This window comes from Magnolia sinica, chromosome 2 (assembly GCF_029962835.1).
Source record: "Magnolia sinica isolate HGM2019 chromosome 2, MsV1, whole genome shotgun sequence".
Classification (NCBI taxonomy): domain Eukaryota; kingdom Viridiplantae; phylum Streptophyta; class Magnoliopsida; order Magnoliales; family Magnoliaceae; genus Magnolia; species Magnolia sinica.
Genome location: NC_080574.1, coordinates 7,147,635 through 7,219,723, shown reverse-complemented (window position 1 = coordinate 7,219,723; position 72,089 = coordinate 7,147,635). Strand labels below are relative to the sequence as shown.

The following is a 72,089-nucleotide window of genomic DNA, read 5'->3' as shown; positions in this document are numbered from 1 at the left end:
TGGTGGTTGTTAATTATTGACTACCGAACTGATTCATTGATAGGTCGGTTCATTTTGGGGCATTATTAAGCCAACTCCTTGACGAGTCAGCTCGTTTCAATGCCACTTTGTAGAACTTTGAACTTTGTAGTATTACACTTGTTAGGACTTGACTCCTATGGGATCAACTCCTCCCACGATTGGCGAGCGACGCTTAGTAAGCTCGTTGTCAGGTGACGAATCGACGCCCCTGTCAGGGAGTCGGGTAATCTGTTTGGCTCTTCCCTCAAACATCAGGAATGCCCCGTAGAATTTTCATGGGATAACATACTAACCCTTTCTTTAAGAGATCAGTTCATTAAGTCGACCCCTGCTTATGAGAGACAACTTATTTATAGTAGATAGTCCGCTCAAGTAGATTTATGTGGAATGTGAATTTCATTGAGAGCTTTAAAGGCTAGTCACTCGGAGGCGTACATTTATTAGGGGCCTTAAAAGTCATTTCATCAAGGATAGTAGACTTGCAGGTGTTCGGCGTTCCAAGGGTGGGAGAGTTGACAGCCTTCGAGATCTTCTAAGTGGTAAGAGCCGGGTTTGGTCTATCGGCCCACACGGTAAGGTCCTTTCCAGTTAGGCCTGAGCACTCCAACCCCTGGCTCTGCGGTGTTCTGGAAGACTCGGCGGAGGACTAGGTCTCCAAGACAGAACCGTTTGGTCTTAACCTTAGAGTTGTAAAATCGGACCACCTGTTGATGTCGAGCAGCGACTTGGAGTCTAGAAATTTCTCTAGCCTCTTCAAGTAGATTCAGGTTGGCTGCTATTTGCTCAGCATTTTGGTTTTATTGATAATTCCTGACCCGAGTTGTAGAGAGGCCAATTTTGACTGGCACCATTGCCTCCGAGCTGTAGTATAGCGAAAATGGAGTCTCCCCGGTGGATGACTGAACCATAGTCCTGTAAGCCCGTAGGACGAATAGGAGCTCCTCGGCCCATTTATCCTTTGTTTTCTCTAATTTTATTTTGAAATGGTGTTTAATGACTTTATTAACTGCTTCCACCTGTCCGTTGGATTGCAGGTGCCGAGGTGAAGAATATGCGTTTGTGATGTCGAGTCCTTGACACATTCCTCAGAATTTGTCGTTATCAAACTGCTTGCCATTATCAGACACGATAGTGGGTGGAATCCCGAATCGACAGATGATGCTTCTCCAGATAAAATTGATCACCTTCTACTTTGTGATAGGGTTCGGCCTCGGCCAACTTGGGGAAGTAGTCGACTGCAACAACGGTGAACTTAACTTGCCCTTTTCCTATGGGCAGAGGGCCAATAATGTCGATTTCCCATTGAGCGAACGACCATGGACCGCTCAAGAGAGTTATTTCCTCTGCAGGTCGCCTCGGTACAGCCACATATTGTTGGCATTTTTCACACCTTTGGACATAGTTCTTCGAGTCTTCCCTGACGGTCGGCCAGAAATATCCTTGTCGGGGTATTTTTAGGGTCAGGGCTCAGCCGCCAGAGTGGTTCTCACAGATTCCTTCGTGAATTTTCCGAATCACATAATCTGTATCATCGAGTCGGAGGCACTTGAGGTAGGGCTGTGAATGTCCTTTCTTATATAATATCTCATCCAGGATTACATACCGCGTTGCTCTGACTCTCAGGCGCCTTGAATCCAACTTATCCACAGGAACCTCGCCAGACATGAGATAGCCATAAATCGGGTCCATCCAGCTTGGAATATCATCTATTGGGTTGACCGTTTTCTTCTGTCTGGTCGATGCTAGAATATTCTATGAACTCCACAGGAATGATTCGTGGGATCTTCCCTTCCCTGGCTGAGGCTGGCTTTGCTAGGGCATCAGCCCAGGAATTTTCTGTTCTAAGAATCTGATGGATAGTGCAGCTTTAGAATCTTTCTATCAATTTTCTTGCCTCGTCTAGATAAGCAATCATCCTAGTTTCCTTAACCTCATATTCGGTGGAGATATGATTCACTACCAGCTGAGAGTCGCATCGTACCTGAAAGGACTGAACCCCCAGACTTGTCGCCAGTCTGAGTCCAGCTAGCAGAGCCTTGTACTCTGCCTCATTATTAGATGCCTTGAAACTGAGTCTGATCATATACTGAATGGATGTGGAATCAAGCGCGACCAGGACAATCCCTGCTGCGGCACGTTTGGCATTGGATGACCCGCCTACATAGAGAATTCATCTTGGTTCAAATTTTGCCTTTTGATCACTTGAGGGAACAGGCGAGGGAGTCAGTTCGACTTCGACACTGATCCCTCCTTCGCTTGGAGTGGTGAATTCCGTAATAAAGTCGGCCACGGCTTGGCCTTTAATTGTTGTCCTTAGTCGGAACTGGATGTCGAACCCCAAGTTCGATGGCCCACTTGGTTAGCCGACCCTACACTTCGGGCCTCTGGAGGACTTGTTTAAGAGGAGAATCAGCCAGTACGACGATAGAATGAGCTTGGAAGTACGGATGTAACCTCCGAGCTGAGACGACGAGACTGAGCACTAGCTTTTCTAGAGCCAGATATCTTGTCTCGGTGGGTATCATGGCTTTACTCACAAAGTATACGGGGTGCTGCTTGCCCTCCACTTCTCTGATCAGGGTCGAGCTGACAGCTGAGGCCAAGACCGCAAGATATAAGAACAGGAGCTCACCTTCTTTGGGTTTAGACAGTAGGTGTGATGAACGTAAATATTGTTTCAGTTGCTGGAAGGTCTATTCGCATTCTGATGTTCATTTTGCCTTCTTATGACCCTTCAACTGTTGAAATAAGGGGAGGCATATGTTTGTAGCTCTAGATATAAACCATCTGAGCGCTACTACTCGTCCAGTGAGGCATTGTCTCTCCTTGATAGTCTGAAGTGAACTCATGTTGAGGAGTGCTTTGATCTTATCGGGGTTCGCTTCAATGCCCCTCTGGCTAACCTGAAACCCGAGGAATTTACCAGAGCCAACTCCGAAGGCACACTTCGCGGGATTCAGTTTCATCTGATATTCTCAGAGATGGTGAAAGTTTCTCCAAGATCTGCAAGTGATCGGATGATTCGATGCTCTTCACTAGCATGTCATCAACATACACTTCCATAGTATGTCTGATCTGCTTGGTAAACATTTGATTCACCAGCCTTTGATACGTGGCCCCAGCGTTCTTCGGGCCGAATAACATGACCCGGTAACAGTAGAGTCCCTTGTTAGTGACGAAGATAGTCTTCTGCCTATCTAAGGGATGCATCATGATCTGGTTATACCCGGAGTAAGCGTCCAGGAAGGAGAGTAGTTCGTGGCCTGCTGTACTGTCCACTAGCTGATCAATCCGAGGCAATGGGAAGCTATCTTTCGAATACGCCGTATTCAAATCTGAATAATCTACACAGACCTGCCATTTTCCATTGGCTTTCTTGACAAGGACCAAGTTTGCAATCCAATCGGGGTAGTATACCTCCTTTATGAAGCCAGAGCCGAGTAGAATGGAGACTTCATCGGCTATAGCTTCTTACCGCTCGGCATCGAACGGTCTCCTCTTCTACTTCACGGGTTTGTGATCCGGGTCCACATTCAGCCTGTGGACCATAACATCCGGGGAGATCCCGAGCATGTCCCCATGCGACCATGTCTCTATGTTGCCGTAAGAAGGTCAGCATTTCAGACCGCTGTTCAGGGTTCAACGATGTTTTGAGCTGAACAGTTCTGCTCGGGTCTACCTCATCGAGAGGTACCTTCTCTAAGTCTTCCACGGATGAGTCTTCCAAAGGTCCTCTGGGATCTAGAATATGGACGGTGAGGGCTTGCCTAACTGACCCTTTCTTCATTGTTACCGCATAACATCTCCAAGCTTCGCATTGGTCGCTCAAAGGTAGCCTACTCGGCTCTCGGCAGGGAGCTTCATCATTAGGTGATAGGTGGAGACGACTGCCCTCATTGCATTGAGAGAATGTTTGCCCATAATGACGTTATGTACTGATGGCACATTGACAATGAGGAAGCCTACCATGAGGGTAACTTGATATTGTCCTTCTCCCGCAGTCACTGGGAGGGAGATAGCTCCATCGGAGATCACCCTTTTTTCGGCAAAGACGTGCAGGGGGTCTTCACAAGTCTAATGTGTGACCTTGAAACCTTCATTCTTTCGAAAGCCTCGGATTAGATTACATCTGCTGAGCTTTCGGTGTCGATTAAGATACGGTACACCTTGTGGTTAGCTATAGTCATAGTAACCACTAGGGCATCGTCGTGCAGATGCTGGATCCCGTACGCATTATCTTCTGAGAAGGTCATGCTGCACGGACTGACCCGAAGTTCTTTGCTCGGTCACTCAGTCAAGTGGATGTAGTGTTTTGGATTAGACTTCCAAGAGTGGGCTTTCCGAGCTCTGTTCGAATCTCCCCCATTGGATGAGCCCCCAAAAATGGTGCAGATTTCAGCTGGCTTTTCCGTGGTGTTATTCGGCTGTTCTTGCCCTCACTCTTCTTTCTGAGCAGTTCTTTCTCCTTGGCATATCGGCGCAGATCTCCCTTACGAATAAGGGTCTCGATCTTATCCTTAAGATCCACGCAATCAATTGTGTTGTGGCCGTGATCCCGATAGAAGTAGCAGTACTTGCGCTTGTTTCGATGATCGGGGTCGGCGTTCATACAAACTGGCCAATTTAGAAGCTGTGTCCTCTGATGTCTAGCAAAATCTGCTCTGTAGATGTGTTGAGGGGGTGTAGGAACAGAATTTTCCCTCTGGTTTTCTGCTTGGGTGACGATCGTGAGGGGCGCTATCATCTGGTCCCTTGCTGGACGACTGAGATTCTTCGTTCTTTGGCCTCTTCCCCTTAACAGTCGGCTCTGTTACTTAAACATTCTTGTGGGCATTGGAGAATTCTTCAGCGTTAGTATACTTCTGAGCTCTGTCGATGAGGTCAGCTAACATCTTTGGCAGATTCTTCTCAATAGAGAAGGTGAACCTTCCTTCTTTCAGGCCACCGAACACGGCGGAGAGCGCCATCTTGTCATCGTAGTCCTCCACTTATAATGCTTACTCATTGAAGCGGGCGATGTAGTCCTTCAATGACTCCTTAGGCTCTTGCTTGATGGTGAACAGGTGAGTATTCGGCTTCCGACTCTTCTTACCACTTATGAACTGGGTAAGGAATAATCGGCTTAGCTCCGCGAAGGAACCAATGGAATTGAGCTTGAGTTGACGGTATCAACTCTGAGCGGATCCTATGAGTGTGATCGAGAACCCCCTGCACATCATCGCGTCCGTTGCTGTTTAGATTTGCATCCGCGAATAATAAGCTTTCATGTGCTCGATGGGTCACCAGACTCGGAGTATTGGATGACGGGAGGTATCCAAAACCTCCATGGCATCACTTCGCTCATGATTACTAAGGTGAAGGGAGGTTTGGTCTCTTCCATCATCGCCTGAACGACGGTGAAAACTGACAACGGCCGCTGCTTCTTTTCTAGTGTCAGAATTTTGTTGTTAAGCTTCGTGAACCGTGTTTTCTAAGGATTTTTGTTCTCAGCCACTATCTCCTGGGTGTCTTCTATTTCGGGAGCCCTCCTTTCCCTCCTCCGTTCCAGCTTGTGGCGGAGATCTGTTGGTGTCAAAGCCGAGGTGACCAAGGCATTTATCAGATCTCAAGTAGTTGTGTTCCGAGCCAAAACTCGGATTTAGGTCGGGGGAGGATTCTGAACCGAAACTGGGGCCCGAGCGGGTGGGCGTTGAGGCCCCTCAGGTCTCATACTTATTTGGCGCGGAGTGAGCTTCCACAACCGGACCAATCGGCTCAGGAACAGGGTTTTCCTGAGCAGGATGTGGTTGCAGCTCCTGTTGTTGTTTCATCTAGTTGATTTCGTCACGTAGGGCTTGTATCTCGCTCTGCATCGCCCGATTGTGAGAACGTTAGGAAGGCCCTGGGGCTGACTCGGCGTGAAGTAGCGAAGAGGAACGGGTCTGCTCATTTTGCTCCAGTTCCGCAACTACTACCTTTTTCTTTCCTCTCGCCATTATGCTTAAGAATAGGAACTTGACTTTTCATATCAGATTCCCACAGACGGCGCCAAAAATGTTGATGACAAAATCTAGACTACCCTCCACTCAGCACGGCGAACCTCTCAAGAACCTTGGTCCTGCACAAAGGGTTAGCAAAGGAGACCCTAGCTAAGCCGGGGGACCCTCTCATGCTTAAGTCAGGTCAAGGGAATCTGGGTCTAAGTTGATTGTAGAGAGAGGGTGTGAGATGTTGTGTACCTGTATCAATGGGGTTCTCTAGTATTTATACATGTAGGTTGGATGATCTGCATCCGTTAATCTCAACACGATTTGCTCAATTGGTGGGATATTGCGATCGTGGAGATTTCGACTGTAATCCAGAGATTATGTAGCGTATCGTATCTTAGAGGAGCGTATCCGCGGACGGGATATCCGGTCGTGTCCGCGTAAGGTAGTTTCTTAGTTAGGCGCCCAGAACGTGCGTATACAGCCTTGGTCTCGGATCTACATTAGGATCCAAAGTATTCCTGACCCCAAGCCTTAGACCTTGACTAGTGAATAGATATGATCCCTTTGTTGAGTTACCAATCGAGACGGCTAGAGGCTAAGGAAGGCTTCGGCTTGGATCAAGAGTGGACTTGACCCCCTCAATCATACACCTCCGAGGTCTCTTCTCCATACTCTGAGGTAGGTAGTGGACTTGATTAGTTGAGTCGAATTTCCCCCATAACAGTAAGCATCACCATCATTGTTGCTTCCTGTGGTGTGGTCCAACTGAGCCTTGGATCTGCCTCATTTTTGAGCTTATATTCTAAAATGGTATGCCAAAGTGGATGGATGGTGTGGATAAAACCCATACATCACAGTGGCCCATCAGAGCTCATGCACGTTTGGTGAACGGGGCAAGCGGGGTAATACCCAATCCACATTCATAAAATGGTCTATTTGTCACAAAAATAAAAATAAAAATAAAAGTAAAGGTGGTATTAATGTCCAGTTGACTACACGGATGTGCAAGCTACATACCTAAAGGTTAGTGCAAGCTCATGCATTATTAAAAATAGTCAAAGAAAGCAGGTGTAATCTACGCCTTTCCTTGTATACTAAAAATCTCAACCGTTTATCATAAGTAGTTAAATTTCTATGGCCAAAGTATCATCTCTTAATCAACATAAGCAAGGCCAACTGCAAGGTAAAAATAAATAAATCTCCAAAGCAACTGGCGTTTGATATGGTAGAGATAAGGCCGAGAACACATATCTATCGTGACTCATCCCGACACTGATGGGTTCGGTCTCGATCCTCTCGCCGACGCCTCTGGATATTACAGAGTAAGGCCAAAATGCAAAAACCCGATGAAGAGATGCGTGGGTCCGGCGCGCGTCTGGACCGGACCTCACCGACCCATGATCTCCACTTCGAAAGTATTTTATCAAAATATCGCGATATTTATTGACAAACAAAATTATCTTGTAATTCTCGCGAAGCCGATAAATTAGCCGTAGCTATGACGATGCCAAGTGGCCAACTTGCCAGCAGGTCGACAGACCTACGTGGCCGTGGGAGTTGCCCACGAGAGATGATTATCCTTTTCTTCTCTTTAGACGAAAAATGTCCTTGTAATTGAATAAAATAACAAATATACCCTTCGGTGCTCTTCCACGGCCGTCCAATGCGGAATTTGTATTGGGCGAGTGCGACCCACTTGCTTTAACTCTGCCATGACTGAGATGATACGGTGGAGCCGGTAGAACTGGAGTGGGGTAGATGCACCTTCAACAATGCATACGTGGAAGGGTCATTAACTAATCGACGCCGTCCATCTAAGTTTCCCTACTGAGAATGGCTGATGGACGCTGGTATACATAGATCAGACGGTGCTAGTCGTCTAATTCCATGCCTTCAGGTTACTGGTGGAAACCAAAAATAGATAACGGCCGAGATTCAGCGCTGGAAGTGAAGAAAAATGATTGCTCGTGCGATAGGTGTGATTTTTGAAACATGGACCACGGTGATAATGGACGGTTCCTGTTTATAGGTTACCGTCGCACGTGTGCTTTGGAGAGACGGCTCTACCCTATTTTGGTTTCTATGCTCTAGGGTATATGGGCGATCCGGCGCGGTCATATCTTCATGTCAGCCTGCACACTCATGCGTGGATAATATCGAGACCGTTCATTTGGTATTTTCGATGGTGAGTGAGCCAAGGTCAGAAAATCACATTGCTTGGGAGATCCCAGCCCTTAATCGATACCGTGTAGATGAACCCAGAAAGAAATGTCTCCTTAGTGCACATTACCATTTGGCACATGTATATATAGATGGAGGGATGATCTGAACCATCCATCCGATCAGGCCTTCATGTGATGATTGTATTAGTGGATGATTAATGCGAAGCCATCGATTGGATGGATCGTCTGGGCAATGAGATTACTGGCAACGACGCCCACTCAATGGATGGCGATCATGTTCCAAATTTGCCGAAATGACTGAGAACCTCCACATCTTCCCCTTTTAAGGTTTGATCCTGTGGGCAGAGCCTGATGATTCATACACGTGCACTCAGGATATTCACACGTGTTATGAATTAATTAAAGTTAAAACGTCCAAATTGTGGGACCCATCATAAATATGCTTACTTCCAAAATTAGATTGTTTAAACGATTCTGATGTTTGATTCATAGAGATACGTTTGATGAATTTGGACATTTCGGCATTTCTTATTTCAACCGTTTCACCTTCCCTTCCGAATTCCGAATATTAACGCGTCCTACTATTGATGCCGCGGAAAGAGCTTTGCTGCCCGGTATCTGAGTTTGTACACATGGCGTCCAAGTAGCCCAAATTTGGCCAATGGTGGACTGGGATTGAGAGCTGCCCCCGCCCATACCAGCGGAGATCGGCCGCAACGCAGGTAGAACTTAACTGCACGGCACAAAACATGTTTGAAAGCTATTTGACTGGATAAGTATCGTATAGGACTTGTCTTTATCGGTAGCCCACATGGTACAGAAAATCAGGAGACGAAATGACGGTTTGGCTATTTTTCCTATTACTGAGTGTCGGCACCTTTTCATTTAGTCACGTTCGAAGTATTATATATATATATATATATATATATATATATATATATATATATATATATATATATGTATGTATTATTGACAAATTTACATCCCATCAAGTTGTCCAAATAATAGATTGGTTATGCTACAAAAAATCAGGAGATGAAATGACGGTTTGGCTATTTTCCCTATTATTGAGTGTTGGCACCTTTTCATTTAGTCACGTTGGAAATATGTTTTTTAAAAAAAAAATTTGTATTATTGACAGATTCACATCCCCATCAAATTATCAAAATAATAGATTGGTTTATCTCCAAACTTAGCATAGCAGCTACGAAAGCAGTACTTGTACCACACAAGGATCCTTATTCTTAGCTCGGGTGGTAGACTCTCTGGAGTTTCAACACCCAGTCAAAGGTTCGAGTATCCATATGTGGTGAAATTCCACTAGCGTGAGTGGGTGGGGGTGTGTGTGCATGTGTTAAAAAAAGAAAAAAAAAAAGTACTTGTACCACACAATGCTTAGGGGCCCAAAGCATGTCGCTATTTTTAGGACGAGTTCTGCCCAATGGAGGTGCAGTAGTAATACACCGAATTGTAAATGGTTATGGATAATCTATATCCGTTTACCCGATTACAAGTTTGGAAATATGGCTAATCATGGATCTCAGCTTATCAATTACTTGCATATGATGGAGAATATCGAATTTGAATTTGGAAAATCTTAACCGATCATCCAACTTCTAAGCATATCAGATATGAAAAGTAATGCATCCCACACATTTACATCCCTATAAATGATCCAATCTTTCTTTTCTTTTCTTTTTTTCTTTACTCTGTTTGCACAACGAGATGAGGTTGAAAGGTTGGATGGGAACTACTTTCTCAGGTAATAACAACCCTGTTTGAAATGTAGGTTTGGAAACTGCTTTTTCATTCAGCCCAAAAAACAGGAAGAAAAAAACCAATTTGATTGGTATCTGCTGAGTCAGTGTTTTGGCTCCTACTTAGTCTGGTGAGAGATGAGACAAGAGTATCCAAAGTGTACCCAAACACGTGTTTTAGCTCCTAGTTTATTAGATGACAAGTGTGACTGGTTGGATAAAGCAGCATTTCAGCTGCAAATGCTTCTTTAGTGATGCGTTCAAATATGATTAGGCTCATTTCGAGCTTGTAAATGGAGGTGAATGGGAAATGAAATTGAAGGTAAATGAATTGGGAGTAAATGAATTATCCAATTGTGTTTAGATGTGAATAAATGAAATTTAAATGATGTGTTTGAATGGGAATAAATGAGACGAATTGGGATGCATTTAACTTTTTACACTTGAACATATGTGATATCTTAAATTAGCTTGAATATCCCATAAGTGATATTTGACTGAATGATTGGAACAAACTCATTGAAATACATACTTTAATATCCCATTAGTGTACATAAGTGATATTTGTTGAATCATTGTAACAAGCTAATTGAAATACATACTTTAAATTTATTTTTTTAAATGAGGAAATTTCGAGCCTCGGGTGAACCACAAACATAAGGATCACAAATGAGCAGCTTGTCAACGTTTTCTAACTACAATTTAGATGACCAACCTTTGGACAATTTAGATCATTCTATTAGTATGCATTTAGCGATGCAGTTGATAGTTAATTTGTTTCAAAGTATCATCAATGAAGCACGTGTATGACGGATATGTGTAGTGACACCCTTGTTTATATTGGTGCAACTCTCCAAGGAAGCACCAAGAATGTAAGACCCGTATCCTAGCCTATACTGTTCCGTAGGTTTCCGCGGTCCTCCCGGTCGAATTTCGGTGACCTGCGACGCGTAGACAACAGTTGCGCGTGATCTTGAGTTGTCTCATATATCAGAGTCGGCTCGACTCGAGACTTATACCCTAGCGACAACACCGTCGCCGCGGTTCCAACGCTGCGACTCGCGCATCGATCTGATACTCAGGCCAGGAGATGTGGGTCTGCGTTCAGTTCGAGGAAAAACACTACGCATTGCAAATCTCATCAATCAATCAATCACCTCATGTCAAATACACACACCCATGCTTTCTTTCTTCATAAGTCAAGCAACTACCAAGTCAACTCTCAAGTCAAGTACACCATCACCTCACATCCATCACCCATCACTCTCTCTCCTTACAACCCCCCCCCCCTCTCTCTCTCTCTCTCTCTTTCTCTTCACAAAAATTCCAAGTAAGTGGTAGACGTCCAAGCCTTTCTAAGAGAGAAAAGTTAGTGTTGTGTGGCCTACTTTCCACCCCAAGGTCCTTCATCCTAACCCTTCATCTCTCATCATCTTCCATCAAAGTGAAGCACAAGGAGATCGGCGTTCCATCGGACCAAGAAAATCGAATGGTGAGTGCTTCATAGGCCTAGATTTTCATGTTTTTATAATGGGCCAAGTGAGGCCTACCGATTGATGGTATGGATCTCACTTTGGACCCTAGATGTGGCCGATGGCCCACCTTGATTCTCATGATTATTCCATGATGGGCCATTCTCCATAGATCTCATCATGATGTTTATTTTTCTTGCATGGATAGAGTCATCTAGACCTTTCATTTCGGTGGAAAAAGGATCTTCACCGTTGATTTTGATCGGTGGGTCCATATGTATTGGGACCCACTTGATGTATGATTGAATACATGGAACGGAGGGCCCATAGTGTCAGGGTCCCTCAATCATCACGTGTCTCTCTCTCTCCCTCCTTCCTTTATTTTGTAGCCCGCATGATGAGTATATGTGATATATATACTGTCCATCAAATGGACCCCATGGCCGTCCAAACCATGTGGGCCCTACCTTATGGACGTTGGGAAAACATAAATATTAGATTGATCTTAAATCAAGTGGGCCACGTCTATGTAGGACCCACCTTGATTAATGTATTCACGATGCCCGTCCAGCGTCCAGGGACGTTGGACGTGTTCACTGGAGCGTGAACAGACACTGGGGTGTACTAACAACAAGCCATTTGGGTGGGCCACCCATGCAGGCCCTACCTTGATGTATGAATTCAATCCACGCCATTCATCCCATTCTCCAGATCATGTTAGGCGTTGAGTCGAAAAATGAAGCCATTCTGACTATCTGGTGGGCCATAGCACAGAAAACAGTATTCTTTTACCATTGAAATCCGCCTGATGTTTCTACACATCATAGTACATTAAATATTGGGCTTGCTAGGTCTGTCTTGAGCCCTGGAATCCAAAGGATGGGTCAGATCCCCCTGATGTGGACCCCACCTACGAAAAACTCCAAAAATACAATTTTTTCAAAAAATATATATACGTTATGTGCAGCTGCAGGCGCTGCTGCTGTCATCAGCAGCGTCCTGCGCTGCTGCGATGAGGAGGGATGCAGGCAGGGATGGCGGGTCCCAACCGTGGGCCCCACCGTGATGTATTGACATCCACTCTATGCATTTTGATGGGGCCCTTAGGACAGTGGGTCCCCCTAAAAATCAGCCGTACTAGGAGCTCAGGTGGCCCACATGGCAAGGAAACAGTGGTGGTTTGAACGTCTGCCATTGAAACCCTTTTGGGTGCCGTAAAAGTTTTGGATCCATATGAAATTTGTTTTTCCTTTTCATCCAGGTCTGTGTGACCTTATCAATAGATTGGACAGTAGATAAACATTAGGGTGGGCCCCACATGGGACCCACCTTAATGTATTTATTTTATTTCCACGCCGTCCATCAACGTTTTATCAACACCGTCCATCCAAACGTCCAACGTCTGGACACTGGACACGCTGGACTGGCTTGGATATATATACATATATTATATAATATATATAATATATTAATATATATATATATATATATTATAAAATATAGTATGGTGGGCCTCACATGGGGACCCACCTGTTTTGAGATAAGGTGGGCTGACGTATCAGACGTCAGCTCGTTAGGTAGACCCCTCATATAAACCGTCCATCCCTTTGGCGAGCCGTCTTGGGTGGGCCACGTGCGTGGGCCCCACCCTGAGGTATGTGAATCATCCAAACCGTCCATTCATCTAACTTTTGGATATTAGTTTTTTAATATATATATATATATATATATATATATATATATATATATATATGTACGTGGTGGGCCCCATGTGGGACCTACCTGCTCGACAGACGGGTTGGGATCCCCACACCGGCCATATAGGTGTGCGTTGACGTCACCACATTCCATGGGACCCACCATGATGCATTGCGTTGTATCCATGCTGTCTAAGCATTTTGAGACATCATTTCATGTTATGGGGCAAAGAATGAGTCAGATCTAAAGTTCAAGTGGACCTCACCATTGGAATAGTGGATAGTGATATCCACCGTTTAAACTTCTAAGGGCTACCGTAGTTTTCAATGAAGCTAATATTTGTTTTCACTTCATCTATTGCTATGTTTACTTATGAATAGGTCGGATCTCAAAAATACATAAGGGTGGGCCCGATTGATATACATGAAGCCCATTTGATTCGGCCCATTTGAATCAGCCCATTTGATTCGGCCCGTTGATACGACCCATTCGATGTATTTGAGGCCCATTTGATGAGGCCCGATGTAATGTATTTGGGGCCCATGGGTTGAGGCCCATTGTGATGTATTAGTGCCCGTGAGTTGAGGCCCATTGTGATGTATTTGGAACTCAGGGATAGAGACCCATTGTGATATATTTTCGGCCCATTTGGCAAAGCCCATTTTGATGTATTCAAGGCCCATGGTTAAGGCCCAGTGCGATGTATGTATGGCCCGTTAAGTTGTGTATGAATCCCTTGTATGGGCCACTCCTTGGGAGCAATGTTGGTTAAATGGCCACATTGTTGGGTAATGATGGTTTAATGTTCACATTGTGACCTTCCCTTAGGCCTTGTTCGGCCGATTCCGATTGTCGAGGCCGATTATTAGTGTCAGTTATCAATACCGAATACCGAGGCCGATTGTCAAGGCCAATTGTCGAGACCGATTATCAGTGCCGGTTATCGATACCGAATATGAGTGTGTGACAACATAGCATCATGATACCTACACCTTGGAGCCACCTTGTGTATATATTGGGCCCATAGGAAAGTCCAGTTTATTGCGCGATAGAGAGGGTAAGGAAGCCCACTTATTGCACTTAGACTCGGATCCGCCCCCGGTGGGGGACATTGTGATGCTCCATCACTATGATCACATGTGGGCAGGCGCACGTGGGTGGACACTGATGTGGGCGGGGCCTGAGGAGCCTGGGAGAGCTACCAGTGATTGGCAGATTACTGTGCACACAGTGAAGGTAGAACTTTATCATACATCGGTTGCATCGTCCGATGTTGTGGTGGCTATAAGTTGGATTCTTTCCTTGGCGCATTTTAAATCAGTGAATTTATCTTAATATTTAGACTAGATCCGCCGTCCTTCTGTGGACCCCTATCATTTGTATGCATATTGTGATGGATGATTGATTAAAGCAAATGCCATTAGGCTGAGATGTTTATGGGACTCCTTATGAGACGGAGTTATCCCCACATGACCGCGCGATACGCGTAGGTTTGATATATGACCTAGATGAGGTTGATGGTATTCGTGGCTCGTCAAGATCTGCATATTGCATTGCATCGGCAGTATATGATATTTAGCTCATTATGATCTGCATTGCGTACTCTGATATTATATGACTCATGGACTTACCAGTATATTTCCACTTACTTTGATATCGTATGATTCATGATCTTGTCAGTATTTCCGCTTACTCTGATTACTCTGATATTACTTACTTGGCACTTATCTTATGCACACACTTTCACCACCCTCTAAGCTTTCTATAAGCTTATGCACGATAAATACGTGCAGGTGGCATTAGTTAGCAGCAGCGTTGAGCTTGAAGCGTGCAGTGGTTTTCAGGAATTTTGATTTTTTGATATATATGTATTTCCCTTTCAGCACTGTATTCAAATATTTATATTAGTGAATATGTGATGATGATGTTGCCTTTGTGATTTGGGTAAACTTGTGGTTATGCTTCTTATGAGACAAATGTATGTTGGAAAATCCTCCTTATAGGATCCCAGGATCGAAATCTGGCATATGGACATTGAGAGCTAAGAATGGGGTACTACAGAGGCTGTCGGTACCGGATTCGGAAATTAGGAATTTTGTGAGCCCGATTTCCGAGTTTGGAGCGTGACAAAGAAGGCATTTCACTCTATTTAATTTCAAATCTTATCTCAGCGAGGATTTCATTTACATGCATATTTATTTTCATTTACTCCCAATTATTTCCATTTACTTCCATTTACTCTCATCTAAACGACCCCTTAGTTTTTCTCAAAGACTCCTATAAAGGTTTGCATGGGCATTCAAGACCGAATTGAAGAATTCCAATAACAAAAGCAATTACAAAATAGGAAGAATAAAATAAAATATGGTTGTCTTAAACCCATCATCCACGTACACTGCATAGGTCGGATCAAGAAATCGCAAGAACAATTACAAAACAGGAAAAAATAAAAATTTTAAAAAACACAACTATTGGGAACCAACTGTTATGAATAAAATGAAGCTAAACAAATGTATGAGGCAGATGAGCCGAGTAATCAGACTCGATGACTATGGATTGCTTGAGGGCCTAAAAATCACCCCGAACTTTGGTGTCGGCTATTTTTTATATTGGCCTCAGTTGTCACTTTGGACCTCCAGTACTGACCTCGGTCTCAAGGATGACCTTGATTTGGAGGTCGGCCTCGAACATAGACCTCGAGATCTCCGCCGAAGATCATGCCGATCGAGGTAAAGTTGGATATATTTTTGAAGTTAGAATTCGACTCTAGTATGAGCCTCTCAAATCAACTCAAATACGCAAACCGTCTAGATACTCGCGGTCATTTAACAAGGTACACATGATAAAATTTTCGATTCTTCTACTCCTATTGCAGACCTACCATGACTTAGGCACTGGAGGGTCCCTCGTACTCAGCGACTGGTAAAAAGTGAGGCAGGATCAACCAGATTTCTGCATCAACACCGGCAATGATGCAAAGGAGCATAAAGGGGAGGGATTTTCCCTTGTACTTATAAAAAAAAAAAAAAACACTCAATTAAAGTTGTATGCCACCAATTAAAAGGTTAGTTATATCAACAAATTTTGAAGCATGGACCAGTAACTATTGTAAGCATGAATTGGACGTTTCAATCTAATCAACGTGTGCCACATATTCATAATGACTCCTTTTTTAAAAATATATATATATTATTATTATTTTTGTTTACACACGCGCACACACACACCCCCACACACTCACACCGTAGTGGGCTTTCACCACCTATGGATACTCGAACCCTTGACTGGGTGTTGAAACTCCCGAGAGCCTACCACCTGAGCAAGAGCACGGATCTTATTTATAATGACACTTAGGCACAGAATAGAATCTGCTCACAATATTTAGATGGATCCGAAATCGAAAGTATCCCCATCTGATTCTCTGGCTGGAGCTGATTGGTGGACATTTAATGGACGTTTGGAGTATTAAATAATTAATAGTCCACATTAAACAAACAAATATCCAACGAATCAAAAAGTTCAGATGGTTCCCTCAAACCTATTTATGGTACAATGACCCATCCACATTGGACTCAATGGGGGTATTGCCCCCACCTGTAACCGTACCCGGCACGGATGGGTGACAACATGGCGTGTCTTGATTGGACACCAAAACTATATTTAGACATGGCTCACCCAAACATGTTTGAAAGTTATTGGATCTAGTACTACTTGATTGGACCCATCTCTGTCAAGGGAGTGGATGAAGTGACCTTGCCTCACCCAAGATGGTGCGGCCTTATAATGAGGCCATCTCGATGTATTTTTTCTATATCCATGTTCTTCATCCGTTTTGTCATATTAATTTGGGGCATGACCAAAAATGAAGCAGGTCATGATCTCCAGTGAACTACTTTGTAGGAAACAGTGATGATTGGACACTCCACTATTAAATTTCCGTAGGGCCTTTCATAATGTTTCTGTAGTGTTTATTTGCCATCCAGCCTGTTGATAAGGTCATGCAAGTTTGGACATTTAGAAAAAACATCAACGGGATCCAAAACATCTTTGGCAGCAAGTTTTAATGGTCAATCACTACTGTTTCCTATGAGGTGGTCCACTTGAGGTCTAGATCTGCTTCAATTTTGAGCTCATACCTTAAAATAATCCCGTAAAGACAATGTGAACATCGAATACGTACATCAAGGTAGTCTCCGCAATAAGAGCCTTGCCTTCTTGGGTGAGGGCGGGGCTGTACCCGATCAGCTCTCCTCTAGCAGCCTGTAGGCCAATTAAATCCTGCCACATTACTTTGCCTCCTGACTTAAATGCATTACCAATCTACCTCCATCAACACTGGCCCAGCAATTGAAACAGTGAAATTTGATAGAAATTTTGCCACGTGCACAATTTTTCCACGGAACTATCAGACTCCACCACCAAATGATTACCTCGTCGACGAGATTTTTCGCCATTTCGGTATTACAAATGTGCATATTTCGTTAATGCCAAGCACACACACGAAAGACTCCATGGCCCAATGGATAAGGCGCTGGTCTACGAAACCAGAGATTCTGGGTTCGATCCCCAGTGGAGTCGTTTAGTGCTTTTAATTATACTTTTTTGCAAATGACTTTAAATGGCTGAAGAGAAATTTTTTTCTACGGCTCACAAAATCAATGGGGGGATGCGGATCTATGGGGCCCACCGTGATGTAAGTGTTTTATCTACACCGTTCATCGCTTTTCTCAAATCATTTTAACATTTGCATATAAAATTGAAAAGGTCCACAGCTCCAGTGGACCACACCGGAGGAAGCTGCAGTGATAATGGCACCCATCATTGAAACCTTTCTAAGGGCCTCCATGATGTGTTTTTTATCATACAACCTATTAATAAGGTCATTAGACATGGATGAAGTGAAAAAACAAATATTAGCTTGATCCGGAACTTCTCCAGCTCCTAAGAAGTTTTTAATGGTGGAAATTAAATCCCCACTTTGTGGTTCACTTAAGCCCTGTACCTTGCTCAATATTTAGTTCATACCTTAAAATGATCTGAGAAAAGTGATAAACGGCTTGGATAAAACACTTACATCACGGTGGGCCCCACAAAGCCCTGCCTAGACAGATTACCGTCCGGGTGGGGGTAGGACGCAATCCGCGTCCATCTATGGTGTCACAGAGAACATTGACGGTCCCAATCATTGGACACATGTGGACCCCAATGGGGCAGCAGGCAGGGGAAATAAACTCAAAGAATATGATGTCCGGTGGTCCAATATGGTTAAGATTGCAGATTCATGAGAATTTCAATGGATACAGTTATTTGATACTCTGCCCATGAATGACTCTTAATATGCAGGCACTCAGAAATTACACGTGGCGTATAGCAACTCAAAATAAACCAACTAAATTTTGGAACCACTGCTGCTGATTCCAAAATCTAATAAGTTGAACAACCTTAACCCTTGTTTCGGGATCACACGTTGAAATAGAGCCATTGGATGTTTTCATTATTAATCTTCTGATAAATGTCGCCAATCTCGTAGTTTGATAATTAAATAATCTTGAGTTTTGGGTCATGATAAATCTAAACTGGACCAATTCTAAAGAGGTGCAGTCATCAGGTATCCATGCCAATATAACACGTGATGCTACAGGGCTTCAATGGGGCCCACATGTACTGTGCATCTTAGAAACTAAAAACTAGGTTGATCCAGAACTTAGGTGGGCCACAACGTAGGAAACAAGGCAAAACCATAATTAAGAAAGTTAAATTCATATGGTGTGGCTCAGTTGGGTTTTGAAATGGCCAATTTGTCACATGTCCCTTTATCTTAGTGGGACTTGTAAGATGGATGGGTTAAATGTCATATACACACAACACAATCAGCATAGAAAATGTAGGAAGGTCTTATTGGTTGTGTGGGGACATAGATTGTGTATCTAGTAAACTTACATAGTCTTTCATTATGGTGTGGGTGGGTGTGTGCAGAGTGTGAGTATGTGTATTAAAAAAATAAAAAATAAAAAATAAAAACTCAGTTACAACACTTATAATGTACTGAGTAAATTGTGTGAGGCCCACTGTGATGTATGCTTCATTATCCGTGTTGTCCATCTGATTCTATCACCCTATTTCAAGGCATGAGCTAAAAATTGAAGTATATGCAAAGCTCAAGTGGCCGATACCATACTAAATCATGGGGATAATGGTGTCCACAGCTGAAACCTTTTGAACGTCTACAACAATGTTTATTTGCCATCTGACCTGTTTATGAGTTCACACTGACGTAACTAGATTTGGCTATTCACCTTACAGTCCGTGTTCTATAAGCCCCACCATGATGGTCACATTTCATCAATACTATCCATTCATTTTACCGATATCATTTTATGGTATGAGCCCAAAATGAGGTGGATCTAAATCAAAGTGTACCACATCACAAGAAAAAGTGTTGATTAAAAGCCCGTAGTTGAATACTCTACAAAGGCCACAAAAGTTTTGGATTAAGAGATTTGTTTTTTTCTTCCTTTCTTTTTTCCCTCCATCCAGCTCTATAATGATGGAATAAACATGTTGGATGTCAAACAAACATTACCATGGCCCCTGGAAGTTGTTAATGGCGGACATTCAATCACCACTATTTCTAATGTTGGGTCCACTTGAGATTTTGATCAATCTTATTTTTTGGATCAACCACAAAAATGATCTAGAAAAAATGAATGGGTGGTGTAAATAAAACACACACACTATGGCACGGCCCATGGAACACTAACCCGTCACTGGCCAAATTGTGTCCCATACAAACATACAAGAATGAAAAACACGAATGGCATCAGCTTGATCCAAAACTTTTGTAACCTGCCACAAGCTTTCAACTGTTGTTCCTTGTGGTGTGGTTAACCTAGGCTCATGCCCTACGGTGAGCTGAAAAAACAGCACCGATAATTCACACATATCACTATGGTTCCCACAAAGTTTATTTAGCATGCAATCTGCATCCCTCGTACGGCTCCTCATCTTTTGTGCCATTGGCCCTTTAGTTTTCTGTTTCGAGTTGATTTTTTCTACATGCCTTAAAAGCAGAAGGATGCACCCAGTTGATGTATGGGTTTATTCATACCATCCATCCATTTTTCCACATCATTTTAATGTATAAGCCCAAAATTAATGCATATCCAATGCACGGTTGAACCATCCAATATAAATTAAGTGCCCACTAGGTCTAATATGCATGTTTTACCTTAATCGAAGGCTACCTGACCTTATGAACAAGTTGGATGGCAAATAAATATTATAGTGGGCCAAGGGCTGAGAAGATTGTGTTGTGTTTTTTAGAATAAAAATAAATTTCAAAAATAAAAGTTATTTTTAGAAAGTAAATAAATATATTAATTATTTAAACTTTTTATAAATAGTGTGTATAGCCAGTTGGTAAGAGAAAGGGTTTTTGTTTATACAACCAGAGTTCAAATCTCCTTGGTTCGCGTGCGCAGCTTGGGCACTTTATTAGGCGCACTTAGGGCCTATTTGTTTTTTCAAAGGCAGTGTAAACCATGTTTGAAAATTCATAGGTATTTGTGCCATTAAAACTAGTTCAAAAGAGATAATTTTAATTTTTGAATGGTATAGTAACATATATGATATATCCATTCTGTCCATCTATTTTACTACAATATTTTGAAGCATGAGACAAAAAATGAAGCAGATACAACACTCAGGTGGCCCACACCAAAAGAAACAGTGGCCCCACAAAGTTTTTAATGGTAAGTATTTGATTCCCTTTTTCATATGGTGTGGTCCTCTTGAGTTTTGGATATACCTCATTTTTTTGCTCATATTATAAATTCAAATGGTATAATGGATGAATGGTGTGGAGAAGTGAAATGCATCACAGTGAGACCCATATATATTTTGTAATGTTTTTGGTTTCTGTGTTAAAAAAGTAAGTAGTCAAATCAGGTATGTTGTAAATACACGGGGAAATAATTATTACTCTTTCACCTGGTATTTACCAGTGCACTGGAAAATCAAATAGGCCCTTAGCACTTCGCACGTGCGTTTTGACACACCCTGATGTTTTATTAGCTCATGTGGATACAGTTTTTATTGTTAGATAACTGTTTCTATCTGAATGAGCACAGAAATAACCGCCATAGGACAAAGAGTCATGTCCTTTCGTGAAAGGCTATTGTTTGTTGTGAATAGGTATGGATTTTTTGAAGAGACACATTAGCATATATTTAGGAAGAAATTCATAACCTTTCAATTGATATAAATCCTGGATACTATAATCCAGAAGTTAATACTTTTAATTCTTAAGATTATATCATCCTCTGTGCAATTACTCTCGATCTGACCTCTTGCTAAGTTTTTTCTTAACGTCTTAAAGGCATATCGGTGTCAAAACTAGAGATCTGTTCAACACTTAAATGTGCAAAATTTCGTGTTGAAATTCAGATTGAGAGTTTATTATATCTTGAAGACAATTTGCAAATTTCCTTCATTTGCACTTGCTAGAACTTCTAGAAAAATGACAGCAAATCTGTCTTGAGAAATTAACTATTCAAGTCGAGCCTTGAACCCGATAGATCTGATTGTCTTATTATCTTTTTCTTCTATCTTCCGTTATGTACAAGAAACACTTAATTTCTAACACTCAAGACATTTTATTATCTTTTCACAATGGAAGCAATTCATTCCATTCAAGTTATGAACCAAAACTTTGTACGACTGGATCGTTTTGACGGTATGGTAGTAGAAAATGCTTTTCTTTCAACTATTCTCAAGTTATCCTACATTCTAGATAATGATCTGTCTTCCCTGCCCCAATTAAAAGAAAATGACTCAGATCAAGTGAAGGCAGAACGGAGGAAAAGAAAGGAGGACGATTTTCTATACAAAAGTCATATCCTAAACCTCATCTCTAATTTTATCTATAATTCATACTGTAAAATATCTCCTGCAAAAGATTTGTGGACAAAATTAGATTAAAAATATAAAACTGAAGAGATCAGTACTCAAAATTTTCTAATCGACAATTATGTTCACTTCAAGTTTAAAAATGATCAGTCAATTCTCTCCTGAGTTACTGAACTACAGAACTTAGTTGATGAATTAAAGATTAGTGGTATAGATCTTCTTGAATAATTCTTGGTCGGTATAATAATTGTAAAATTATCATCATCATTGTTTGATTATAAAAAAAACTGAAACATTATAAGAGGAAGTACACTCTTAAAGGGCTTCAACGACATCTTAGTATAGAAAAAGAGTCCAGAAACCAGGACAAGAAAGAAAATACTTCGAAAAATCATTTCAAAGCAAATATAGTAGAAAATGACAAGCCAAAATTTCAGAATTCTAAATCTATTCCCCCAATGAAAGTACAGAGTTTAAGAAAAATGAAAAGAAAAAGGGCAAGTGTCAATTCTGCAATAAGTCGGGATACTATATAAACGAATGTCGACACGGGAAGAAGCAACTGAAAGCTCAGACTAACATGGCAGAAGACAAACTTGTAACAATAGTTACTGAAGCTAACACAGTAATATCCAGTTGTAATACCTTCATAGGTCTTGAAGATGTTTCGGTCCTTCGATATGTGAATGGTTGCACCAAAGCTAACACAGTAATATCCGATGGTAGATGGTGGCTAGATACTGGTGCAACCATTCACATATCGAAGGACCGAAATATCTTCAAAACCTATAAAGGTATTACAATTGGATAAGAAGTGAAGATGAGTAATAACGTTCGTGTGAACGTTGTTGGAAAAGGAACAATCGAGCTTCAGCTTACATTAGGCAAAAGACTGACACTAACAAATGTATTGCATGTACCTGACGCGTTAAAAAATCTAGTATTAGGCGATCTTCTCAATAAGAGAGGATTCAAAATAGTGATTGAGTTTGATAAGTTGGTTATCACCAAAAATGGTATGTTTGTAGCCAAATGATATTCATATAATGGTATGATTAAACTAAATAATAATAATAATAATAATAATGTTTTCGTTTATACAGTGGATTCTATATCTTTATGACACGCTAGACTAGGTTATATTAATTATCATTCAATGAAAAGAATGATGATCATAGGACTTATACAAAATTATGAAATATAACAAGAAGGAAAATGTGATGTGTGTGCCCATTATAAAATAACCAGAAAACTATTTGGAACTGGCATCAGAAAATCACAACTCTTAGAGTTAATTCATTCCGATATCTGTGATTTAAATAATACATTAACTCGTGGAGGAAAAAAGTATTTTATCACATTTATTGATGACTTCACTAGATTTTTTTTATGTATACAAAATCTAAAGATGAAGCATTTGAAAAGTTTAAGCTTTATAAGGCTGAAGTGGAAAATCAGTTGAATGTAAAGATTAAGGCCCTCAGAAGTGATAAAGCAGGTGGGTACTCTTCTAATGAATTCAATGAATTCTGTGAATCAAATGATATAATCCATGAATTTACGGCACCTTACACACCTCAACAAAATAGCCTAGCGAAACGCAAAAATAGGACATTAGTTGATATGATCAACTGTATGATATTAAATTCTGAATTACCATTGAATTTGTGGGGGAAAGCTTTATTAACAGTAAACCGTATTTTAAATGTTATCCCACATAAAAAATTGAATATCTCCCCATATGAATTATAGAAAAAGAAGAAATCATATCTTCATTACTACAAAGTGTAAGGGAGTAGAGCAGAAGTCAGGATTATTGATTATAAGAGAGTAAAGTTAGGTCCTAGAGGAATCAGGTGTGCTTTTATGGATTATGGGATTCATAGTCTCGTATATAAATTCTTGGCTGTAGAACAAACTACTTTTGCCGACAAAAACATGATTATATAGTCTAGGGATGTTATATTTCTTAAAAGTATGGTATACAAAGACTATATGAATGATCATAAAAAAAGACATATTGATGAAAATAAAGTAGAACCAATAAATAAAAAATCTAACAGCATTCATGATAAAACTCACACTCATCCAGAATGAAATGAACCAAAAAGATCAAATAGGACAAGAAAAGAAACATCTTTTGATCCAGATTTCTATATGTTCCTTATAAAAGGGGATAGAAATGAAATAAGAAAGGAAATTACCACTAAGTATTAAAAGTGATCCATCAACACTTAGTGAAGCTCTCCCATCTCCTGATGCATAGTTTTGGAGGGAAGCCATCAACGATGAAATGAATTCCATAGTCTCTAATAACACATGGTGTTTGGTCAATCTTCTACCGGGTTCAAAGCTTATATGATGTAAGTAAATTTTTAAAAGAAAGTTCAATCCTGATGGAACTATAAATAAATTTAAAGCTTGATTGGTAGTCAAATGTTTCAGACAAAAAGAAGGTATAGATTTTTTCGATCCATATGCTCCTATTGCTCGTATATATACCATTAGGACTTTAATTGCTCATGCAGCAATTCACCACCTAGTAATCCATCAATTGCATATCAAAACAGCATTCTTAAATGGTAATCTAGATGAGAAAGTCTATATGGAACAAGCTAAAGGGTTTGTTTAACATAGGTAAGAGAAGAAAGTGTGGAAACTGATCAAATTTCTTTATGGGCTCAAGCAAACTCATAAGCAATGGCATGCAGAATTTGATCAAGTAGTACAATCTAATAGTTTTAGAGTAAACTAAGCAAATAAGTGCATATATATTAAATGTCAAATTATTATCTGCCTATATATACATGATATGCTAATATTTGAACTAAATGTGGACTGTATGAAAGAAACTAAAAAGTTTTTAAGTACCAACTTCGACATGGAGGATATGGGTAAAGCCGATGTAATATTGGGTATTAAGATTTATAATCTTAATGATGGAATAACCTTAACATAATTTCATTACCTAGAGAAAGTATTAAAGAAGTTTAATCATTATGATGGTAAACCAGTTTCAACTCTATTTGATCAAAGTATTAAATTGGTTAAAAATATTCGTAGATGTAAAGCGCAATAAGAATATACGAGTGTTATTGGGAGTCTAATGTATGCAATAAATTACACTAGACCCGATATAACATTCACAGTAGGAATGCTAAGCAGATATACCAATAATCTATGACAAGTACATTGGAATGCGATTTCAAGAGTTTTAAAATATCTAAGAGGAACTATAGACCATGGACTGCATTATAAATCATATTCTGCTGCACTTAAAGGGTACAACGATGCAAGCTGGATTGCAGATAGCATAGAATCTATATTTACAAGCGGTTGGATATTCACCCTTAGAGGATGAGCAACATCATGGGCATCTAAGAAACAAACATGTATGTCTCATTCTACAATGGAAAGTGAGTTTATTGCAATTGGCGCTGCTTGTAAAGAAGGTGAATGACTAAAATATCTACTGATGGAAATCTTGTATTAGCTAAAACCTACTCTTGCCATATCTATCTTTTGTGATAGTCAAACTATTCTTTGTCGTGCTATGAGTAAGGCTTATAATGGTAAGTCTAGAAATATAGGTCTAAGGCATAACTTTGTTAATGAATTATAAAAATAAAAAATAAAAAAATTACTCAGAGATTGAGTAAATCACAGTGGAATATGTTAAATCCATCCTAAACTTATTTGATCCCTTAACAAAAGGTTTATTAAGAGATCAAATAAGAAGAACCACTAAAGGAATGAGACTAAGATTAATAAAGATATAACTTTCACTTTTGATGGCAACCCTACCTATATTTTGAAATATAGGCTACGTTCAAATGGAAAAACAAGTCAAGTATGTGACTGAAACATATACTAAAAAAAGAAAATTTAAGTCTCATTCCTAAGAATTTAGTATTTGGTTTCTGCATTTCATAAGAGGCTGATTACTAACTCTTAATAGATCTATAAGCAAACTTTGTTAAGATGAAGCATAATCATCTTTAATAAATCTACCTATATGAGTAGAGAAGTGAGGCTGCTTTTGAAGAGATTAGGATCGTCTCTAAAATACTCATAAAATAAGGATACGTACAAGGCCAGAAATGTGCGAACTTTTAGATCTGTAGTTATATATGAATAAATGTGTGTTATGTGTTCGGTAAGTCATATAAGGTCCTTAGTTCAAGACTAATGGGTCACTAAGTACATAACATAACTTTGATACGTATACATTAAAGTAAATGTTTAAATCCAAAATATACATTTACTTATGCACTTATTTATACTGATATGCCATTTGTTCTATAATCTGATTTTATTTTTGAAATTGTGTGAGATTGTTGTGATTTTTAGAATAAAAATAAATTTAAAAAATAAAAGTTATTTTTAGAAAGTAAATAAATATATTAATTATTTAAACTTTCCATAAATAGTGTATATAGGCAGTCGGTAAGAGAAGGGGTTTTTGTTTATGCAACCAGGGTTCAAATCTCTTCGGTCCGCGCGTATGGCATGGGCTGTAGGGCTACTGGGGCGCTTTATTAGGTGCACTTAGCATTTTGCACGTGCGCATCATCATAAAGCAAAAGGAGCTTTAGTCTTTTTAGCACACGGTTCAAACTTTTTGGGCCATGGTACAATTAGAATTGAACTAGGGTCTACCCTAATATTTTATTACCTTTTGTTGATTGAGAGTAATTGTGACATGATTGTACATGTGGCACCTCTGCCATGTGTCGCTCGTGTGGATACAGTTTTTACTGTTGGATAACTGTTTCTATTTGAATGGGTACAGAAATAACCACTATAGGACAGAGTCATGCCCTTTCATGAAAGACTATTGTTTGCTGTGAATGGGTAGGGATTTCTTGAAGAGACACATTGATATCTCTTAAGGAAGAAACCCATAACCTTTCAATTGATATAAATCCTGGATACTATAATCCAAAAGCTAACACTCTTAATTCTTAAGATTATATCTTCTGTGTAATTATTCTCGATCTAACCTCTTACTAAGTTTTTTCTGAACGTCTTAAAATCATATCGGTGTCAAAACTAGAGATCTGTTCAACACTTAAATGTGCAAATTTTCTTGTTAAAATTCGGATTGAGAGTTCATTGTATCCTGAAGACAATTTGCAGATTTCCTTTATTTGCACTTGCTAGAACTTTAAAAAAAAGGGCAGTAAATCTGTCTTGAGAAATTGACTATTCAAGTCGAGCCTTAAACCCGATAGATCTGATCGTCTTATTATCTTTTTCTTCTATTATCCGTTGTGTACAAAAAACACTTAATTTCTAACTGATTGCAATGGTGGAAGTCGTTATCAATGTAGCTTCCTGTGGCGGTCCACTAAGCCTTAGATGTGCATATTTTTTGAATTACACCTTAAAATGATAAGGCAAAATGGACGGACCGTGGATATAAACTCACACATCACAGTGCGCTCATTGGAGTGTGACCTGCGCCCACCAGATACCCACCCAGTCTCTAGCCACGAGCGGTCAGTTCTGCGGGCGGGCCCACCGTACTGTATCTGTATCTCCATGCCGTCCTTGTTGTCGCTTTAAAAGGACTTATTTTTCGGAGACAAGAGTCGAGTGACGACCATGACAAAGAGACATTTTCACCGTAAAAAGAAAAAAATTTAAAATAATAATTTTAAGGATAAAAGTCCTTATTTCGGTTCATATGGAGCTCTGACCCAACCACGGCATCTCACAGGCCCACATAGACCAAAAATCCTCCGAAGCTCAAGTGACTGTGCCACATAAAGCAGCGAGGACTGAATGCTTGTCGTCCAAGACTTCTTAGGCCATGGAAAATTTGGATGAAGCTGCAATTTATCTATTTAACGTTATGAATTGATGGATTTTTTTTATTTTTTATTGGTTTGGGTTAGCTTGTTAGTACACACCCATGTGTGTACACACACTCCATGTTAGCCACACATAGACCAAAAATCCTCCGAAGCTCTAGTGACCTCGCCACATAAAGCAGCGGCGACTGAATGCCTGTCGTCTAAGACTTCTTGGGCCACGAAAAATTTGGATGAGCTGCAATTTATCTTTTTGACGTTATAAATTGATGGATTTTTTTATTTTTTATTGGTTTGGGTTAGCTTGTTAGTACACACCTATGTGTGTACACACACTCCATGTTAGCCACACATAGACCAAAAATCCTCCGAAGCTCCAGTGACCGCGTCACATAAAGCAGCGGAGACTGAATGCCTATCGTCCAGGACTTCTTAGGCCACGGAAAATTTGGATGAAGCTACAATTTATCTATTTGAAGTTATGAATTGATGGTTTTTTTATATTTTTTATTAGTTTGGGTTAGCTTATTAGTACACACCCATGTGTGTACACACACTCCATGTTAGCCACACATAGACCAAAAATCCTCCGAAGCTCCAGTGACCACGCCACATAAAGCAGTGGGGACGGAATGCCTGTTGTCTAAGACTTCTCGGGCCACGGAAAATTTGGATGAAGCTGCAACTTATGTATTTGACATTATGAATTGATGGATTTGTTTATTTTTTATTGGTTTGGGTTAGCTTGTTAGTAGACACCCATGAGTGTACACACACTCCATGTTAGCCACACATAGACAAAAATCCTCCGAAGCTCTAGTGACCGCACCACATAAAGCAGCGGGGACCGAATGCCTATCGTCCAAGACTTCTTGGGCCACGGAAAATTTGGATAAAGCTGCAATTTATCTATTTGACGTTATGAATTGATGGATTTTTTTATTTTTTATTAGTTTGGGTTAGCTTGTTGGTACACACCCATGTGTGTACACACACTCCATGTTAGCCACACATACACCAAAAATCCTCCGAAGCTCCAGTGATCGCGCCACATAAAGCAGCAGGGACTAAATGCCTGTCGTCCAAGACTTCTTGGGCCATGGAAAATTTAGATGAAGCTGCAATTTATCTATTTGACGTTTTGAATTGATGGATTTTTTTATTTTTTATTGGTTTGGGTTAGCTTGTTAGTACACACCCATGTGTGTACACACACTCCATGTTAGCCACACATAGACCAAAAATCCTCCGAAGCTCCAGTGACCGCGCCACATAAAGCAGCAAGGACTGAATGCCTGTAGTCCAAGACTTCTTGGGCCACGGAAAATTTGGATGAAGCTGCAATTTATCTATTTGACGTTATGAATTGATAGATTTTTTTTTTTATTGGTTTGGGTTAGCTTATTATTACACACCCATGTGTGTACACACACTCCATGTTAGCCACACATAGACCAAAAATCCTCCGAAGCTCTAGTGATTGTGCCACATAAAGCAGCGGGGACTGAATGCCTGTCGTCCAAGACTTCCTGGGCCACAGAAAATTTGGATGAGTTGCAATTTATCTATTTGATGTTATAAATTGATGGATTATTTATTTATTTTTTATTGGTTTGGGTTAGCTTGTTAGTACACACCTATGTGTGTACACACACTCCATATTAGCCACACATAGACCAAAAATCCTCCGAAGCTCTAGTGACCGTGCCACATAAAGCAGCGGGGACTGAATGGTTGTCGTCCAAGAGTTCTTAGGCCACAGAAAATTTGGATGAAGCTGCAATTTATCTATTTGACGTTATGAATTGATGGATTTTTATTTTTTATTTTTTATTGGTTTGGGTTAGCTTGTTAGTACACACTCTTGTGTGTACACACACTCCATGTTAGCCACACAGACCAAAATTCCTCCGAAGCTCCAGTGACCACGCCACATAAAGCAGCGGGGACTGAATGCCTGTCGTCCAAGACTTCTTTTGGGCCACGGAAAATTTGGATGAAGCTGCAATTTATCTATTTGATATTATGAATTGATGGATTTTTATTTTTATTTTTATTGGTTTGGGTTAGCTTGTTAGTACACACCCATGTGTGTACACACACTCCATGTTAGCCACACATAAAGCAAAAATCCTCCGAAGCTCCAGTGACCGCGCCACATAAAGCAGCGGGGACTGAATGCCTGTCGTCCAAGACTTCTTGGGCCACGGAAAATTTGGATGAAGCTGCAATTTATCTATTTGACGTTATGAGTTAATGGATTTTTTTTTTTATTGGTTTGGGTTAGCTTATTATTACACACCCATGTGTGTACACACACTCCATGTTAGCCACACATAGACCAAAAATCCTCCAAAGCTCCAGTGATTGCGCCACATAAAGCAGCGGGGACTGAATGCCTGTCGTCCAAGACTTCTTGGGCCACGGAAAATTTGGATGAGCTGCAATTTATCTATTTGACGTTATAAATTGATGGATTTTTTTATTTTTATTGGTTTTGGTTAGCTTGTTAGTACACACCTATGTGTGTACACACACTCCATATTAGCCACACATAGACCAAAAATCCTCCGAAGCTCTAGTGACCGTGCCACATAAAGCAGCGGGGATTGAATGGCTGTCGTCCAAGACTTCTTATGCCACAGAAAATTTGGATGAAACTGCAATTTATCTATTTGACGTTATGAATTGATGGATTTTTTTTTTAATTTTTTATTGGTTTGGGTTAGCTTGTTAGTACACACTCATGTGTGTACACACACTCCATGCTAGTCACCCATAGACCAAAAATCCTCCGAAGCTCCAGTGACCACGCCACATAAAGCAGCGGGGACTGAATGCCTGTCGTCCAAGACTTCTTTTGGGCCACAAAAAATTTGGATGAAGCTGCAATTTATCTATTTGATGTTATGAATTGATGGATTTTTATTTTTATTTTTATTGGTTTGGGTTAGCTTGTTAGTATACACCCATGTGTGTACACACACTCCATGTTAGCCACACATAAAGCAAAAATCCTCCGAAGCTCCAGTGACCGCGCCACATAAAGCAGTGGAGATTGAATGCCTGTCATCCAAGACTTCTTGGGCCACGGGAAATTTGGATGAAGTTGCAATTTATCTATTTAACGTTATGAATTGATGGATTTTTTTTTTTTATTGGTTTGGGTTAATTTGTTAGTACACACCCATGTGTGTACACACACTCTATGTTAGCCGCACATAGACCAAAAATCCTCCGAAGCTCGAGTGACCGTGCCACATAAAGTAGCAGGGACTGAATGCCTGTCGTCCAAGACTTCTTGGGTCACGAAAAATTTGGATGAAGCTGCAATTTATCTATTTGACATTATGAATTGATGAATTTTTTTTATTTTTATTGGTTTGGGTTAGCTTGTTAGTATACACCCATGTGTGTACACACACTCCATGTTAGCCACATATAGACCAAAAATCCTCCGAAGCTCCAGTGACCGCGCCACATAAAGCAGTGGGGACTGAATGCCTGTCGTCCAAGACTTCTCGGGCCACGGAAAATTTGGATGAAGCTGCAATTTATGTATTTGACATCATGAATTGATGGATTTTTTTATTTTTATTGGTTTGGGTTAGCTTGTTAGTATACACCCATGTGTGTACACACACTCCATGTTAGCCACACATAGATCAAAAATCCTCCGAAGCTCCAGTGACCGCACCTCATAAAGTAGCGGGGACTGAATGCCTGTCGTCCAAGACTTCTTGGGCCACGGAAAATTTGGATGAAGCTGCAATTTATCTATTTGACGTTATGAATTGATGGATTTTTTTTATTTTTTATTGGTTTGGGTTAACTTGTTAGTACACACCCATGTGTGTACACACACTCCATGTTAGCCACGCATAGACCAAAAATCCTCCGAAGCTCCAGTGACCACGCCACATGAAGCAACGGGGACTGAATGCCTGTCGTTCAAGACTTCTTTAGGCCACGAAAAATTTGGATGAAGCTGCAATTTATCTATTTGACGTTATGAATTGATGGATTATTATTATTATTATTGGTTTGGGTTAGCTTGTTAGTACACACCCATGTGTGTACACACACTCCATGTTAGCCACACAGACCAAAAATCCTCCGAAGCTCTAGTGACCGCGCCACATAAAGTAGTGAGAATTGAATGCCTGTTGTCCGAGACTTCTTGGGCCACAGAAAATTTAGATGAAGCTGCAATTTATATATTTGACATTATGAATTGATGGATTTTTTTATTTTTTATTGGTTTGGGTTAGCTTGTTAGTACACACCCATGTGTGTACACACACTCCGTGTTAGGCACACATAGACCAAAAATTCTTTGAAGCTCCAGTGACCGCGCCACATAAAGCAGTGGGGACTAAATGCCTGTCGTCCAAGACTTCTTGGGCTATGAAAAATTTGGATGAAGCTGCAATTTATCTATTTGACGTTATGGATTGATGGATTTTTTTATTTTTTATTGGTTTGGGTTAGCTTGTTAGTACATACCCATGTGTGTACACACACTCCATGTTAACCACACATAGACTAAAAATCCTCCGAAGCTCCAGTGACTGTGCCACATAAAGCAGGGAGACTGAATGCCTGCGGTCCAAGACTTCTTGAGCCACGGAAAATTTGGATGAAGTTGTAATTTATTTATTTGATGTTATGAATTGATGAAATTTTTTATTTTTTATTAGTTTGGGTTAGCTTGTTAGTACACACCCATGCGTGTACACACACTCCATATTAGCCACCCCCGCTGGGGATCGATACCAAGACCTCAAAAGTGTTGAAGCGAGGTATCTCCCGTCAGTCTGCCAGTTGAGCTATGAATCTGGGTGTAAATTGACGGAAAAAAAGTGTTGAAGCGAGGTATCTCCCGTCAGTCTGCCAGTTGAGCTATGAATCTGGGTGTAAATTGACGGAAAAATCAACATCGTGGTGTACTTGAGCTTTGGACCTGCCTCATTTTGACCCACACTCGGATCTCACGGACTGGGGACGGTGCGGATATAACACATACATCATGGTGGGGCCCACAAAACTTGGTTACGTACGGTGTTTGGCACACCACGCCATCTGCTTCCCCAGCCACTGCTCGTTGGGGTTCACGGTTATGTATGGTTTTAAAAAACAGAGGCAGATTTAAGGCTCAACCATACTGCAGGGCAAAAAACTGCTGGTCAATTTCCGCACACGATTTGGACCGTTCATATTCCGAACTGACGAATGTACATGCACGCGTGTACGGTGGATGCGTCACCACCGTTTTGAAAATGGAATCTCAATGTCGTTGGCCCTTCCCAATTGCGTGTTGGGATTCCCGCGCAGTTTCCCTCGCCAACGCCTTCCACACGCTGCCATGCATGTTAGCCACGCATGATGCCATACTGCACAGTGCCTTCAGAAACCTTCCAAAAATAACCAGTACAAGAGAATATCAAACAATCTCTTTGCATTTCAAGAACAGAAAATAGCATTTTGATCTCATCACAGAGAGAGATGTCGACTCTAACAATTCCCAAATTGATTCCTTCACCGACAGAAGACGCGGAGCAGCTCCGGAAAGCATTCGCAGGTTTCTGAAAATCTATTCAAGAGAAAATCGGTTTTTATGTTAATCTGATCTGCGCATTTTCTTTTTTAATTTTCTTCAATCAAATTCGGTCGTTGTTATTTGCCTCTGATCCTGTAATTACTTGGCCCCTTTAACGGCTCCGATTTCGATCTTCGGAGATCGTGGGACACTTGTGACGGCTTGCTGTAAAATCTAGGGTTCTTGGAAGGAGTAGATGAGCTCTGCAACCTTACGTGCGGGTGTATGAAAAAGGACACGGATTCGGTGAATCCCCGGAACCACCAAGGTCGGTGGATCCGTGACTGTGGGGCCCACCGTAAATGTATGTGTTTTATACCCACTCCATCCATCCGTTTCACCAGATCATTTTAGGGGATGAGCCTAAAAATGAAGCAGACCCAAATCTCAGGTGGATCACACCACAGGAAATAGTGGTGATTGAACGCCCACCATTAAAAACTTCTGGGGGCACAAAAGTTTTGTATAAGCTGATATTTGTGTTTTCCCTTCATCCAGGTCTGGATGGTAAATAAACGTTATGGTGGGCCCTAGGAAGTTTTCAGTGGTGGGTGTTCAATCACCTCTCTTTCCTTTGGGTGTGTTCGGCCTAAGATTTGGATCTGCTTCATTTTTAGGCTCATGAACAACAGGTTGGATGCTATGAAATGAGCTGGCAAAATGGATGGATGGTATGGGCATAAAACACATACATCACGGTGGGCTCCACAGTCACCACCAACCTTGGCGGTTCCCTGGATCCACTGAAGCTGCGTCCTAAGAAAAAGCTACCCACAAACTTTCATTGGTCCACTGCTGGTCCACCACCAGTGGACCAATCATTTTCACACACGCTTGTAAGATTAGCATTTTCCCTCACAAGCATGCTATACTACTTGTAATTGTTTCTCTTGGTGGAGATCTAAGCTGTCCCTCTGCCACAAAAAGAAAGTAACATGTTGCGGAATGGTAGCTATCAGGACCATTCATCTGGTTGGTTCCAGGTTGAGTGGGCCATGTTGGAAAAATCTAGTTGATCAGGCAAACTAATTGTTTTGATTAGTTACCTACAAATGAATGGCTGCGGATGTGTGGTTTGATGACGATTTCCAGGTCGATGTTCTGTAAAAGTGTAGAGAAGAGTAAGACCATCTTCAGAAACTTGTTAGGAAGAGGGATATGACATGGGATTGTAATCAATGCCAAGAAGAATTGAGATAAAAGAGGAAAGTGTTTTATGCAAATGTGTTGTTTTTGCTGATTGCGACAATAAAGTAACCTGTGGAACACTATTATTCTTTACAAGGCTTTCCTAAAAAAATGATGTTTTCCTTTTCCTCCCAAAAACTTGATTGTCCTATTTTCCACACTTTTTGAGAGGCAATTTTCACTTTCTGACTTGTTGACCATTCCACATTTCCCTAGGAATCGTCGAAACTAAAACCAAAAACCTTTTTAGGATTCTAACCATGGATTTCCTTATCATGATTTTCCTCATATACGACATTTTCCTTTTCAAATCTACCTATTGGCTTCCAACAATCTAAACAGGCCAATTGTTATCTAGATGAGGATCGCTATTTGCACTTCAAGTGCATGCGGTAGATGTGGAAATGAGGCATAACGGCAGGATCTGATCTGCTTATGATGCAATTCCAACAATTTTGATGCAATGTATAGAAAACCGGGCCAATATGATAACCAAGGGGGCCAAAATTTGTGCAAAAATAAATGAACGGTTAAGAGAATTGACCAATGGTTCCAACTCATGGTGGGGCACGTGCGCACTACCTCATGGAGCCTAAGGTGTTTTTCTTCTCTCTCTCTCTCTCTCTCAATATGAATGGTTTCATATATATGTTTGGAAGCCAGTTTTTCAAAACCTCAAATCTCTACAAAAGCAGAGAATAGCTGGTGAATCTTATTTGTACATGGGATATAGAAAAATGGTTGGTGAAACAAACTATTAGTTTTTAATTGCTCGTGGCTATAGTTCTGTTATCATGTGGATTTATCTGATTGATGTTTTGTACCTTTATTCAAGTCATACTAGAGCAGTTGAACTACCTCAACAGAATCTCTAATATCCTCGTCATCTTCATCATAGTAGTTCGGTCCCAGTGGTTTTTCTGTTGATTCATAATTTGCTTGGCAAGGTTTGATGATGGGCTGCCAACCTAACATCGACCCCCCTTTATCTGGCCTCAGAATGGCCAGCATGTCGCTCCTTGGCAGAGAAGTAAAATAAGTTTCCAGTAAGGCAAATCAGGGTTGCACTACAAAATACAATTTGCTGAAAGGATTATTCAACAATCTGAAACTGTAAATTTAAATCTCAACAATCAAAATACCTATAATCCACTAGTTCCATATTCAAGATAGGAGGAACTGAAGAATCAAACCACTAGTTTTAGAAATTTAAAAACAACCCAAAGAAAGGTTACCTAGACTGCATGTCTCTCCAGTAGTTCTAAGGTAAAAGGTGGGTGATATGCTACTTGTTCTGGTGGTACATTGTACGCTAGGGGTAGGATCATGTCGTCATCATCTAAGCCTTACCTGCATGACTCTTGTTCTGTCAGTCCACACTATCAAGGGAACGATAGGATCGTGTACTACTAGATATACATAATGTAATCCAGCATGCATAGTATTACATTATATGAATCAAAGAATAACTCTATATTCTAAACATTGATCGGTCGATCCGGATTCTAAATAGCGCATGATCTGGATTGCAGGATTTAGAACAGAAAAGGTAAGGGGTTGGGCACGATTTTGACCGCTTTGGGTCTTGGGCGTCATTCTGATAGTTAGACATACCTCTATGACTTTTTTTTTCTTTTTTTCTTTTTTTTTTTTTGGGGTGTTGATGGAACCATTACCCTGCTGCATCATTATTCCTTGGATTGTTGGTACAGAAGAAGGATGGACCAATGTCACCTAAATTGCCAACTTCTTTACATTTTTCTTTCCAACTCTCACAGTCTGGATTATGGGTCATTTGCACTCTTGATCACTATTCTTACCAACCCGAAATTATGGTCCTATACTCTTTTAACTGTTGATCAAGTTGTTGCATGTATTCATATTTAGCATTTAGAGATCCATACTTCGATTTATTTTAATAAATAATAACCTGCATATAATCTATATTATACATGCACGAGCTATTATAGTGGCATTCAATGTTTAATATGCAAATTATAATAACTCAAATATAAAAATTTATTGCATGTTCTTAGTGTATGTATTGGAGCAAACTACATGATCTTACCCCTAGTGTACCACATAGTGGAAGTAGCATATTGCATACTCATTCCTGTACCATGTATTTAAGCCCATGATTCAGCCACCTTTGGGTGGGACTTAGAGGATGTGCATTAATCACTTAGGTTTTAATGGGATCACCAGTTTTCTCATTATTTTATTGAATTTGATTGTAGTACATAGGCTATGGTTTCTGAAATAGGTGTTTATTCCTTGGATATTGGGTTGATATAAAGCCAACTCTGTAACACCTCTTCTTTATTCATTGGTCTGTGTCTATGCAGGTGAACATCTATATGAATCTATACTAGATGCTGCAAATTTTAAAAAGATTTTTTTTCCTTTTTCTGTAGTGAACTTAGTCTCCTCTGGGTTTAATAAGCATGCATCTTGTTTTCAGAAGTAGGCCTGGTCCTCTCTTTATCTACTGTTTCCTTGAAACTAGTGAGTTATTCCTAGAAATGCATTACAAATTTAAAATACCTGCTGCATCCTCTTCATAAGAAAATCATCATCAGCATCCAAGCATTGTCTCAGCTATTTGGGACCTCTTTGTAAGAAAAATAAATTAGAATTGGATAATTTGTAAATGAAATGTATCAGGCTTGCTTGAATCACTCTTTCTCGTTAGATGAGCTTCCTATAGTCTCTCTCTTAATGCATCATAGATTTGTACTGCATGTTTCACAAAATCTTTGGGCTTCTGATAATATTAATAAGGATTGAGATGTTAGGCTTGCAACCCTGTATATCCATGCACTGTAATTTCCATGTAGCATTCAAGGTGTTCCATAACAGTAACGGTGGCTGTAAGCCTGTAACAGCCACCGCCGTGGCTGTTGTGGTCTTTCTTTTTCTTTTCTTTTTTTGAAAAAAAAAAAAAAACTGTTTTGGGGCTGTTATGGGGCCATTATGGGTCCTTTTAAAATAATAATAATAATAATGGTCATTACAGCCGTTTCGGCCCCATAACGCATAACAATTATGACCATTACTGTCAGTTTTGGCATACCATGGTGGCATTTGGACTGATGATTTACCACTTCGATCAATCTCTTGCAGGATGGGGAACAAATGAACAGTTGATCATATCCATTTTGGCTCACAGGAATTCAGCTCAACGCAAGTTAATCCGGCAAACTTATTCTGAAACTTATAAAGAGGATCTCCTCAAAGCGCTGGAAAAAGAACTGTCAAGCGACTTTGAGGTTGGTTTCCTTACACGTCATTTGTAATGGGGAGTTATTTGATACTCAGGGAGAGAGCGATGGTGATACCTCCGTGCTCAGAAATTGTACAAGTGTCATCCATTAACTCAAATTAAAAGTCCAAATTGGACCCACTGGAAACAGTTCATCGTGCAAGAATCAGATTTGTTTGAAAAATCCTACCCCCTTATCAGTGGATGGTTTTTTGCTGAATGTGGACTGTCATATTGATGCAGGACAATTAACCACTTGCTCTAAAAGCTCGAACTGTTAGAGTATGACGAATTAATCCCTTTATCTCATAGCCCAGGCCCCACATTTCATGGGTTAGGACCTCGGCCGAACCCCCTTCGTGGGCCCAAAATCACATGAGCCGCCCACCTCGAGTGTGTCCCCGCATCCCATGGGCTACCCCACTCGAGCCCGGTGTGAAATGCCCATTAATCACCCCTGCTAAGGAGTCTCGAACACGAGACCTCCCCCGTGGGCCCCAAATCGCCTGGGCCACCCACCCCGAGTGTGCCCCTGCATCTCACAGGTGACCCCACTCGAGCCCAGTTTGAAAATGCCCCTGCATCTCACAGGTGACCCCACTCGAGCCCAGTTTGAAAATGCCCCTGCATTACAGATACTTTCCATCTCAACCATCAATTAAGTGTCCACCAATTGGCTGCATATCATCAATCTTACTGCCAGAGTATCAAAGTTCTTCTCTTTGAAACAGAGGACCTGCTGCCACTGGTTCTATGTTGCTGCATGAAGACCAGGCCACCAAATGCTTGATATTTGCTGTTGTGCGTTTGGAATTTATTTTCCTTTTGGTTGGATAAGGCCCTTTTTGGATAGGTGGATTCCATGGAAAAAATAAACTTCTCTTGATTTGATGTTTTCTTTTCTTTGAATTGTAAAGAGAACCGTTGATTAAAATAAGCATTAGCCTTCTTCTAGTGGCAGTTCTCTGGCAGAAGATATGGGTGATTGTTGTGTAATGAATCTGGGCTCTCCACTTGTGAAACAGGCAGGACCCCTGAAAATGGAATCCAATTTTCCTCAGAGTCAATGCAAATAGCCATTAAATGATCATTATTTTTGTCCAGGTCCACACCCTGGATTCTGCCCTGTCCAAAGAGGGCGTAAGCAGGAAAAAAAATAATTTACTGGGAGAAGGATGTGGTTTGAGTTTAGGGAGATGGGAAGGGTCTTGGGACAACAACCAGAAAGAGCGGAAAATAATAGATGCTTTGAATAATTTTCTAAGGACATCGACTTAAATTATTTATGCAGTAACATTTGCCTGCTTGTTTATCATCTCTTGCTCCTGAGTAGAACTTGCTTTCTCCAGTGAAGCTTCCCAGCTAGATCACAACTGCATGGCATCATCTTTAAGGTGGTTTACAAATTTATCTTTTCGATTGTTCAAGAACAGTGTGTCGATTTCTTTGGGTATCTACCGTTTTTTCTATGATTGACCTTTACATTTGATAAATTCTAAAGCCTTGTGTGGTAGACATCTAAAAATGTGTTCATACCATTTTAGTCAACAATAATTATGTATTAGAGATTCTAATATATAATTACCTTGTACTAAAAAGAGACGAACACATTTATAGTGTCTAGTTGTCTACCAAACAGGGCCTAAGACTCGTGATTTTGCTTAGGCTTTCTTCGATTTCCATAGAAGTCGATAGGAAGAATCACCTAACCAGGCCAAGTTGGAGGCAGTCAAGGTCATAAAGCTTGTTTGAGATCCTTCTCTAGGTGGGTTCTTAGTTGTGGAAGGAGACTATATGAGTGTCACTGCCCATGTAAATGGTTTTGACAATATTGGCCATTGATTGGGCTTCTGTCTCGAACATATCTCTGTGGAACTTGTGGTCCGCAACATCATTAATGAGATTTAATTTTCTGGCTTCTTCCTTTACTACCTCTGTAGGCGTGTATAGAGATGCAAACACTGTGACGGGTATGCATGCTAGATGTGTTTGGACAATGCAATGGTGGTTGGGAATGTTTATTCCTTCCTTAATGAATAGTTTTATTTTTCTGTCCTTTTAATAAAATCTATTTCTGATAAGAAATTAATTGGCGCTCTGCAATAGATCCAACAAGTATCACGCTGTCTCACCATGCCTGGTAATGCTGCTACTATTTACTCTAACTGGGAAAAGTAGAAAGAATAGGTTTATTTATTGGTCGGAGGTATTGATTGTGGCATCCTTGTTGTTGTCATTGTTCCATTGCCTGTCGTCCACCATTCAACCTATTGGAGTATTGAACTGGATTTGGCAGTACCGAATCTGAGTCAACTCAGACGAGTCATATCGGACTCATCCAAGTCTTAGAATCATGATGATTTGCAATTCCATTTTTCTATTCAGTACTGAGGTGCTAATAAATATGAGATGGTTGTTCTTTGATATTTATTTTCTACAAACAGAGAGTAGTACTTCTGTGGACATTGGATCCCTCTGAACGTGATGCCCTGTTGGCTAATGAAGCTGCGAGTAAGTGGAAAACTAGCAATCATGCTCTTGTAGAAATAGCCTGTGCAAGATCTTCCAAAGAACTATTTTTGGTGAGGCAAGCTTATCATGCTCGTTTCAAAAGATCCCTTGAAGAAGATGTTGCAGCTAATACAACAGGTGACTTCCGCAAGGTAGAGCTTCTACTCCTTATACAATTTTGTGAATAAGGAGGTTTTTGTAGTGCATTCAGTTATTTACAGTACAGTTTCCTTTAGCATACTTATGTTGGACTTTGGAGAGAGACTGGAAGTGTTTGCACCTGTTTTTCACTTTCATTTGTCGTTGCACTGAGATCATTTATTATTCTAGAAAGGCAATCATATCAATTGCAGTGAGAGGTCCAAGGTAATTTTACCCCCGAGATGCAGTACTTGAATCTGAGTGTCATGAGTTCAACACCTGTGAGTGCCTTCATCTATTTAATGTCTGAAATGGCACTGGTTTTGGGATAAGTTGGCTGTTCCCAGTGGCATTGCTGACTGTTTTATCGGCAAGTGGTTCTTCAGTATTCTAGTCATGTAATCAGCTCATGCAATCCTTATGATATCAATGCTATGTTTTATATATATATATATATATGATATGATACTACTGCAGTCTACATGAAACAAGGACAATAGCAATTGAGGGCTAGTTTGACAGAATATGCTTAATGTCAAATGCACTTATCTGTTATTCCCAAACACCGAGCCTTTTTTATGTCATGTTGTCTCAGTTTTCATTAGAAATGTGTTTCGAGTTGCTTCCAACCACAACCTAACATATCAGACTAAAGAAGCCAATCAACATCATCTTAGATGGTCTGTCACCCCACAATTTGTGTTGGCTGTTGAATGGTAGATTGATAGAAGTTCTACGTGTGGGTTCACCGGACGTTCAACCTTCCTCGTTTATCCAGGCTCTAGAACTGACCACGGGGGCTCACGTCATAGCATCATTAAATAATCATGTCAATCATGGAAAGAAGATCAGCATCTCCTTGTTCCTCACTGAAGAATGTGGAGGGAGGGATTGATTTTGGAGGAAAAGGAGATTAGAGAGAGCACCTCTAAACCTAATCTTATAAATATTAAAACATATTATATTGTCCTGAAGGAGCACTGGGTCTACATGCATACTCACACACCAGCACACTCCCTAACACTCGCCAACTGCTCCCTCACTTGAAATTAGTGCCAAGGGTTGGGTATCTACTGATGTTTCTTTGCACGTATACCTCTCTAACCCTAATTGTATTAATATTAAACCAAAAGCATATTATATTATGCCCTGAAGGGGTGCCAAAATTACACACACATGCACACACTCACATACTACCCACTAATTGAATATTGAAATTACTGCTGAGGGTCTGATAAGTATCTTCTGATATTTCTTTGCTTGTATACCTCTCTAACCCGATTCTTATTAATATTAAACTGAAAACATATTATATTATTCTGAAGGAGCATTGTGACCACACACAGACACACTCATACACTCTCTAATACTCACATACTGCTCACTCACTTGAAATTGATGCTGGGGGTTTGATGAGTATCTGCTAGTATTGATTTGCGCATAATACCTCTCTGACCCTAATCTTATTAATATTAAATGAAAAACATATCATTTGTTGTCCTGTGGGAGCAGCATGACTACATGCACATGCACACTCACAGACTCTAACACTCACATCCTGCTCACTTTAAAAAAAAAAAAAAAAAACACGCACACACACCCCACACACTCATGCTAGTGGAATTTCACCACATATGGATACTTGAACCCTTGACCGGGTGTTGAAACTCCTGAGAGTCTACAACCCGAGCAAGAGTAAGGATCCAACATCCTGCTCACTTACCATAAGATAAGCATTTGCTGATATTGCTTTGCACGTATTCTAGAGAAGTATCAGATTGAAGAAGCCAAAAATGATAAAAACTGATACTTGGAGGCTTTGCTTTTCAGAGCAACATGAGATTCCTAATATGCAGTGTTATTTCATTTAGTTTCTCCAGGTTACTTATTTCTGAATATGAATGGATGTTACGGAGTCATATATTATTAGGTAAGTGTGTAGTTAAATGGCTTTTTACTTGTTCTCATAAACCCCTTTAATCATATTCTTTATTCATGACGATTTGAACTTGCTTATCTGCCAACCGCTTCAAACGTTTCACTTTCCTCTAGTCAAACACTTTTGCCTATACAATTTCAACTGCCAAAAAGAAGAAACGTAGATGAAATAGAACTGTTAGACAATGCAGCTTATTCATGTGGATGCAATATTGGGGATTCATAACATCATGTTTGATTTTTATTTTTTTTTAAATTATTATTTTTGATTGGGGGGGGGGGGGGGTGCTCTGGGTTTCTTTACATTGAAAGTCGAGTAGAAGATTCAGTCCTCTACTAATGAAGTCCCAATGGTTGTACTGGCTTGGCCATTCACTAATGCTTCATTTCCCTATGCCAGCTTTTGGTACCTCTCGTAAGCTCATACCGGTATGAGGGAGAAGAGGTGAACATGACAGTGGCAAAGTCAGAGGCCAAGATACTGCACAACAAGATCTCAGAGAAACATTACAGCCATGAAGAACTCATCAGGATTCTGACAACAAGGAGCAAAGCACAGTTGAATGCGACATTCAATCAGTACAACGACACATTTGGGAATCCAATCAGCAAGGTTTTTGTTCCACATCTTTCATTTTGTTGCTTAAATAATGGCCAGTGATGCCACATTGTGTTCACTTGTATCTAGAGGTTCACGTGCCCCCTGCCCCTGCTGTATGTGTTCGCCCATCACATGGGGCCCAGAAATCAGGTTTGGTCCAGTAATCAGGTGAGTCACATGTATGGAAAGAATGGATAGTTGAGGGGCACCCAAAAGGTTCACATGGAGCATGCGTGTTGTCCACATGATGTTTGCAGCAACATGATTTCTGGGTTACGACATCAACAAGACTCACCTGTGAATGGTTTGGATGTGGCACACATGCCGCGGTGGTGGGTACTGTGTTGTTTGGGTTAGAAAACTTCATATTGTCTGAAATTCAAGACTCCTATCCCCAGGATCTGAAGGCCAATCCAAAAGACGACTATCTGTCAATGTTGAGAGCTTCAATACGGTGCATGACATACCCAGAGAAATATTTCGAGAAGGTCCTTCGACTGGCGATCAACAAGATGGGAACAGACGAGGGATCTCTTACCAGAGTCATTACCACTAGTGCCGATGTCAACATGAAGGCGATAAAGGAGGCATACCAACGAAGGAACAGCATTCCGCTAGATGGTGCCATTGCAAAGGCCACTTCTGGCGACTATGAGCAATTCCTTCTGGCCTTGATCGGACATGGGAGCACCTGAGCTCTCAGGTGCTACAAAATGGGTCTGTATCCCTTGCTCTGACATTAAAATATGTAGGGTATGCATATCTGGCTCGTATCTTATCTAGGCTGTTTTGAATAATGGTTTTGATGCGAGAACATCTTGGCTGTTTTGAATAATGGTTTTGACGCGAGAACAGTGCTTTTGTCTGTAGTGGCAAGCTTGGATTGTGGTGGCATGTTGTGTTGCTTGCATTGCGTGGAAAAGACTCTTGGTGTTAATGAACTCTTTCTGGGTGTTGTCAGTTGTACAAGATTTAAATTATAACCTGATACCAGTAGGTAATGTGTCGCTGATCTGCCTGAAACAGCCCAGTATGGGGTGATACTGGGCCATATCTGTGTGGTGAGGCTGAGGAAGCTTCATAAGCACTGGATTGGAGGGAATGCATGCTATTACGTATTATCTTTTTTTGCAAGAGATGCCATTATGAGTTAATTCATATAAGCTGTGTCCATGAAGTATAATCCTTCGCGTGGCAAGTTTGCAAGGTGGACCACCTTACAATTGGGGGGCCTTCTAAGTGATGGTCCAGATCATGAGGTTGGAAATGATGTATGGTTTCCAGACCAAGAAACAAACATCGCCAATTTGCTGAGTCAAAAGTATGAAAAGCAAACAACAAAGATAGTTGAGATTTAGAGCATCAGATGCAAGCGACTGAGGGTATTTTTTATAGAGATGCTGTGCTGCTTTGAGTTTCATGCCAAGGCAGATTGAAGAGTAGATTTAGAGCACAGACGCCAATATGGCTTGGACAAAATCTGGGCCATTCATCAGTTAGTGGCACTAAACATGAGTAAGCATGTAGATTGTCCTTATAACTATCATACAGATGAACAGGCAAACAGGCATGGTGATCATCACTACTCTCCACCGTGCAATAGGCTTTTTATTGCGAAGAGAATCACCCACCATGTAATGGGCAGAGCATAGCACCGTGTTTCAGAATTGGTTTTCAGCGTGTACTATGGAATGGCTGAGGAATGCCTACAACCAAAGTTGGCTATTGAAGGTAGTGGTGAAAGAAGACAGTCTGCTAGTATGGTGATGAAAGCTGGCTTCCCTGTGCAAAGAGCTTATTTCTGAACGAGAATCACCTGCCATGTAATGGGCCTTGGAATAGAGATTTCACCGCACAAGGTGTTTTTAGGGCTGTGTTAGTTTGGAGTGTATTTTAGCATGGGTAAGGAATTCCACAACAAAAGTTAGCTATTGATAAGTCTCACAACCAATCTTTGATAAGAGATGATGGCCTACTAGTACGGTGATCAAAGCCACTTCCCTCTGCATAAAGCTTTTTATTGCTGAAAGAGGATCACCCCACCATGCAATGGGCGTTATCATGGGAAAGATCTCATAGCACAGGGTGTTTCAAGAACTAGTTGGAGTTCAGAGTGCATATTAGAATTAGATGAGGAATGCCAACAACAAAAGTTCGCTATTGGCAAGCTTTGTGACTAAACTGTGCTGAGAGAAGATGGCCTGCTGTATGGTGATGGCCTATCTGAGAGTCACCCACCATGTAAAGGGCATCATTACAGAAAGATCAAACGGCCAGGGTAAACTGGTGAGTTTGGAGCATAAGCTGACAACAGAATTTCCCCATTATCAAGCCTTGTGGATAAACTGTGCTGAGAGAAGATGGCCCACTGTACGGTGATCAAAGCAGCTCTGCTGTGTGAAATGCTTTTTATTTCCAAAAGAGAATCGCCTACAATGAAATCATTATACAAAGATCTCACCTTTTCAAGAACTGCTCAAGTTTGGAGTGTATCTTATAATGGGTGAGGAATGACCACAACAAAAGTTTGCCCATTGGCAAGTCTCACAACCAAAGAGTACTGAGGGAAGATGGCCCACTAGGGGTGATCATAGCTACTCCCCTGTTCGAAATGATAATCACCCACCATGTAATGGGCATCATTATAGATAGGCCTTCCTGCACAAGTGTGTTTGAAGAACTTCAGGAATGGGTGAGGGATGCCCATATCAAAAGTTCGCTATTGGCAAGTCTCAGCTAGTGCAGATCAAAGCTGCTCCCCTGGGAGCTTTTAATTTCCGAAAGAGATCTGTTCACCATTTAAGAGGCATCAGGGTGTTTCAAGAACTGAGTTCCGATTTAGAATGGGCAAGGAATGCCCACAACAAGTGTGAAATTGGCAAGTCTGGCAGCAAAACTATAAGACCGCCCGCTAGTAGTGCCATTTTAAGGGTCAAATCAAGCAGGGCTTCAGATGGCAGCCAGATCCGCACATGGCAAACTAACGCCATGCTATAGGTGTTTCCTCAATGAGTCCCTTCCGAGAAATACCCCATTGTTTGATGGAGGCAGAAAACCAGCTAGCAGTTGAGCAGACTGAAATCCAACACAAATCCATTGTCTGTGGATTGTTTTGTCGAACTTGCCACAGTAGCTGCAGCATATATTCACTTAAAACTGCATAATAGTAAGGTATGTCTACTTACAATGGTAATTAAATACGAGCAATATATGAATACATTCACAACATTTGCTTATGCAATAGGAAGCAAAACTGCATAATTCTTACACTGTACAATCACATACAGTGACCCTTTCATATTTTATATAAGGAGGATAAACAGATTCTGGATTACCATGTCTGCAGGAAAATACAACGTTGAAAGGACGATAACCATACGAGTTAAAGCAATTAAAAAAAAAAAACCAAAATTGCTTAGTTTTTACACTCTACAACCTCGTGCATGCACATCTCCATGCAACCCAAATCGTCATTTGAGCTGCCTTTGGGATATCAACAGGCTCTTAAAGTTTAATCCTCAAAATCCAGTGGCCGGTACAGTAATATGCTAGCAATCATCAAGAGCAACAACATGGTTCTTACCGTGGAGGATGCATGTCACTTCTTCAAAAGGGCCCGCGAGAAAATCCGCTTGCAGTACGGGCTTGTTCGTAGAACCGCTGCATGAGGTCGAATCACTTCAACCAGTGACACATGGAGAGGACCCTGGTTTTCAAGCAAAGAGAGTGATCAGAAAAGAGGCAATGTACAATGTTCAACAAGGCATTTGGTCTTCCCATCTGACCACATTTGTGGGGCCTATGCCCACCTCTTTGTGGTCCAAATCATTCATATAGTGGGCCCCATGATGGATGAGAGAACCAAAAGATCTCCTCCACTGAATGGTCATAACCATCCAAATGACCCTACTTAAATGTGGACCATTGGTTGTGAGTCTGTTTTATTGGATGACTTGGATCATCAGATAGGTCCACCAGGTGGGGTGCCTGTACTATTGCCTAGTTGAACAAGAAAACACTGTTTCTTTGGACCGAGCAATATAAAATTTGAAATATGCATTAAGGATGTGGGCTGGTGATGAAACCTTGGAAACTACTAGAGCGGATTGAATGACATAGTTTGCATATGGGTCTTGCAGTAACTGCTCAAACCGAGATGTCGACAGCAGTTCATGGATAATCCTTGATCGGCTTTCTTCTCCAAAGAACTTGAGGCATTTCTCGACCACATTACTGCTGAATTTCTGCGTCGAAAGGTGTACATAGTTTCCTTCAAATTGAGAAGCCAAATTTGCAATTGCCAATGGGATCTTCAACTCCAATATATATTGGACCACATAATTTCTGAAGGACAGAATAAAAGTTCCGTAAGCTTATGTTTGCAACATAATAATAACACAAAGCAAAGTCTCTGTAAGCTTGGGTTTGCAACATAATCTCTACAATATATAGTACGGGCCTGGGGATAATTTTCCACCTGATTAGTTTCTTCAAGGGTTAAAACTATGCATCATTGAAGGGTGGCATGGGTTCTAATAAAGTAAAAGGCTTTTAGGTAATTTACAAGTGAATCCTTCTGCTCATATGTGCCCTCCACTAAAACTCTCTTTTTGAGGTTTTCAGATTCTTAATGCATGTCGGAGCCACGCCCATCCACATCCGGGCAGCTATTGTGGGAAACATGTGCTAGATCTGAGTTTTCCATAAGGTAGGTTGTACTGTTTGGATCTCATGGACTAATAACTAGCTCATTTGACATCTCGGGTGGGCCACAACATACCAAAACATGTGAACAGCTAGATTTTTTTTTAAACACTCATTTTGTACATTTGGACCCATCTAAGGAGAGAAACTACCTGATTCTTTTGGAAGAAAATCCAGGCATTATCCCCAACAAGATGAAAAGCTCAGATCTAATGCATGCTTTCCATTTCAGCATGTCTGCCAGCATGTGGATGGGTAGGCTCCACAGGCATGTTGAATTAGCAAACCCCCTTTTAATAGACAACTGCACCTCCAGTCCTTCCAATGATTTGCAAATCCTCCCATGATGATTCACTACCATCTTTAAAATGGTGGTGACTCATCTCCTCACTACGCTACATGCTCCGTAGCTTACGCTACGGAAAACACTGATTAAAACACATCCTCTAACCCCAATGTTAAAACACGCCCATCTACCATTGAGCAACAGGCTCCAAGCCTCCAATACGTACGCTATTATCATCTTATTCTTAAAAGCAACAAAAGGATTTATGGGCGAACTTGATTTTGGGAGGATTTGTGGGCTCAAAAGTTTCCTCTTACATGTACTTTCCCAAGACCATGCGCTTTTTACTTGTAGCATCCCATCCATGATGAAGACTGTCATGAGATATTAGGGAGGAAAGTGGCTTGGAGCTTCCATTTCAAAAGGAACCTATGAAACTTTCTCCTTAAAAAGCACTTGAGTGCACTTTCCTAGGGATATAGGCTACTGCCATATTTAGGGCACCTCTTCATCTGGCAGTTTCTCCTCCAACGGCTTTTCTAAAAGCCCCATGTCTTACTATTTGTAAATCCTCCATGTTCAGAAGTAAGCAGAATTCCAGCCCCTCCACGTTTTCATATGTTCCAGGAAATTGCATTCAGGGTGGGAGAGGATGTATGGTGCCTAGATCAATCCCTTTGTCTTGCTTTCCCTTGATAGGCCCAATTAAACTTAGTGAGGGAAGCTATCATTTCCCAATGTGCCTCTGTATCGGGGTACTTATCACGTGAAGCAGCTCAATCACCCGAGGGTACTTTGGTCCAAAAGGAAACTGTGCAATGCTGGTTCAAATTGCTTTAAGGTCAAGGATCCTGTAGTTCCCAGATCAAGGGTCCTTGGAGCCCATGTCCTCAAGAAAATTTGATAATGAGGTCTACCTTGCAGCACAAAGGTAACCAAACTGGTTCAGCAATCAAGGGGGCCAAACACCCAAACAAGTAAAAGCATCAAACCACCGCCATTGCAAGCCTGGACCACCTTTTGTTGCAACTTAGTACGACTCTGAGTTAGACCTAGTTGGAGCAAGTCGTACTGGTTCAGTCACCAAGAGAGTCGCACTGTAAAACTGCTACTTAAATCCATGTCTGTTAAAGGGGCACATATCATTAGTGCCTATATAAAGGGGCATTTTCACTCTGACAACTACCCCTAACTGTACTATTTCTCAAGCATTTATTGGGGTTTCAAGGCTCAACTGAGAGAGTGTTGAGACTCAAATAATGCATAACTTCCCCCATTTATATCTTAGTTTTATGAACATGATTCGGCTTACTGTTCTATTTTACTCATGTGTGTTACAAGATGAATTTAAGAGCTTGGATTGAAAAAGGGTGCTAAAAGCATGGATTTGATGCTCAAGAATCACCAAGGCAATGGATGATTTTAGGAGACCAAGATTGAAGAATTTACATGTTAAAGATCCAAGAAAACCAAGTGAGAAATGAAGAGAATTGAAGATTTGAAGTGACGAATCCTGAAATCGTCCTAAATAAGTGTATTCTGAAGCTCTAAAGTCTATTTTGGAAAACTGCGCAACGGAAAATCTATTTTAAACAAACTGCTGAAGTCTATTTTGAAAAACTGTGTAAATTTGAGGCGGTTTATAGAGTTTTCCAACTTTGTACAAAAATTGGAGTTCCTCACTTATAAATAGGACTTTCCAGGGCATTCCTAAGCATCATTCAAAGCATTCAAGAGCAAGATTTAGGGTTTTTAAAGGGATTTCAATTTTATTTAAGTTTTATAAATTATTTTTTTCTTTTAGATATTTTCTATTTGCATTTATTTCTTTCTTGTTGCTTTCTTTCTCTATTTTAATTATGTTTTTCTAAGTTCCCTCCATCCCAAGCTAAAAGGGAAGCACACGGGTTTGATAATTCTTTAAGTTTTGATGATTGATTATTTTAATGATGAGAAGAATGGTATATGCATGTTATCTATTGTTTAGGTTTAGTTTTTTATCCTAATGTGAGATCCATATGTTTCCATCATATGAGATCTAGATTGATGGATAGGCTTACCCTAGATCAATCAGATTTCCTAGATAAGAGAGATTCTCAACCTGCTACATTTCTTTGATTCATTATCTCATTGATATTGAATTCTTAAAATCACTAGCGCTTGAGAATATATATCAATGGTGCAAATCCATGATTTTCTAATCTTTTATATCATTTATTAAAACATTTAAACTGTTTTATTTTCCGATTAGGATGACCATAGTGCTCAGATCCTAGTTGTGTTATCCAAGTCATTATGATTTTGGAACATTAACCTATGTGTGGAACTTTGAAGCTTGGGTGTTGTTTTAATTCAGTTGAATTATATCCATTCAAAACTCCTAAAATCAAATCATTAGTTTAGTTTTTTTTTTTTTAATTACTTAATTTGTTTTGCATTTGATTTTCTCATTCTCGCAATTCATCTCCCTGTGGGAACGACCCTATATTCACGGGATATTACTTACGAACCTCTGCACTTGGAGGCAAGCAATCAGAGAGCAAAATGTTCTCAAGACCTCCCTTTCGTACTCCCTTGCCCAAATGCCACTGCCTTCCCTCAGCCCTTAGCCCTTGCATCTGTTTGTTGCTCAGTGAGTCTTGGACAGCCTATGCACAGAGCCACCCTTGTGTCCTCTTATACTCTTATATTTCGAGACAAAGCCTACCCTCAAGCATGACCAGCCTTATCTTGGTCAATGGAAACAACTGGTCTCCCCATCCGTACAAACCCATCTTTAAACAGGGTGTTGTGATTATTAGTGTAAAATCAACTCATCCTGTACATTGTTTTGGTAGCACTCCTATTTTGATGGTGCAACTGAACACCTGAACTCTGCACAAACTCAGAGAGCACCCCTGCGCCAAACATCACTACTCTAAAACTCATACAGCACTGAAACCCTCCCGACACCCTTGACCTTGAATGGTGTAAGAACCTTATTTCCTCAATTATTATGTGGTTCTTTGTAAAGCAAAAAATCACTCTCCTTCCTTTTCATCAAAGCTTGCTCCACTCACTTTGTTACAAAAACAAATTATCGGGATCCCTTATCACTCTAATATTTACTTTCGGCACTTTTATACATGTATCAGGGCCCACATCGAGAATCACAATCCTTGATGTTCTTCTCTCTTTTATTTTTTGCTAGCGTCTACAAAATATAACTGAGAGAGTGGTTAATGTTCGATGCGCAATATTCATGCAAGTCAGACGTTGTGTGATTCTTGTTGTTTCATGAATTTATTTTTCTAGGGGTTTAGATCTTTGTTGTTTGAGCTTTGTTAATTTTCCTATGCAATCTACAGAGATGAGTCTTTATTGCATGTGTTCTACATAAACAAAGTACTCTTTAATTGGCAAGCCATTTGTCGTAAACTGCCAAGCTGAAAATAGCTGGACTCATCCATGTAGGCATGGATTCTTTTCATGTGACCCTACCTTGAGAATGAATCTTGTTTTCAACCTAGATCAAGCAAGGGAATTATTGAGGATAGATAGAATTGATTGGAGATAGCAGACTTGTGAAGTGAGCCACAAATAGCTGGGAAAAGTTTATGATGATAATGATTCGGTTAGATTAGATACAATTACAATTGAATGGAATTGTCCAGCCTGGACCAGACAAACAGTCAGACTGGAACCAACCACCAAAACGGACCAGGTCACTTTTTTTTACACACGCACACACACCCACGCAATCATACCACAGTGGGATTTTACCACAATGTGTACTTGAACACGACCTTGTGTTGAAACTCTTGTGAGTCTACCACTGAGGCATGACTACTGAGGCATGAGTAAGGACCAGGTCATTTAAAACTAGGGTCAACTATTATTTTCAAGAGGCAAACTAGAGTCAACTATGTGGTCAATAATATGGTAAAATGATGCAAGTTCACAAATCAAAGCTCTACCCCATGAGCTCTGACCATAAAACAAGAGACCTAACCACTATGCTCGAGCCAAACTTCTTGTTAATTTGATTTATTCTAATAATTGCACATTATGGAAATTTTTGAGCAAAAGCCAGCCACAACAGGTCTGACCAGTTGCACCAGCAATTGGACTGAGTTCTAAAACATAATTTACTATCTGGGTGGAAATTTTAATATTAATTGTGGTGCCCATGACTTGGTCATTCAAATAGTTGACTTGCTAGCTCTATGTTGTCCTGCAAATAATCACTTGAATACAAAATTCCTCATTCAATCTTGAATAGCGTTCAGAGTGCTGGCATCATTACATGTATCGATGACCAGGGATACAGAAACATGAATCGGTATCGCCAATACTTCAGGAGATATTAAAAGACACATTTACGCATCAAAATATTGCAAAAGACATTATATATAATAAGTTTCCATTTTATAGGGGCCTAACCATGTGTTGTTGAAAAAATCTGTATAAAATAAATAATATAAGATTTGTAACTACTGGATATGTTGACCTACACTTATTAATATATAAAATTTGCACATTAATTAACAGTAAAAACACATTTACCAATATTTAAAAAAAAAAATGAAAAAAATAGGATTTCACCAATTTTCCTCATTTTTAACTTAAGGGAATGTTTGGATTTATGGAATGCATAGGAAAGGAAATAGTGTTTCTTGGAAAACCTTATTTCTAGGAAATTGTGGGAAAGGAATATTGCTTGAAGATAAATAGTGACACATGTGGCATATACGTCGTCACATGCACTTAACCCATGAGAAGCCCATTTTCCTTCCATCGTAGGACTTCAGGGTGAAGGTGGGAAAATAATTTTGTTTATTTTCCACCAAAGATATAAAGTGGGAAATGGTGTTTCCCACAAATTCTCACAAAGAAAGGCTTGACAAACAACAAAAAGAGAATTTCATGTGCTACTCTTGAGTTCCCTCAAACACATTTATTTCAAATTCTATACTTGTCCTGCAACTCATCCATCTCCCTTCATCCCAACAAACCGGCATCAGCTACATGAAAGGAAACCATACAAATTTGCAACAATTGTCTGGTTTCCCCGAGTCTCATAACCAATGTTTTAAAACCTGCACTGGATCGGGTTGGACTGATTTGGCTCATAATTGGCCAGGTAAAAAATGTTCAGGTCACCTAGAAGCTCGTTTTGAGCAAGAAACCGTTAGAACCACCCGGTTCAACTGGTCTACATGTCAAGGTTGGGCATTTTTCCTGGTTGGACTAGCTAGTTCAACCGTTTGTGGCTAAAATTTAAAACGAGTTGTGTGGTGTTAGAACCCAAAACCACCTTTATATATAAACCATACACACTATCAACAATTCAACGGGCATTTGGTTGCTTAATTCAGGTCATTTTATTTGTTATACATGTTGACAGAAACAGATCTACATCCAATCAAGGTTTTAAAACATTGCTAAGAAGTTACCAAAAAAAGAAAGAAAAAAAAAAGAAGAAGAGGAAGAGGAACATGATGCTTTTGCAAAGTATAAAGGATCATATGCAGGCATCAATCCACAGCATGCATTTTATATATTCCTCAAACATTACATTACAGCTGTACAATACATAATATACCATGCTCTACTAAAAAGGATCCTTTTTACTCTAATTATATTGATTAATAAATATACATGTTAAATTTGACTCAATATAATGTGGAATCCATCAATACTATTTTCTGGGGTTCAGCAATCCTATTCTTCACACCGGCATTGGACGTTGACACTCACATCTATGTCCATGCAAAAAAACATAAATCAAAGTCCAAAGATTGGATCATCAAAACTTCCCCTCATGGCATCTCTTTGCGGTAAGGGAAATCAACAGTGGAGTCCATCCATACAACAATTGGAATCACCAAACGTCAGCCTGAATCCTACAAACTCAAGGCCCAATGATATTACACCTATCTGAGGCATGGTATTCAAAGACGGTTACGTAATAGGCGTTACAGCCTCTACAGTAACTGTAACGGTGGGAGACATTACGTGGTACGGACTGTAACACCCGTGCTGAAAAACTGGCCTGTAATGGGCCGTTAGAGGGGCATAGTGGTCCAATACATCTTCCTTTTAAAAAAATCACCATGACAGCGCCATAACGGCCATAAGGCTTGCCGTCATGGCCACCATCACCATTATTGAATGCCTTGATTTGAGGGCCGTGTGTCCCACAATTCCAGTTATTTGTAACAATTTAAATTTATTTTTCATTATATCCTACTCTTGTAAGGAAATTTCTCAAGGAAAATGCTTGAAGCATGGAAGTCCTCCACTTAATTAGATAATTGTAGCTTCCACATTTTCAGCGATTTTACAAGAACCCAGTTAAGACCTTACAAAACAATTCCACAATACACTAGTGGAAGTGTTTGATGAATTACGGTTGAACTTCCCTACCATTAGACCCAAATCATTCACTAACTTCTTAATTGATAATGGTCAACCAAACTCAAACACACATAATCAACAAAAAAGATGTCCTCAAACAATTCACACAGGTCATAGGGATTCATGTACTCACAAAAAGAAGAACCAATGTGATGCAAATTGCAATTTATCAGCTCCATCAACACAAGAAACACTAGAGAAAATAAATTATTCCATTATGGATGAGAATGATATATTACTACTCTCTTTTAAATCATATCTAAATTAGTAGTTCATCTAGATAAAGGATATGATCTAAAAATCCACAAGGATCAAACACAATGGATATTTACTCAACACCTCATAAAAATGGCATGTCTTCCACAAGGACCTACTTTACAAAAGGTTCCATACTACCATATGATACCATGATCCAAAATAAAACCAACATTTATCAACACTATGTAGAGTATTAACAATGAGAAAAGTATTGCTCCAATAAATGTTAATGAAATATAACGCAACCAAGTATGGTAATAGAACAGACACAAAATGAAGACAAACTTAGCATACAACCATGTGGGTGCAGCTTACTTGATCCACCCAAAATCGCAGCTGCAGATCCTGTGTTATTGTCCACGAAACTTAAGCTAAAAATAAGTTCTGATATCATCTGTATGCACCATAAAAATGCAAATGGCAATAGTGGACTTGGTGATGCGAAAAACTTGAGATACATAGAATAGTCAAAACACTACCACGTAAACTATTGTTCCCAGATCCACGAGATGAGAACCTCCCACTACTCATTTCATCCACGAGTTGGTACAATATCAGGAAAACACACATTCACTTCATGCAGACTGTGTTTTTCTGTGCTGCCCAAAATATAGAGTGCATTAAGTTCTATTTGGAAACCCCACCAACCAAGACTCTTTGGTACGACCGGTGCACACCCAGAGGGTGACCGGTCGGCCCATCCCAAAGTTCAACTACGAGCTTTTTAACTGCAACAACTTAAATATACGCTATTGGAGCTGGAATTACCACGGTTGTTGGTACCAGACTTGCCCTCCAATGGATCCTCGTTAAGGGATTTAGATTGTACTCATTCGAATTACCAAACTCACAATTGCCTTAAACTTTGAAGTGGCATTTAGATGGCTGGGAGTGTTGTTCACTTCTGCCAGCCTTTAAGACCAACATACCTTTAAATTTTCTTGCCTATTGATTACTGTTCATGCCCCATTTGGGAGTGTTGCAGACTTCTACCATGTATGCCAAGGAAGGGAATTGGTATGAGGCAGCGAAGGTGGATGGAAGAAGTGTTAGCTTTACGCATTATCAGGTGGTCGTCAATGAATCTCCAAAAGGATTGTTCAAAGGCTCTAGGAGGTTGTATTAGAGAGACCCCTTATCTCCTTTCCTTTTCTGTGGCAGTGGAAGAATAATGGAGAAAGGCTATAATGGAGGGTCTTATTTTCATGTTCCAGATTGAGCAAAAGAATAATGGAGAAAGGATATAATGGATGGTCTTATTTTTGTGTTTCAGATTGAGCAACCTAACTTTCAATTGTCCGGCCTGCAATTTCTGGAAGATGCACTTTTGTTTTGGTGGTCTATAACTTGTTGATGATTCTAAGATGCTTCAAAGCGGTCTATGGCCAAAAGGTCAATATACAAAATCTCAGTCTTCCACTTTGCATCGAAAAGCCTCTCAAGACTCTATGCAGTGGTGGAAAGAGTGGATAGAAAACTCTCAATGTAGAAAAATAGATATTTATCCTCGGGAAGATGGTCAGGGAACGGTTAACACTCATCAAGTCAGCCATTCTGTCTTGTGTAACCCGGTTATTGAGTCAATAAGTCTAGACACTTGAGCCGCAAAGAAATGAACACGTATACGTTCGCAAATATTCAAATTTCTCCTGTTACAATACTCAACAAAACTAACAACTCAAAGAAATGTAGAATGCCTAACCCCTCCCCCCTAAAGACTATGAATTTTTAATAAAAATCCCCAACCATTAAGACTGATTTCTTAATGATTTCAAATCAATCAATAATTTATTTAAGATAATAAAAATCTGACCAACAAAAAATTGGCCTAAAATAGCAAAAACAAATTTTGTAAATACCCCAAAATCTTCAATCATATCTTCGACTTCAGATATTAGACCATTCTTTGATAAGAATGCTATTTTTTGTTTTTGTTTTTTAACATGTATTCAATGGAATATTAGACCATTCTTTGATAAGAATGCTATTTTTTGTTTTTGTTTTTTAACACGTATTCAATGGAATATTAGACCATTCCTTTATAAGAATGTTGTTTGTTAGCTTGAACTTGTTAAAAGTCAACAAATAGATTCTAATAGAATACAAGTCAATCGTGATTTGGTCATTAGGGCCCATTACCTGTGAATACAACAAAAAGAAGAAGAAAAAATAAAAGAAAAAGTGATGGTTTACCCCTTCTTTCGGTCATTATCATCATCTAAGTCTTATCCCAATTAATTGGGGTCTACCACATGAATCTTGTTCTGCCATTCCACTCTATCAAGTGCCAGACCTTCAGTCAAACCATGGATCATCAAGTATTTTCTATCTCTATACACATCCTTTTGGGCCTTCCCTTACCCTTTTAGAGCCTTCAATTGTACCAATTCACTCATAACCAGCATGGTCTTAGTCTTTGTTGGACATGAGTAAACCATCTTAGTCTACTTTCCCTCATCTTATTACCTATTGGGATTATTCCTAAATTACCTTCAAATCCATTCATCTCTAATTCTATCCTTCCTCGTCTTGCCACTCATCCATCTCAACATCCTAATTTCAACTATACTCGTCCTAGAAAATGTTTTTCTTTAACTGCCCAACATTCCGTCCCATAAAGCGAGGATGGTCTCATAGTTGTCCTATAAAGTTTCCTTTCAATTTGAGTGGTACATGACGATCACATATAACTCCAAAAGCACATCTCCATTTCTTTGTTAAGGTCCATGGGTCAACTAGTGGGCCAAACCATTCAGGTCAGTAGAATGGGCCTAGTCCAGGGTCAACTAGTAGGCTAAATCATTCGGGTCAGCAGAGTGGACCTAGCCAATTAATATCAATTGTTATCTTTAAATTTCATTAATGTTTTGATTTCGAAATAATATCCCAACAATCAAAGAAGTAATTGGCCTTAATTGTAGGAGAGTGGATTCAAAATAATATCCCAACAATCAAGTAGTTGGCCTTGATTGTAGGAGAATGGATTAACCTTGAGTTTGAATTAGAATTAGAATTTTTTGGAATGCCACTAGTTTTTATGTAGTTTTCAGCCATTAATGAAAAGATGAGAAAAATTTTCAAACAATGTTTTGATTAATTGCAATGAGGATCAGTCCATCCTTGAATTTGGAATAATGATCTTAATCATGTACGGTCGTATCATTCTTCCACCCAGCATAAATTATATGGGGAACCTCCTTTTCAATTTCTCCACTTTCATGAATTATTGACCCAATGTATCGAAAGTGGTCACTTCTTGGTCGTCACTTCTTGGTCAGCAATCTTAACTAATTCCGGTTTTCACTTCTATTATTACTAAAATTGCACTCCATATATTTTGTTTAAGTTTGACTAATTTTAAAGCATCACTCTACACCCTCCCTTGTCTTGTCAATCAAAACTCTATCATCTACAAACAGCATACACCCAGGATCACTTCCTGCAAATGCAAAAATAATTTATTCCGCTTTGATTCATCAAATCCCACTCAAATTTTGTGTATCCTCAAAATTGGCCCATATATAGCCTAAAATTACTTTATAAGTTTCATGGATGAAATTAACAAGTGGAAAAATGAGAGAAAAACTAAAAATAAAATTTTCAAAATGGGGCCTTTATGGCCATGTCAACTGTAACAACATTATATTGGTGCTGATATGGAGTGCATTGGCCTGTATGATGTATCCACAGATACAAGCCAATACGGCCCATTTTTTATTTAACAGGCTGGTTCACTGCTGTATCGGTTAACAAGGGCGGCCAATATATGGTACGATATGACTATATCATAACCGATATTCAAAACTACGCAGCTATCTCCTTTGGAGGAATTTCGAGAAAATAGTTGCTGCATTCAAACAAGAAACGAAGGTGACAATTTGAGGGCCTCATAGCTAAATTTGGCTTTAATGTCCCCACAGCTCAACTCTAGTCTTACGAGGGCCCACCAAAACCTGGCTTTTGGGTGGCTAGTTGGGAAAGACAAGGTGTTGAAGGTGGATCACCTAAGCCGAAAGCGATGATCAGAATTGTTTGCTTCATGAGTCTAAGGAAAGAGAAATTGGCAGGCCATCTGTTCATCCAGTGTGAATGTGTGGTAAAAATTTGGAGAAGCTTCTTATAACTATTTAGGTTCATGTAGGTTATGCCAAAGCACAGAATTGTTCAAGTCCAAGAATTGGAGAAGGGGAAAAGAGACCGGGTCGACTATCATTATGGACAGTTGTTTGGTCCCTCTAAAGGGAACTCAACAACAGAACCTTGCGAAGAAATCAGAATCTCCTAAGGATATCTTTAGAAGAGTTAATGAAAGCAACTGAATGGACTATAGGGAGAGGACTCTAGGGGTCTCTATGGGATGAGATATCCACCCACTTTGTTTTAAGATGATCTGTCATCATCATTAGTTTGATTTCCACCTTGTTTTCAATTGTTTGCTTTAGTGAATTATTCTCAAATTGTCTCTTCAATTTATAAAGAAAAAATTGATGACTTGTATTTCTATGTACAGAGTTCCTTGATGGACTATCACTATCATGTTTCAGGGAATAAGAATAACCTCTGAATAGGTTCCATTCAAAATAATTACCCGAAAGGATCTTGAGCAAGGAGAAGCCCATTAGCTGAAATTTCTGCTACCAAGTTTTCTCTATGCACTCCAGTTGAATAAGCAATGCAGCGTTGCAGAACACAACATCCATGGCGATGAGTAGCAATATCAACACAATACTTTGCAGCAGCATAAAAAATGAACTGCAAAGCAAGCACATAAAATGTTAGATCCCATCTAAACAAAGAGCAGGCCTGGGGATAAAAAACATTACTACATGCATTCAAAATGGAAGAGAATAAAGAAAAGAAATGAGATCATATCCACAGAAATTGACATTTTGGAAGTAAGAGTCTCATTCAAAATTTCAGCATTACGTTGCAAAGCCCATGCACCAGATTTCTTTAACCATTTAGAGCATTGTGAAACGTAGAAATATTTCCATTTGAAAGCCGATTCATGCAATGCACTCTCTGAAAAATATCACCAAACCTCACCAATTGCATCCAACCCCCATTCAGTACAGCCTAAAAATCTCTTATTTAGAAGACTTAATAAGAAGAAATCCAGATGTCTCTTCCTTCAGTATTTTCGAAGGTGAGGGAGAAAGATCAGTTGAGGAAGGCCATGTGACCTTAAGCAATGTGTCAAGTGCGGAAACAATAGATAACCATCTTAACACATATTCATGGCATCTCCCTCACGGATGATAATTGAAGTGTTTATCATTAATTGAAATATTATCTCAAATGGGTTTTTCTCAATGGCACAGGGATGTATTAGCACTGTCAGAAAGTTTGTTTTTCTTTCACTGTGGCATCATCAGATTCGGAACTGCTTGCATTTTACAACAGCTCGTGCATGTCCATGATCCATCACATGCATGTTGTAAACAAGATATGCAGATACTTAGATCTTTCCCCGACAAAGGTATCCTGGAGTCATGTAAAGTTCAGGATGTTTGCTTATTTTGACATAGATTGGGCCTGATCTCACGACAAAAAAGGAAGCATAATAGGTTACTGAAATTCTCTGAAGGCAATATTGTCAGATGGAAAAGTACTATTGTAGCAAAATACAGAGCAATGGCATTGCTTCTTTGGTACAGAAGGACAGCATTACTAAAGGACATGGGAATTACAGTGAATTATCCAATCAATGGTTTTCCTTTTTGCTATTTGGCAATGATGAGAGCGGCTACCAAAAGTCTAATATATGAAAATGCATTTTGTTTTGCAAGAGAGGAGATAGGCAAGATCATCAAGATTTTGTGAATAAAAACAGAAGACTGAACGGCAAATGTCTTTGTGAAAGTTACTGAGAAACAAAAGCTAAAATTCAAATTGCCAAGTTGGGTCCGATTGGCATTCACGTGTCATGATATTCCTAGCCCACTTTGAATAAGAGTGACACGAGTATGAGTTTATTTGTCATTACATGCATTTATATTGTACATCAACATTCATCTTTTTCTATGGCCATTTTGCTCTGTAAGTCTGTAATGATTTTTATTCAATAACAAACAGAGTGGTCAAACCAAGCCAGTCAAGCAGCTATCCTTGAATCCCTATAAAATCCAAAGTTAAATATGTCTACATGAAATCAATCTATATCTAAACACGGGCCTATATTTTGGCCAATGAAACTTTGGCATGGCTGCAAGCCTGCAATATCTAAAATGGCAAGACGACCCTATACCAGCTTTTGTGCATAACCAATGAAAGCCTTTTAAGTTCATTTGCTTACAAATGGTTGTTCTAATTTCATCAATCTAGCTGATGAATTGTTCACTAGTTTCTTGAAATTTTATGGAAAATGTTCATATCAACGTGTCTTAGCAAATGTCACAATGCAAGCATTCTCATGTCGTGCAGAAAATGCAATACAATACTTGAAGAGTGACGAAGATAGATCTTAAATACAATCACAAGAATCTTCCAAATCCATTAAAGTAACAAAACCATCAACAGCCTAAGAGGAGGGAGGTGGTGATAAAAGGAGGAGAGGGCTGTGGAGATTTACTCTCCTTGAGGGATTGAGGCTGATATGGAACGGATGCAATATAAGATTATCGCACCATTAGAATATCTCAACATTAGAAAATTTATTAGCAAATCAGAAAGCTTGGTTGTGGTGTTTTCAGAGAACAAAAGACAACTATAGAATGAGCTTTGGGGATTACACCCTTAATAGGGCGTAAGCAAGGAGAAATAAATACTTCAGGGGGGTTATCTAGGTCTTTTGCTGGTTCGAATGATTCCTCATCATCTGCGTTCGCCTTTTCTTCTTCCTATTTTTAGCCTTTTTTTGGTGCTTAATAAAACTTATGTTACCATTGCAAAAAAAAAAAAAAAACATAACCATCAAGACCCGGCACCATATGCATCAACATTGTAAACATTGACTCTAATTGGCGGAGCACTCAAGCAAAGGTAAGCCATAAAACTGGCACACACATCCGATCGTATAAATAGAATCTGACTTGAAACTAAAATGAGATAACAAACACAAGCTTCTCATAAAAACAATACTTGTATTGCACAAAATACAAATGCCGGTACTCACTGCAATACAACAATCAGATATGTGGATATGCAGATTAGAAATAAGAAAAATCTGATACACTGATATGCAAATTCCTAGAACCATATAACATAATATGGCTTCAATAGGATAAGAAACAAATAATGAAAGGCGACCACCATTTAAACTTCTCTTTTTGATGTATACAACACCATTTTCTACATTCAATATTAGATTACTACACCTTTGGTACTACCTAATAACAACAATAGAAAAGGCATGTGCCCACAAAAAACCATATGGTATATATGTCATTTCCCCCAAAAAAGGCATAAAAGGGAACAAATGAAGAACAATAGAAGTCACCTAAACATTACAGTGAAATTTTGACAAAAATGCATGTACATTGTACAACCCAAATAAGATGATAGCAAAATCATGAACAAGAAATGATGAAATATTCAATTTATTGCTAGACTTCTCAAAGCAATGCATTTAACACTGTGCATGAACCGATGAACATCCATACCAACATTGCTCTGTTGACATTACAAAGAGAAGAGTTTATACCTTATTATCTTCAGCACTAAGGCATTGCAAGCATCGCTGGACCACGTGATTCCCATTCAGGTCCTTGATGAGATCAAGGAAACCTGGTTCAAGGGCTGAAATAACCAAAGAAATTTGCTGCCGGGTTTTGAGAGTCTCTATAAGCTTCTGAACTGCACGGGTGCTGAAACAAAAGCAACAATCATGCTTGAGTACCATAGAAGCAATTGAAAGGTAAGAATGATCAAAATAAGGCCGCATTTGGGTGTTCCCAATTCCTGACAGAATAGGCTAGGGCCAAAACATGAGTAAGACGTGCTTAGGACAATCATGTACATATCCCACGTGTGATTTGGAGCAGAAAAGGGAAAAGATGGAAGCTTGCTTGATGCAGGTCCCATTTTCAGCGGCACACCAGGTGCCGAGCCTGCCTTGTTGGCTCAGAATTTCCTGCCAACCACAATTTCGGGTACACCCAAATACATCCAAAATGATAGAAATATACCCATGCGTGTTTAAAGATATTCTAACAAGCTCGCCCGGCTCTGCCGTCGCCACAAGGAGAATCTGCATTCTCTGTTCTTCAGTGCAAACGTCCAGCAGCTTCTGCATGAGATAGTTCCCGAATGGATTCATCATAAGTTCAACAACATTGTTGATGATCTCATTGAATATCATCTGCACATCTTGGGGAGTCCCCTCATCAAATTTCCGCTGCAAGAACCGACAACCATGCTGATCTTTCGCAATCAAGTAAATATATCCTTCAACTTCCATCAGCGAATTATACTTCAGCGGCAGAATTGGAGAGCGTGGGCTGCGTCCAATCTCAGAATTCCCTGATGGAATTCCAGTAGAACGCGTTCGGCCATCCAACTCAGAGTTCTTATCTATTGAGCGTGCACGGCCAATATCATCATGCTGCCAGCTTTGGTATTCCCTCGAAAGATCTTGTTTGTCATTTATCCTGTAATTAAAATCCTTACCCTGTATTATTAAATTATCCTCGCAAGTAAAAGCCTCCAACTCCGGCACACTTCTCATAGACGGATGAGATTGTGGAGCCCAATCGTTCGGGAACCACCCGGCCCTATCACTGAACATAGGTGAGTTATAATGTAGTGGATTTCCGACACCTGAAGCCACCTTTGGGAGTGGGGCATATGGCGAACTTGGATAATCCAACCTGCCCAAGTCTCCACTGGAATCAATTCCATTTCGCTGTGAGTGGAAAAACATTTCTGCAATGGAAGGCCTGTTTATAGAAGGGGCAGCGTTCGGGGCATGAATTTCCCTGTTGTAACAGTTCCTACCGAAAGCAGCCTCGGAATGAGACCGCAAATTACTCAAGGCTTCAACGCTCAGATGCTCTTTAGGTTGCTTCCATGGATAATTCATCGAGTCCATATACTGACCCGGATATAAAGGAACATCCGGCCAATGGGATGGGAGACATGACCGTGATAAATTACCTATTCGATGTTGTTGCTGCTGCTGCTGCTGCAATCCCAGCATCGACCGCCTCATCTCCTCATCAAAGAGGGGAGAATTCGGAACACCCAAGCATCGGAGCTGTCCATAATCATTAGAAAAACCATTCCTGCAATCTCCAAATGGACTCTTCATTACAACATTGCCATGCTCAGCCCCACCCCCACCCAAAGGGAAGTCAGTGAACTGTGTTCCATACGGGCGGGCAGTGTTTCCCAATCTCGACGCATCTTCTACTCCGTCTCTAATACACATTTTCCAGAGCTTGTCGGACAAACCCAATTCGCCGGTGAAGCTCGTGTTGACATTCTTCCCAGCAGAGTAATCAGGCGTTTCCGATTCCCGCGACGGCCAGAACCCATTTGGGTATTGGGTTTTCCTCAGTGGGGTTTGGTATTTGATTGCAGGGGGCGGTGGCGATCCGCCGTCATCGGGGGAGAGCCTTCCAGAGAGAGAGCTCGACGAGGAGACCTCAGAACGGAGGGAGACTCCGCTGACAGGGGAGACACATACATACCCATGACAAGATGGGTCATCATCATACATGCCATGAATTGCCTGAACAGGACTGGAGCCATAGCCATGGCCATGGCTATTATGGGCATGCCCAGAGTGAGCATGTCCATCATGAACATGCCCATGACATGATATCGGGTCATCATCACACACGCCAGGAATTGTCTTAGGACTAGAGACATGACCATGGCCATGATGAGCATGCCCAGAATGACCATGTCCATCAAGAACATGCACATGATGATTATGTTCATGTTGATGGTGATGTTGTTGTTGTTGTTGATGGTCATGATGATGATGATGATGATGCTGGTGGTGAGATGTTGCATGAGGGATCTCCTCCAACAGCATCTCAAACTCATCATCATCTGGCTTCTCTAGCTTCATCTTTCTTCCTTCTTTTTTCAAATTTCTCCAACTTCTTTCGATCTTCCAAACAAGAACAACAGACAGAAAAGACCAAAAAAATCAAAAACCAATATCAAGAAATCCAACCACCCACATCAGAAACCAATCCAGAGAGGCTGTAAAACCATTGAATCAGATGAGATTTTTCTTTTTCAACAAACTGATGGATTGGGAATGGAGAAGATGACGATGGTGAAATTCAATTGCATTTCATGTACATTTCATTTGGGATTTTTTCTGAGAAGAGTTGGTGGAGCATGCAAAGGAGAAGATGAGGAGATGGGGAAGGAATGGAAAAGAAATGAAATGGGTTTTCATTTATACGGTTTTAATAGTATATATATACGGTCGAGTACAGTAGAAAATCCACCATTAAACAAGAGCGAGAAAGAAGAAGAAAAACAACTGAGAGAGAGGAGTGAGAAAAATACTACTCGGCTTTCATAGACAGAAATAATAGAAATTGATTTACATTAATTAATTTTAATTACGTGGACGGCTTTGGTACTCCGAGGGACAGTCTACATTGGTCAGAGGGCGCCGTTCATTCGGTGGGCCCCACTGTCGATGGCCTGCCACAGCCACAGGCGATTCTTCCGATCATGCTAAGGATACTTGCATGACAAGAAAGATTTAAAACGTACTCGCACGCACGTGTACCAGCATTATGCGTGTTTTTTGTTGGCGATCCATGCCATTCATCAGGACTGCCCCACCCCATCTTCCTTTCTCAGGTGGGGCTGCATGAACAAATTGATCATTTGTCTGCACGTACTACCATAGCACACGTGTTTGAGATAACCGCCGTTCGTGACAAATACCTCTCACGCTATTTGTGCCCTTGCTTGAATATCAAGCTTATCGGATGGATGGATGGGACCTTCATCATCAGAAAAAATATGGATGGCTGGGAAAGATTAACCCACATTCAGCTTACAAAGGTGGCCAACCTCATGATCTCGTAAGACTTAAAGCCGAGGTGGGGCCCGCTAGATACTCCAATAAAATCTTCCAAGTTCTTGTGTTGTGGGCCATCATCATAGGACCCTACTGAATCAACGGTTCGGATTAAATGTATTAATTTGATGTTCCTCCAAACAACCGCTTGGGCACTCTCGGGAGTTATCCGTCATTTTTAACTTATTTAAATTGACTTTATTTATTTAAATATATAATGAACCAATTTTGATATTTTCCGTTTTTAATATCTATAAAAATCAGGAGACGATACGGTAGGAACGCGGATTCGGAACTACCGCCCCTTCCCTAGCTAGGAACGGATAGGGCATCTGAGGGGCCACCGTCATGTATGGATTTTATCCACACCGTCCATCCATTTTTTTTTCCATATTATTTTAAGGATCTACCCCACAAGTGAGGTAGATCCAAACTCAAGTGGACCACACCACATGAATTAGCTGTGATAATGACATCCACCGTTAAAACCTTCCTAGGGCCCACCGTGATGGTTAATTTCCATCCAAACTGTTCATAAGGTCAACTAGACCTGGATGAAGGTAAAACACAATTATCATTTTGATCCAAAACTTCGGTGGCCCCCGAAAAGTTTTCAACGGCAGATATTTAATATCCAATGTGTGGTCCAATTGAGACTTGGATCTTCCTCATTTTTGGGCTTGTATCTAAAATGATAGGTTAAATTGGATGGACGGTATGGATATAACCCTTATGTCACGATGGCCCCTCAGAACCCTGTCCATTCGTAGCTAGGGATGAGGGGGTGGAGTAATATCTCCAAATTACACCATGCTGGGAGAATCGTCATTTAGGACCGTCCATCCAATTATCCCTATTGTAGCTAGAAAACAGTTTGAAACAAATATGTATAGTATGATTTGATTCATCTGATTGGTGGACCTTAACGAGACAGTAAAAACCTAGACGGTTAACCGTTGAGTATATAGTACGGAAATTGAAGAAAAGTAACGGATGGCTGCGATTAGTCCATTGTTAAGAGCTTGCAGTAAATGATGGATAGATCGGATTGTACCTAGAGAGAAGTCTACCATAATGTTATTCTCTTGAATCCACCGTATTGGACGGCCCTAACGAGTCTAGCTTGACCAACTTTTTGGTGGGAGACTTAATTTTTCTTATCCAACGGAGGATAATCTTCCACGTCATAAAAAAAGATTCCCATGTAAATGAGATTTCAATGAGCAGCAATGAGGTTTGGGTTTTGGATGAATGACTCAAATGCCCTTCCCCTGCGTGGTAGACTACTGGGCATTTTAGTCCAAAAAGATATTTTGCAAAATATCCATGAGAAAACCGGAGATACGTGCGGGTAAAGATGGAAAAACCGGACTCAAATCCATTTTAATTTTCATTAATGAAAATATCCATTATTTATCAAAGTATGTGAAAATTCTTGCTGATTGGGTCATCCTAACCGATCAATTTTTCCTGATGAATTTAGATCGTTGGTCAGCTTATTTTCAGCTGTTCATTTTATGGCTGCGGATCTGATGGATGGGATCATTCGATCACTTTGATTTTCAGGTCGTGCCTTATCGATAATTGGGCCCACAATATGGACAACGTGGATTGGTTGTATGGCTAATAAAACAATCCTAGCCATTGATTTCTGGCCTCCAAACACACGATGAGGATCATAGACGTTGAACGAACTACATCCCAAAAATGTTGATGGTCCGGATTAATGGGGGAGAAGTGAGGAAAATGAACGGTTAGGATCGTCCAGCGAGTGTGTTTTTTCTTTTGGTTTTCATCTGAATTTTGCATGCCACCAGCGAAACATTGCAGGGAATAAACTCACCCAAAAAATAAAAAATAAATAAAAACAATACTAATGTATGCTTCACCTAATGTCCTTAGGTAGTGGTGCCTGATACCCTTTAGCGCGGGGCATCCACACTGTAGGGCCCATTGTGAATGGAGCACCACCTTAAAATAACATTGATTAAGTGACCATAACCTTCAGGTTAGTGGTTATCAAATCAAGGAATAAAATAACTGATGATCCATGGTTTACAAAAATAATCAGATGGAGAGGATCTTTCGATCAATGTAGACACCAGGCTGTGCTCCACTGGAAATGGTGCCCACAATATGGATGGTCCGGATGATGGTGTATTCAATTTCATTAATGTTATCGAAAAGTCACCACAACTTTAAAAATGATATCTTATCATCAATAAAGAGAGCTCAACATAGCAATGATATCTAGACCCGTGGTATTTATATATATGTCTGCTCAGTTCCTTTTTTATCTAAATAAATTCGAAGGTGTATTAGTGTTTAAGAAAAAAAATTACTTTTTCACGTTTAAGAATAGTCCCACGTTGGATAGGAAAGAAGAGGAAATATCCTTTTAAGCGTGTTTCCTCGGTGAGAGTAAGTACATTAATATTTGCTCAGTCAGACTAAGTAGTATGAGGCTGGTGTGTTTCACACTACAACATGCAACTCAACTTAGACTCAGACTCGTGTGAGGGCATGAGAGATAGTGTGGTTATAAAGGCGTTAGTTGTGTACTTTGTATGTGCACATTATGTCATAGATAAGTCATTCCCTCACGACCTTATGTAAATCGGTATGAGGCAACTATGAATCGCAGTGTGACGGTTGCTTAATGAAATGAGTTAGGTGGTTGAGTTTGAAGTTGAGGAGTGTTGTGGGTAAGAGGTCCGAGAAAGACCTCTCTACCTTATATATGAAATATGGAGCCTTTTAAGAGGCCTAGTGTAACTGATCATGCAGTAATTAATCAAACCATGCAAAAATTGTTGCATGTGGCTAGCCCAATGGTCAAGAACAGTTAGTCATTGTGTCTAAACGGCTAGCATGCAGCTAGTTTCCCACATGCAAAATGGTTTTAAAAACGATTAATTTCTCACCAATGGTAAAAACAATTTATTATATTTATAACATTGGACCAAAACGTATAGTCATCCTTTCGTATATAAACAAAGCTTGGTTAGTTTATTTCATCACAACCAAATCGACTCATTATTCATACAAAGTAGTAGCATTCAAGTGTTCTCTAAGCAAGGTTGCAGGTTTATTGGGAAACTAAAACTGATAGGTCTACAAGAACCAAACCAATGTAATAGTCTAATCCAACAAAGTTCATTTTCATTTGCGCTCCTTTTTTATTTGGGAATTTTCTTTTTAGTTTTTTATCTGCCAATAAAACTGTGTTTACAGAGCTCCATCAGTGGTTCATTAGTGCTTACTAAACGCAGAACCACACAATGGCTTGTCGTATCCTGAAAGTTATTTGCCTACAACATGTCGATAGTCTCAAGTATTTTGAGAAGGGATGATATCACGCTCCGAAAGTCGGCACATGAGTATAGAGACCCCAGTCCCAAATTCCCTGGTGTGAATCAAATGAAACGCACGTGTGACTTCATTTAGATTCAAGGTCATTCCACATGCAAATAATTAGAGTAACACAATTCAACTTAGTAGATGCAAATCGAGGTAGAAATAACAAAAATTCATAAATATAAGGCTAACGGTCAAAGTATCATTCCAGTAGTGGTGTCCATTGAAATGGGGACTATACAAGCCGCAATAAGCATTCTATAAAACAAATAATGAAGTCCACCCATCTGGGCACTCTAAATATACAAATCCTCAAAACGTACAATAGCGAAAGATATGAGGCACTCCACCTAAATGGCTAAACCTTCTCATCCGTCAACTTGAAGTATAGAGCGCCATCAACGGGATCCATAATGTCACATATAATGTGTTGGTCTCGGTGGTACCTACATCATAGTATTATATGGTTGGTGTTTTAGATTATCGTCATAAGTGGGAGTGAGTAGTTAACTCAGTGATTCCATTTTATAAGTTACACATGTTATCAACATAATCAAGCATAGGCAATAATAGCATTACAAAACAAATAATTGTTAAGTTAATTATTTAAATGCATGGATGACATGATGATATGCGCAATGGTTGGCCCGCAACACAACCCATCAGTGTTTAATACGATATATGCTTGGGATCAACGATACCAATATATAATCACATCAACACTGTTGCTAGCGAGGACGTCAACATATGCTTAATAGTTGACCCACAGCCCAACCCACCAATTTAATGATATGCATGATTGGTCAAATAGTTATTATTTTCAGTTCAAACAATAAGTTGGCAAATCTAAGATACCTTCATGCTATCAATTATTGCTAAACAAATTCACGTAATTTATAGCAGCACGTAGCAGCCCCTCACTAGTGTCCATTGATCCAAATTTGGGTTCATTACCTAATAGTCCATACAACTCAATCGGGTTAATATTAGGGCTTGTCGCCCAAAGACGATCACATCTAGGGGTGAAGGTCGTCACTTATACTCCAAATGTGGAGATGGCATGCCACTCAAACCATTAGCAACATGGTAAAGTCGTGACATTTATCGATGCTCGGTGGTCATTACGGGGAGGCTCATCACCCAATGTTTTACTAATTTGTGGACTCGTCACTCATTTTTTACGTATGTGGTAGACACATCACCCCAACGTAGGCCGATAGCTCGGACATGGTGTCTTATACCATCGTGCCGGGTTCACGAGTCTTTGTGAGATCGTAATGCGTTAATGGTCATGAATGGACTTGACTCAATGGTAATAGTGGTATCATAGTTCCATTTGAATATTATATAACCATCGAATATAAGAATGATCGGGTCATGCATTGGACTGATCTAATCGACAATGGGGGGCTCCGAACCAAAACAATATTGGGTGCAAAGCATCCCATGTAGCTCCAATTACTGTTGGTCATCCGTGTTCAACCTCAATCGATCATATAAATTCAGGATAGCCAACTTAAAGAGGGTCATCTATTTGCTTAACATTTTACATGGCTCGATCCACACGACTACAAATCAGATTATCAAATACATAAACATAATCATGAAACATCTTAATATCATAATAGGATGCATCAACTGAACATATATACGAATCAGTACAATTTAATGTATATCAATACAATTCAGCATATATCAATATCACTTATCAATTCATATACAAGACCTCTAACAGTAGGAGTTTCATCTTATTAAAGCATTTCATCAAGTATGTTAGCTACCATCAACAAGTAACATTGGGATCATAAAAATAAAGCAATTCAAACACAAGGACATATGACATATTATGATCAACCAAAAATCATTATTTACACTATCAAAGGTTGATAAAATGAAACTTAGAAGAATGGTCCAGACCTTCTGACGATTCACCTAATTTACAACACTCCAAAAGTTAGGGTTTAAGAAAAAAAATCGTTGAAAGGCCTAAACAAGCATACAAGCTGATGAGATTAGAGACAAACAACTATTAAAATCCTAGATTACAAATGAGATTCAACCCTTACTTTTAATCATTGCCGGGAAAGTCCTAACGACGGCTATAGAGGGTAGAGGTGCACTAATCCTCACACCCCAAGCTCTCTCTCTCTCTCTCTGTCTCTCTCTCTCTCTCTCTCTCTCACTTCTTGTAGGAAAAATCGAATGGGGTAAGGAATGCCCTCAAAATCCTTATTTATAGCATCAGATTTGGTGCAAATGGCCCTAAGAGTTGGGTTTTTATTAGAGGTGGGCATCGAGCCGAGTCAAGTCGAGGTGAGCTAAGCTTGGCTTAGCTTGTCCATGATGTACTCTATATGATAGTTGACCCTGGTGATGATCTACGCATGGACACGATCAACCCCCCATTTGGATGTGCCAATCGACGGGTATGATCATTAGTCAGTTATAAGGTCACCAACCATCGATCGAGTCTGTAACAATACAGATTTGCATAAGATATTACTTTAGGTTATTGTCCTAAATTTGGTAGCAATCTAATGGCCTGAATGCCACAATTTAGGCAAAGATCGGACGTAGACAATTAACTTAAGTTATTGATTAATCTAAAAAATATTTGCACATCTTATGCACTAACTTTGCGAGTCCAAGTTGAGCGATTCAATAAGCGATCTCGTCTCGATGTCCTGCGATGGACGTCAAGCCCACTAAGACAAATGTCTTTTTACAGTTTCGGGTTTTGTGGCTCCCTAACAAGTGATATACGGCTTGTTCGAAAAATCAAGATATTTTTGGAATGAATTGACTGGTGAGATTTATTGTGCGCGATGATTAAGATTTGGATTAACTAAGTTCATAGTGTAGCCTATTCGCAATTAGTGAAAATATCGACTCGATCCTAATCACCTAAAATTGTTGGTTCTTAAGCTAAATGAGTAACTATGTCAGTTTGATTTGTTAATTAAGATTTGACCCCAAATTGTCTTGACTTTTGATAGGTCTTTATTTAATTGTAGTCGTTTTGATTAGTC

At 40.0% G+C, this 72,089-nt stretch overlaps 2 protein-coding genes and 1 non-coding gene across 3 annotated transcripts; 2 read left to right on the top strand and 1 right to left on the bottom strand.

The window, feature by feature from the left end:
• Positions 1-17,605: 17,605 nt before the first annotated feature.
• Positions 17,606-17,678, top strand: TRNAR-ACG (transfer RNA arginine (anticodon ACG)). Its single transcript has one exon. It is a non-coding gene; the product is annotated as a tRNA-Arg (tRNA).
• Positions 17,679-33,210: 15,532 nt separating this feature from the next.
• Positions 33,211-43,932, top strand: LOC131233235 (annexin Gh1-like). The gene is made up of 5 exons (XM_058229882.1): positions 33,211-33,404; positions 37,734-37,879; positions 40,317-40,535; positions 42,863-43,075; positions 43,462-43,932. Exons 1-5 carry the CDS (start codon positions 33,329-33,331, stop codon positions 43,756-43,758), a joined length of 951 nt encoding a protein of 316 aa, XP_058085865.1. The 5' UTR covers positions 33,211-33,328; the 3' UTR covers positions 43,759-43,932.
• Positions 43,933-46,241: 2,309 nt separating this feature from the next.
• LOC131233226 (uncharacterized) lies at positions 46,242-65,162 on the bottom strand. The gene is made up of 5 exons (XM_058229873.1): positions 62,837-65,162; positions 62,353-62,515; positions 59,299-59,462; positions 47,149-47,407; positions 46,242-46,769 (listed from the first exon to the last, which is right to left on the bottom strand). Exons 1-5 carry the CDS (start codon positions 64,723-64,725, stop codon positions 46,662-46,664), a joined length of 2,583 nt encoding a protein of 860 aa, XP_058085856.1. The 5' UTR covers positions 64,726-65,162; the 3' UTR covers positions 46,242-46,661.
• Between the last annotated feature and the right edge of the window lie 6,927 nt (positions 65,163-72,089).

Coding starts and splice junctions, on each gene's coding strand:
- LOC131233235 (XM_058229882.1), top strand. CDS start 33,329: ATGTCGACTCTAACAATTCCCAAATTGATTCCTTCACCGACAGAAGAC. Junction 33,405..37,733: donor GCTCCGGAAAGCATTCGCAG/GTTTCTGAAAAT, acceptor AATCTCTTGCAG/GATGGGGAACAAATGAACAG. Junction 40,536..42,862: donor CAACAGGTGACTTCCGCAAG/GTAGAGCTTCTA, acceptor TCCCTATGCCAG/CTTTTGGTACCTCTCGTAAG.
- LOC131233226 (XM_058229873.1), bottom strand. CDS start 64,725: ATGAAGCTAGAGAAGCCAGATGATGATGAGTTTGAGATGCTGTTGGAG. Junction 59,463..62,352: donor TTAGTGCTGAAGATAATAAG/GTATAAACTCTT, acceptor CTTGCTTTGCAG/TTCATTTTTTATGCTGCTGC. Junction 46,770..47,148: donor CCGCTCTAGTAGTTTCCAAG/GTTTCATCACCA, acceptor CTTGAAAACCAG/GGTCCTCTCCATGTGTCACT.